At 41.7% G+C, this 71658-nt stretch overlaps 5 protein-coding genes across 5 annotated transcripts in view; 2 read left to right on the top strand and 3 right to left on the bottom strand.

The window, feature by feature from the left end:
* The window catches only part of snx19b (sorting nexin 19b), a 60839-nt gene extending 56186 nt beyond the window's left edge, over positions 1-4653 (bottom strand). Inside the window, exons 1-3 of the mRNA XM_061718707.1 lie at positions 4604-4653; positions 2070-2350; positions 314-508 (exon numbers count right to left, since the gene is read on the bottom strand). Coding sequence (XP_061574691.1) covers positions 314-508; positions 2070-2273 — 399 coding nt within the window. The 5' untranslated portion in view covers positions 2274-2350; positions 4604-4653. The remainder of the gene's footprint in view (positions 1-313; positions 509-2069; positions 2351-4603) is intronic.
* Positions 4654-18375: 13722 nt separating this feature from the next.
* On the top strand, positions 18376-28261 carry il4i1 (interleukin 4 induced 1). The gene is made up of 8 exons (XM_061720175.1): positions 18376-18480; positions 18656-18764; positions 21124-21338; positions 21438-21550; positions 23051-23252; positions 23737-23805; positions 23879-24015; positions 26030-28261. Exons 1-8 carry the CDS (start codon positions 18436-18438, stop codon positions 26796-26798), a joined length of 1659 nt encoding a protein of 552 aa, XP_061576159.1. The 5' UTR covers positions 18376-18435; the 3' UTR covers positions 26799-28261.
* Positions 28262-32073: 3812 nt separating this feature from the next.
* timm8b (translocase of inner mitochondrial membrane 8 homolog B (yeast)) lies at positions 32074-33757 on the bottom strand. The gene is made up of 2 exons (XM_061720174.1): positions 33553-33757; positions 32074-32576 (listed from the first exon to the last, which is right to left on the bottom strand). Exons 1-2 carry the CDS (start codon positions 33652-33654, stop codon positions 32409-32411), a joined length of 270 nt encoding a protein of 89 aa, XP_061576158.1. The 5' UTR covers positions 33655-33757; the 3' UTR covers positions 32074-32408.
* Positions 33758-36624: 2867 nt separating this feature from the next.
* On the top strand, positions 36625-46323 carry LOC133441427 (succinate dehydrogenase [ubiquinone] cytochrome b small subunit B, mitochondrial-like). The gene is made up of 4 exons (XM_061718706.1): positions 36625-36761; positions 41525-41635; positions 43954-44104; positions 45679-46323. The coding sequence occupies exons 1-4, from the start codon at positions 36713-36715 to the stop codon at positions 45842-45844; spliced, it is 477 nt and encodes a 158-aa protein (XP_061574690.1). The 5' UTR covers positions 36625-36712; the 3' UTR covers positions 45845-46323.
* A 2692-nt stretch (positions 46324-49015) lies between these two features.
* Positions 49016-62912, bottom strand: LOC133441426 (interleukin-18-like). The gene is made up of 5 exons (XM_061718705.1): positions 62803-62912; positions 59033-59220; positions 58800-58943; positions 52820-52956; positions 49016-51003 (listed from the first exon to the last, which is right to left on the bottom strand). The coding sequence occupies exons 3-5, from the start codon at positions 58864-58866 to the stop codon at positions 50791-50793; spliced, it is 417 nt and encodes a 138-aa protein (XP_061574689.1). The 5' UTR covers positions 58867-58943; positions 59033-59220; positions 62803-62912; the 3' UTR covers positions 49016-50790.
* Between the last annotated feature and the right edge of the window lie 8746 nt (positions 62913-71658).

Genomic DNA, 71658 nt, shown 5'->3' with positions numbered 1-71658 from the left:
CCACTACGTTGTCCAGATTTGCAGGAAACTGTGACATCACTGACCCAAACCAGAGAACAATTACCCAGCCTGCCTGTGTTCACTTCAACTTTCACATAACCCTGCATTTGTCTGCAGCACAAAGCTGGAACAACTGTTTACAGTTGAGGAACCCCCAAATGAGAGGGGGAACAGTGAAGTTGGGCATCTGACCCCACCCCTGTTCCTCTGAACAGAGCTGTAAAATCACAGGCATATTTCTGTAGTAAGTCAAGGTTGGGTCACACAAAGCCTTGTAAACACGATCCGGTCTGATGTCTTTAAAACGTCTTACCTTCCTGTCAACGTTCCTTGCGCGCAGTTTCAGCTCTGTTGCCATGGAGATCATGGCTTCCTGAACCTCTGTTTCAAAACTGCTGTCCGAGGACACGGTGGAGTACCAAGAGGTGACAAAGTCCCTGATGATCTTCTCCACCGTGTTTTGTATCTCCTGGTCCAGCTGATGCTCATCCTCCACCGTCGGGTGAAGCTGGAAGTCATCACAGTCAGGAACAATCAGCTGAATTCACAACAACAGTCTGCAAAGGTTTTTACTGGGGCTGTCAGTTTAGCGTTCAATTCAATTCAATTTTATTTGTATAGCGTCTAATACAACAAAAGTTGTCTCTAGGCGCTTTCCAAAGACCCAGAACATGACTGCCGAGTAATTATTACATAAACAATGGCAGGTAAAAACTCCCCTAGTGGGAGAAAAGCCTTAAGCCAAACAGTGGCAGGCCAGCACTGCAGGCCATTAATGAGTTAATTAGATTAATTAATTACACTGCTAATTAACGCGTAATGAAAATTAATGCAATTAATTATGAGTGGCAAAATGCGCGAGCATCTTAAACTTGGCAGTGGCAGGTCACTTCCCTCCTGCTGCTAGTCAAACTAACAAAGCAGTGACAGAGCTGGACGACTCAGGGGAGCCACTCAGCAGATTTGTACATTTTGTAAAATAGAATGTTCCTATCACCGGAGCTGCTCCAGCCTGAATTATCATTTAAACGTTAAACATGTCCAGACAAGTTCCACCGTAAATGTTACAGGTGCTATTGCTAGCGTGTGCTCACTTCACCAACCCACGCTTGCAGAATTTGGGAAACGAATGAGCAAAGCCACGACAGAAAAACTGACAAACTGCATCGCAAAGTGGGTTACTGCCGATTGTGACTAATTTTGAATTGAGAGTCTGCTTAAGTGCCTATTTGAGACTCAGCCTTATTTTATATCTGAATTTTATTATTATTATTATTATTATTATTATTATTATTATTATTATTATTATTATTATTGCATTTTTGAATAATGCACCTGACCTAATTGGTTTGCTGATGTGCTTGAGCTTTTTCGAAGTCGAAATGTCGATAAAAAAGTCGAAATGTCAAGATTAATGTTGAAATACAATTTCGAGAATAAAGTCGAAATTTCGTGAATAAAGTAGAAATTTCGAGAATAAAGTTGAAATACATTTAGACTTTTTTGTCGAATTTGTACTTCAACATTAAAGGAGCTTGAGGCAGGATTGAGGCAGGATTTATGAAAAAAATGTGTATACGTTTTAAGTTTTCTAGTAATAATGTCAGATGAAGCGATCCAAACCAAAAAGAATGAGCCCTCTAGTGTATCTCTCCTTTGCCTTGAACAGGCTGTGTGCTGCAAAATGTGCTGCAATTGTGCCCGGAATTTCCTGCGCTGTCCTGCGAATGTGACGTCACATGACGCTGCATGCGCGTTCTCCCCATTCTCCCGTGCCGGCTTCGCTGTTGGCTGCATTACCCCCGACGGCCGTCGTGGTAAAGGGTAGCGCTAATGAGTCTCATTTCTTAAAAGGAGCCTCATGCACCTTTAATCTCGACATTTTGACTTTTTTCTCAACATTTTTGCTTTTTTCTGCACAATAAAAAACAATCTTCCTCCTCTGAAATATTATTTTATTTTACTCCTGCCTGGCCCTGATACTCTTCCATAGAGGTTGGCTGGAGTAACTGCAGAGGTAAGCCTTCATGAGTAAAACCATGCAGGTTTTGTAAATCCAGCACACGTACCTGTTCCAGGCGGATGAACCTCTCCAGGTGGATGACGCTGTTGGACTCCAGCACGGCCTGCGAGCCGAGCCAGCCCCCCAGCACCACCAGCAGGCTGGTGAACACGCACAGCAGCCAGATGTTGACCAGCAGGTGGAAGAGCAGCAGCCAGGCCAGCAGCACGCCCACGCCCAGCAGGCTCCTCTGTCCCAGCACCTCGGCCATGGTCCCGCCGGGCCCTCGGGCAGGGGCCGGGATCTCAGGCAGGGGCCGGGATCAAGCACACCAGGGGAGCATCACACCTTCAACACAACCATTCAAGAGGAAAAATTCACTCTGGCTTCAGAACTCCCTGGTGACTATGAAACAGAGGTGGGTAGTAACGAGTTACATTTACTCCGTTACATTTACTTGAGCAAGTTTTGGGAAATGTTGTACTTTTAGGAGTAGTTTTGAATCACTTTACTTTTTACTTTTACTTGAGTAGATTTGTGAAGAAGAAACTGTTACTCTTACTCCGCTACATTAGGCTACGTTGAGCTGTTATTTTTCTTTTATCCTTTTATCCGCGTACGCGTCAATCTCATGACATCACTGAGTGATTCCATGGAAAAAAAAATTGTTTTTGCATGTTTTGTCACATTTACACAGACTCAAACACACACAGAGTTTATATGAGTTCATGGGCTTGTTCTAGTTCTGCCTGGTTAAAAAAGAAAAGTACAAAGGCTTGAAATTTTGTGCTACTTGTGCTTAATTTTTTTTTTATTCTGTTATTATTTTATTTATTTTATTATGTATTAAAGTACTTGAATTTACTTTAAGATTATTTTAATTTAAGCTATTTTTTATATTTGATTAATTTTAATTCATTTTATTATTTTATTGATTTAATTTGCCTGAAGATGATTATTTTGTACTTTTGTCTGTTTGAATGGTTGTGTTACAAAAAATAAATCAGACGTTACTCAACAGTTACTCAGTACTTGAGTAGTTTTTTCACCAAGTACTTTTTTACTTTTACTCAAGTAATTATTTGGATGACTACTTTTTACTTGTACTTGAGTCATATTATTCTGAAGTAACAGTACTTTTACTTGAGTACAATTTTTGGCTACTCTCCCCACCTCTGCTATGAACAAAAGGGATGTGAGAAAGGGATGTCGTCCTTTCCTCAGAAACACCATGATGCATCACAAAACCAGCTTGTGTGTGCATGTATGAACTTGACCCCCAACTTAAATTTGATAAACATATAAAGAAAATCTCAAAAACAATACAAAGTAATTTAAACTGCTTTAAGTGAATCAGACAGTGCATACCTAACCAGCTCTGCTCTACATGCTAGGACTTTCTCACACATCTCATACTGTATGACAGTTTGGGCTCCAGCAGCTCCACGACCACCAAACATCTGCTCTCTATATAATCAAACTAAAAATAATGGATAGAAACCCAGTCAGGTAGCACCACTGCTACATCCTCAAAAATATAACTTACTAAGCTTTGAAAGCTTTAGTGATTTATGTTTTCTTAAATTCATTTTTAAGTGTATAAACAACTCAGCACCTGAGCCACTTTGTCAATTTGTTGAGAGACAAAACAGCTACAGAGTCACCAGAAACTCCTCAAACCACTATTTCAAAATCCTGTTCTGCAGGACGACTTTGGGACCGTCAGCTTCTCCTTTAAGAGCTGTAAACCCTGGAACTAAATCCATCTCAGAGTTTAACATGTTTACCCCAAAACTAAAACCTGGTTAAAGAAAAATCTAAACTGTACTCATCTGTAAATAGTGTGTATATTTGTGTGGGAGAGTGAGTGAGGGAAGGTTTTATATCATGTAAATGCAATATTGTATTATTGAATTGTATGGTCTTTTTAATTGATCTATATTCATTTTATATTGTACTGCAATGTTGTGGAAGAACTGGGGACTGAAGTTGAGAATCAGCACTAGCTATAAACTCTACATGCATCACATCAGCTGCAAGCTGGTATCTATGTTTCACTGCATTGTCCCTGTCAAATAAATAAATAAATACAAAAAAAAAACATGTAAGGAACAACTACAATCCTACATCCAAGCAAGCTGGGAGGAAAATCCACATTTCTTTATAGAAAACGTTAGATTAATATTAGATCACGTTTATTTTAGGTTGAATACTGTTAATTTTCTGAGGAAAAAAAGCACAGGCCAAACTCCACTCTGAAATACGACAATTTATCGTTTATGTGTCATAAAACGCACAACTCTCTGAAATCACGATTGTAAGGGCTATGGGGTGCAAAAACACGTTATACAGTTAAATTCGGCATACATGACCCTAAATCTGGAGCACGATATTTCCAGGTAATTCCATGTAAGGAACAATATCTGCAGACTGCTGTCTGTTATCTGTGTGAACACGCACATAAACATCCATCAGCGGAGATGTGTCGGATAAAGCTTCGCTGCGTCGCGCTAATTACAAACATTCAGGTATGACAAATTAGGCTCGTTAAATTGATCCAAGAGTGATAACTGCATAATAAAGAGATGAAAGCAGCCCGACCTGTGAGATGAAACATGTCTGTCTGTCAGCGGGTTGTGATGACGCTAGAGTCTGTTTACTTCCGGGATCGTGACGTCATCGGCGGGTCTGGGGGAGGAGCCAATGTGGACAGAGTCGCTTCAGAATGCCAAAGTGAGAGCCATGGCCTTCCTAACGAGTTTTTAATCACAAATAAGGTTAAGGATGTCTCTTACAAAATCATACATAAATATTATCCTGCTAGCCATTACATTCAGAAATTTAAAAAGGCATTAATACGAACTGTTCCTTCTGTAATTTACATCCAGAAACAGTTGTTCATTTATTCTGGCTTTGCTCTCATTCGAAAAAACTATGGGCAGATATTAGCAGATTTATTATTGACTCTTTCACTATAGATTTTAATTTACAATGGGAAAATGTTCTTTTTGGTTTTCATTGTTACCCTAAGAAAGAAGGAAAATGTAACTTTTTGATAAATCTGTTTTATTTCTTGCCTAATTTCATATTCATAAGAGTAAACTTTCGGCGTCGATTTAACGCAGAACCATAATTCAGGTTTAACTTCCATCCCACCAGCCACATTTTATTGGCTCAATTTCGTGACAGATATTGAGAGGACAAAAGTTTGGTCGTTAACAGAGGTGGGTAGAGTAGCCAAAAATTGTACTCAAGTAAAAAAGCAGTGTTAGAATAATATGACTCAAGTAGAAGTAAAAAGTAGTCATCCAAATAATTACTTGAGTAAAAGTAAAAAAGTACTTGGTGAAAAAACTACTCAAGTACTGAGTAACTGTTGAGTAACAATGATTTATTTTTTTAACACAACCATTCAAACAGACAAAAGTACAAAATAATCATCTTAAGGCAAATTAAATCAATAAAATAATAAGATAAATTAAAATTAATAAAAAAATAGCTTAAATTAAAATAATCTTAAAGTAAATTCAAGTACTTTAATAAATAATAACAGAATAAAAAAATAAATTAAGCACAAGTAGCACAAACAAAGCCTTTGTGCTTTTCTTTTTTAACCAGGCAGATCTAGAACAAGACCATGAACTCATAGAAACTCTGTGTGTGTTTGAGTCTGTGTAAATGTGACAAAACATGCAAAAACAAACATTTTTCCCAAAGAATCACCCAGTGATGTCATGAGATTGACGCGTACGTGGATAAAAGGGATAAAAGAAAAGTAACAGCTCAACGTAGCCTAATGTAGCGGAGTAAGAGGAACAGTTTCTTCTTCACAAATCTACTCAAGTAAAAGTAAAAAGTATAGTGATTCAAAACTACTCCTAAAAGTACAACATTTCCCAAAATGTAAGAATGATATAGATGTCAATTGTTCTTTCTTATTCTGGTCATGTGACTTCACTTATAAATTCTGGAAGGACTTCCACAAATATATTGGTGATTCTTTCTTTTCTGATTTTCATCTTTATTATAAGAATGTTGTTTTTGGTTTTCATAATTTTAATCACAAAGATAGTGATGCTTTCTTTTTTATAAATCTGTCTTTATTTTTAGCAAAGTTTCACATACATAAGTGCAAATTCATCCACAGAAAGCCTGAACTCTTTATACTCAAAAAAGAACTTGAACAATATATGAGGACGATCTACTCATTGAAAACCACAAAGGCACAAAAGACCATCGGCATCTGTAAATCGCTGAATTTGTTAACATGAAACTTACTCTCGCACATTATGCTGTCTTTATTTTTATTAATTTATCTTCTTAATTTACATTCAACTGTCTTGTCCTTTACATATTTTTTTTTGTTTATTTCTTTTCAATTTGGTGTTGGAATCTATCTGTCATTTGTATTTTGCCTTTGTTCTTAATCTTTCATTGTATTTCAAGATTTAAATAAAGAAAAAAAAACATGTGGACAGAGTCTGATTTCTAGGTTTGCTGAAGTGGATGAAAAGTGCGCTTTTTTGTGGAGATGAGCCAGAGACGATTCTCCATTTGTTTTGTGTTTGCCCATCGTCAACTGTATTTCGGAGGAACGTGGAAAAATGTATCTGTGATAAAACTGGACAGTCCATCACAATCACACCCAAAGATAATATGCTTTATAACAAATCTTATGCTTCTGATGGGTACATTTCATATTCATAAGATGAAGTTCTCCAAGTCCCTTCCAAACTCTGATATATTTACAGTGGAATTAAACTTTTATATAAACACTTTAGAGCTAATGTCAAGTAAGAAAAGTGAACGAAGACTGCTGTACTTTAATAGCTTACTTTTAGTAACTCCAGAATAAGGAGATATTTTGTGCCTTATTTCATTTTAATTTATATGATTTCTTATGTTTTTATATTTGTATTATTATCCAATTGTACATTTTTACACTGAGAAAGATTTTATTTTACATACAAAATGAATGTCTGTATGCCTGCAGTTTTTCAATAAAGTTTGAAAAAAAAGAGCTAAACAAAAAACAAACATGTGGACAGAGTCTGCTCCATGACGACAGCGGTGCAGGCCGATGAAACAGCATGATCCTCTCTGAGCCGCCGTTTGGATTTTGGGGCCCTCTATTACTGCCACTAATACTGATTATTGATCATTCACACACCCACTATAAACTTATTTCATGTTCTTCCCTGTCATTACAAATACACTTGTAAAACTAGATGTAAGAACTTTTTGTTGTAGTTAGATTGTAATCCACAGTGATTAAGACCATGGAAGCAACAACAGATGAACAAATTTGCAGAAAAATCTTTCAATTAATATTTTACAAAGTCAGCAACGTCCCCTACTGGCCACACAGAGAAGCAACAGATAAAAGGTCAAAGGTCACAGTTGCAGCAGAGTTGTTTCCATCATCCTACTGTCAGCCTGGCAGGTTTTTACCATCTATGGTTTTTAATCTGAAATGGAGCAAATTCAGCTAGAGCGGCCTGGGGTTGATTTACACTTAATATTTAAAGTGATATAGTACTAAGTGTGATACTGAGTGTCATTTTCAGGATGACCCCGCTCTGATATGGAAAAAGAAAATCCCCAAAAAATAAAACACGTCCAAAAAAATGTGGAAAAACATAAAAAATGAAGGCGATATATTAGTATCCAGAAAAAGTTTCCCTCTTCTTATTCTGCACGCTTTTTCGTCCGTTAATGCAGCCCGAACCGCAAAGTGCACCCAGGCATGCCATACATCATTACATGCGTCACCATGATGCCTCGATGGGCATTACTTTTCTCAGTCAAAAGTGTTACCGTGGCAACACTAGTGGCTTGCAAGCGAAAAAAATGACGAAAATTGCTTGGCCGAACTTTATCGTAGAGACATAATTCAAAATTTCAAACTGGCACTAAAGGACGGTAAAATGTCATTATGCGAATTATTAAAGTTTTTGCTATATTTAACTTTCAATTTAAAAAAAAAATTAAATTGAATATTTGACGCTTGTTGGTAGACAACAGATTATCGTAGAGACATCATTATAACATTGACAAACCCGGGACGTGTTGTACTACTATATTTTAGTCTCATCATGCTGGCTATTATGCTTTTTGAGATATTCAACTGTGCTTATTTTGATGCTAATGGAACTGTGGGAGGTTGTTGCTCGGCAACGCAATATCCTAGAGACATCGATCCAACGTTAAAAGACTCAGGTTGCTGTTGACTACACCATACTGCGGTCTCATTAGGCTGTTGTTTACAGCTATTGAGAAATGTAGAGCCAAATGGTCCCATTCTATCCTATGGGGCTTGTTACCATGGCAACAAAAACCTATGCATTTGTATGGGGGAGCATGTGAATGAATCGTCCGTTAATGCAGCCGAACTGCAACGTGCACACAGGCATGGCATACATCATTACATGCGTCTTCATCCTGCCTTGATATCTATTACTTTTCTCCATCAAAAGTGTTACTGTGGCAATGCTGGATGCCAAAAAGTGAAAACAATGTCGAAAATTCGGACGATCATTGCTCAGCAGAACTTTATCGTAGAGACATCGTTCCAATTTTCAAAGACTCGGGTTGCTTTGGCCTAAACGGTAATTAAACCTCAATGTGCCAATTATTACCGTTTTTTACGATATTTCACTTTATATGTTTTTTTAATTCAATTTTATTTTGGACGCTTGTTGCTAGGCAACAGGTTATTGTACAAACATCATTTCAACGTTGACAAACCCAGGACGCGTTGTTCTACGACATATTTTAGTCTCATGATGATGGCTATTATGGTTATTGACATATACAACTATATTAATTTTGATGCTAACGGAACTTTGGACGCTTGTTGCACGGTAATGCAATATTGTAAAGGCTTCGATCCATCGTTAAAACACTCGAGTTGCTGTGGACTATATGGCCAACAAGGGCTGTGTTATATTAACAACAGCAGGTGGTGTGGTTTACTGGCCATTATTAACAACCCCAAACCACACAACCCCTTTTTTTTTTCCCATCATTTAGAATAAACCTGTTCTGTTTCTTATGTGTTTGTCTGTGGTTGCTTTCACGTTCAGCGGTAGATTTTAAATGGTTCAGAATTGTTCCTGCAGTCGTGTGCCTCTCAATCGAAGGAACGAGATTATAAAAATGTGAGGAAAAAGCAAATATTGAGCAAGTTGCTCCTTAAGCTGTTTGATCTGTGATTATGACATAATGCATCAGCAACCTGCCGCCTCGTTTTAATTATCTGACTGCACACACAGATAATCCAGGCGGGTGATAATATCTCATTCCTTCGTCCGAGTAACTCGTGACTCGTGTTAAATAAATGGTAAATGTGTTTTACTGGCTACAATTAAGCCACTACATGGGCTGACATCATATATGTCTTACCTGCACGCATGGAAAATATTAGTCTCAAAGGTTTTCTGTTGGTGTGTCATACTTAGTTTATGTTGTTAAGCTATTTTGATTTAATTACCTACGTGAAGCAAATTCATGGGGATGACTGAAGGTGAACTTCTACTTTCTCAGGAAAGGAGAGTTGAACCTCAGTTATTACGTTAACATGGCTGACTTCACTCCCAAATCGTTGTTACTTTAGTAACTAATGAGTGTAACAACCTATGACCTGACCTTTGATCTCAGCTGAACATCAGCGATGCATTACTGCACAATCATTCTCAGCTGGAGTTGAAAAGCACCAAAACAATCTGGTGAATTTAGAAAAGCTATCCATGTTTAAATTATTGATTTTTAGAAATATTTTAGCAGGGAATCAGTTGGTCTGGGACATTATTATGTAGAACAGTTAGTTATTTGAAGCAGGCTGCATGAACAGAGGGCTAACAGCAGAAATATAATGAGCTAGTCGCATTATGGTAGCGATTACTATGGTAACTAGCACCATGGTAGCTAGCATTCATGGCACCAGCATCATGTAGCAAGCATCGTGGTACCTAGCATTATTCTAGGTCATGCTAGTGAATGTCATGGTAACTAGCATCATTGGCGCTAATATTATGGTAATTAGCATTGTTGTAGCTAACATCGTGGTAGTGAGCAACATGTTAGTTAGCATTATAGGAGCAAATTACATAGTAGCAAGCATCATAGTCACTACAATTCAATTCAATGTTATTTATAAACATAACATAAACCCTGGCAGGTGAAAACACCTATCCATCCATCTATCCATCCATCCATCCATCCATCCATCCATCCATCCATCCATCCATCCATCCATCCATCCATCCATCTTTCCATCCATCCATTTTCTTCCGCTTATCCGTTCCCGGGTCGCGGGGGCAGCAGCCTCAACAGAGATGCCCAGACTTCCTTCACCCCAGAGACGTCCTCCAGCTCTTCCTCCAGCTCTTCCTCCATCTCTTCCTCCATCTCTTCCTCCAGCTCTTCTTCCTCCAGCTCTTCTTCCTCCAGCTCTTCCTCCAGCTCTTCCTCCAGCTCTTCTTCCTCCATCTCTTCCTCCAGCTCTTCCTCCAGCTCTTCCTCCAGCTCTTCTTCCTCCATCTCTTCCTCCAGCTCTTCCTCCAGCTCTTCCTCCAGCTCTTCCTCCAGCTCTTCCTCCAGCTCTTCTGAGGGGAGTCCGAGACGTTCCCAGGCTAGCCGAGAGACATAGTCTCTCCAGCGTGTCCCGGGTCTTCCCCGGGGTCTCCTCCCGGAGGGACATGCCTGGAACTCCTCCCTAGGGAGGAGGGACATGCCTGGAACACCTCCCTAGGGAGGAGGGACATGCCTGGAACACCTCCCTAAGGAGGAGGGACATGCCTGGAACTCCTCCCTAGGGAGGAGGGACATGCCTGGAACACCCATAGACATATATAAAGGCTAGATGACTCGTGCGCTGCTGCGACGTCGTCACACGGCGGCCATCTTGCCACAGGAGAGCTCGCTCACTCATGACATTGTGTTTAATGGTGCCTGTACTGCAAAACAACCTTAACTTGCTCAATTCCCAACAGATTTTCAAACAGTTTGGTTTGTTATGAACGGCAGAGATGTAGTTAGGACACTGCATACGTGTGAATAATTATAAACATTGAAAAACTTACTTATATGAAAATAACCAGAAACAGATAGCTATGACATGGTGTATATTAAATCAATATTTCTATAGTATTCTTAGTAATATTTATTTCATTTACATTTACATTTACATTTACATTATAACATATATATATTATTACCATATAATATATATATATATATATATATATATATATATATATATATATATATATATATATATATATATATATATATATATATGGTAATATTATATGGTATATATATATATATATATGTTATATATATATATGCATTGGCAGCAGCACGGACGAGTCATCTAGCCTTTATATATGTCTATGGGAACACCTCCCTAGGGAGGAGGGACATGCCTGGAACACCTCCCTAGGGAGGAGGGACATCCCTGGAACACCTCCCTAGGGAGGAGGGACATGCCTGGAACACCTCCCTAGGGAGGATGGACATGCCTGGAACTCCTCCCTAGGGAGGCGTCCAGGAGGATCCGGTACAGATGCCCAAGCCACCTCAGCTGACTCCTCTCAATGTGAAGGAGCAGCGGCTCGACTCCAAGCTCCTCCCGGGTGACCAAACTCCTCACCCTCTCTCTAAGGGAGCGTTCAGCCACCCTGCGGAGGAAACTCATCTCGGCCGCTTGTATCCGCGATTTCGTCCTTTCGGTCACTACCCAAAGTTCCTGACCATAGGTGAGGGTAGGTGCGTAGATTGACCGGTAAATCGAGAGCTTCGCCTTTCGACTCAGCTTCTTCTTCACAACGACGATCCGGTACATCGACCGCATAACTGCGGACGCTGCACCGATCCATCTGTCAATCTCACGCTCCATCGTTCCCTCACTCATGAACAAGACCCCGAGATACTTGAACTCCTCCACCTGAGGCAGGACTTCTCCTGGATCCCGGATTTGGAGGTGCTGATTCTCATCCCTGCCGCGTCGCACCCGGCCTCAAACCGCCCCAGCACATGCTGAAGGTCCCGGTCCGATGAAGCCAACAGGACAACATCATCCACAAAAAGCAGAGACGAAATCCTGAGGTTCCCAAACCGGATCCCCTCCGGCCCCTGGCTGCGCCTAGAAATCCTGTCCATAAAAATTATGAACAGGACCGGTGACAAAGGGCAGCCCTGCCGGAGACCAACATGCACCGGGAACAAGTCTGATCTACTGCCGGCAATGCAAACCAGACTTCTGCTCCGATCATACAGAGACCGGACAGCCCTTAATAGAGGGCCCCGGACTCCATACTCACCGAGCACCCCCCACAGAATGGCACGAGGGACACGGTCAAACGCCTTCTCCAGATCCACAAAACACATGTAGACTGGTTTGGCAAATTCCCATGAACCCTCGAGCACCCTGCGGAGGGTGTAGAGCTGGTCCAGTGTTCCATGACCAGGACGAAAGCCGCATTGTTCCTTCTGAATCTGAGGCGTGTCAACCAAGACAGCCCTCCGACATCCAGAGACTTGAGGTATTCAGGGCGAATCTCATCCTCCACCAGTGCCCTGCCAGTATTCCTCCTCCAGGATGAGTGGTTTTTAACGGATATTTAACCTCATTATCATATTCAAATGCATTTACCTTAAGGAGGAGTGTTGTGCTCCTGCATATACGCTCAAATCCACGTTGATTGTGATGTTCAAAGAAATGTGCGTGGATTTTGGCGTATGCACAGTTTTGAGAATCTGATTTTTTTTTTTGCGTATGCAAGAATTCCACGCACGGATTCCACGCCCTCTGTATACATGAGGCCCCAGAGCAGCTTCGTTTTCTGTTGGTGAGAAGTCACTCTGGTGTTTTGGGTTTTACGCTATTCACTTCTTTCTCTCATCCTTTCCTACGATCCCCCCATATACACACACATGTTTATTTTGGCCATAAAACCTCTGATTTCCTTTTTTTTTCACTGGGTGGGATGAAATCTCGACTGCCAGAATCATGCGAGACTCTGCACCACATGACTTCGTCCGCCATCTTTACAATTTACACGTGTATGAAAAGCCATCTTGGCACACACACACGTGCGTATACAGACTGAAGCTTCTGTTTCATGTTAAGTTGTTTATGTGTAGTTTATGTATCAGTGCAAGTATTTTTTGACCATTTTTAATACTTGTGCAAATAAATTCTGATTCATTTGAATGAAAGAAGTTGTTTGTGTTTATTATGAATATATCTAACATTTGCTGGTTTAAAGGCCTGTGCTCGGACTCCTTCCTTCTCTGTTACTCTATAGCGCCACCCCTGGTGACAGGCTGGAACATAGAATAACAGTTATTTTGAGACACATTGTGTTGTCTTGTTATTAATTCCTGACATTCAGGACACACATTCATAGACACACAAACCATGCTCACAATCACACTCACGCTCACACCTACGGGCAATTTAGAATCACCAATTAACCTAGCGTGCATGTTTTTGGACTGTGGGAGGAAGCCGGAGTACCCGGAGAAAACCCACGCAAGCACGGGGAGAACATGCAAACTCCACACAGAAAGGCCCCTGCCGGGCCTGGGAGTCGAACCGGGGACCTTCTTGCTGTGAGGCAACAGTGCTAACCACTAAGCCACCGTGCTGCCTCTAGATGTATTAATTTTGATCATTTATTAACGTTATTAATAACTGTCGCCAGACAATTATTGATAATAACGTAATGTGTAATAACTGAACAAGCACTGCCTCTGTTGTACAACAGTAGTTAGCATCATTGTAGTATATGATAGCATCATGTAGCTAGCCTCATGGTAGTTAGCATCATTGTAGTATCATGATGATCGCTAGCATGTTGCTACAGGGTGTAAGGAAGAATGGACTTTATTCTCACCAGCAGCACTGCATCACTGCTGGCCATGTGAAGGAGACACAGCGACTACAACTACCGCTGGTGTGTGTGTTTTCCATCTTCTTGGGTTGTGGTTTGTATCTTGAGTGCAGCATGTTCCTCAGTGGCAGGAATGATTACCTGCTACCTGCCCTGGTCTTCCCTCCCATGATTCACCTCTGCACAGGAAAACAGACCCATGACGTTGGGTAATGACTGTGACATCACTGCTGGGCTGTTCACCGCTGGAAGGAGTGAATAAGCTTTGCTTTTTAGATCAGCATTAAACATTATTTTTACCAAAAAAACATTTAAAGCAGACAATTTTATTTGCCTTCTTAAGTCAGTTTTTATCCACAAATAAGGTTTTAAAAATGTCAGGAGGTAATACACCGAGCATGCTCACTGATATGATGAGGATGAGGGTTTAAAGTGATAGTGAAAGTAGATATCTGGTCACAAAAACCAAGATTTTGTTGAGAGGTGCTTTTTTATTCCCCAACCACATCTCAGTTCCCTTTTATGAGCTAACCAATTCTGTAAAACTTCCAAATCAAAAATGTTCAACTTGGAAAGTTACCAGAATCACTGCAACCCTGAAATCCGCTGAGCTAAAACAGACGACTCTGCATTTGGATGTCATTTTAGTGTCTCAATACATAAACAAGTCGAAATTAATTGTTCAAAAAGAGGTAGGGGACATAAAATGTATATGTAGTATGATCTCTACCTCCCTGTTAAAATAAAGAACAGCATCCTGCAGGGACACGTCTTTGGTACCTCCTTTGGTCCACTATAGGTCATTCACAAGACTGCCATTTGTGCACGTTTGACCTTGATACAGTTTAAAGTTGTATTTAGATGTCATTATTCAAAGACAAGGTTGGCAAGATTTTCCCAAATATGATAGATGTTTGCGACAGATGTGCAGGCTCACCTTGCAATCTTACGCATGTTTTTCTCTTGTCCAGCCCTGACAAATCTTTGGCAAGTTTACTTCGACACCATGTATTCTCAAAAACGTATTCTCAAAGGTATTCTCAACAACTATTGACGCCTCACCACACATTGGCATTTTTGGTCTTCCTGAGTTTATACCCGATACTCTACTAAAGAATTGGAAGTAATAGCTTTCACCTCCGTAATTGCTAAACGCCACCTCCTTCTTAACTGGAAATCCACGACAGCTCCTTCCAGTACACAGTGGATTAACGAGGTTATGTCCTTTTTAAAAGTAGAGAAAATTAGATACTCAAGAAGGAGAAACTTGAACAACAAATTCTACAATAAATGGCAACCATTTATGGACTTTTTTACGATAACGTAACCCCCCCCCCCTTCTTAAAAGTATATAAATTTAAATCCACTGGTGCATACACATGTTCATTGCTGTCACCAATATGCCCTGGCATATGTCAGTGCCTTTGTTACTCTTGCATCAATAAGAATATGAAACAGAAAGATCACATAGTCAGCTTTTATTGAAATTTAAAGATTCTACACTCTTAAACCTTCAGGTGCAGATTCCCGGCTGTCCAGCTGCCAATCTAAGCGCTGCTCCAGTGATTAAGTGGTAAATAAAAGTTTTAAAGAGGAATCATCCTCCAGTTTCCCCCTGTCACCGTGGCAACATGACTGGCAGTCTGAATGGTTTTGGAAGGTAACCGATGACAGAGAGTGAGCGGGTAGCAAGGGAAGCAGAGGTCAAGTAGCATTATCCAACAGAGTCCTGATTTTATTTTTTATTTTTTTTATTTAACCTTTATTTAACCAGGCAAGCAAATTAAGAACAAATTTCTTATTTACAAGTGCAGCCTAGGGGGGTAAGGGGAGGGAGCTAAGATCAGAGATCAAAGATCAGTAATAATATATTGATATTGATCAATTCGAATAGGGATCAAAATTGTATAATACGGGACTTTGAAGGCAGCCTGGTGTTGGTTTTCATGTAGATTATTCCCAGCCCACCTGCCTCCAGGACGGTTCTGATGGCAGATAGAGCTGCTCTCACCTCTGATGACCAAAGTGAACGGGTTTGAAACTGCACCAGCGGGTTATTTTTGTTGGTAAACCAGGATGTTTCCATCTATCGCTCCTATCTAAGTCCTTTTTGTCTTTTCCCCACTGTCAGAGTTGCGTGTGCATTTATCTGGACGATGAAAACACCTTCTTTAAACTCCAAGTCACACCTTTCTTTATTTCTTTGACATTGTTAAAAAATGTTCTATTTTCGATTTTATTTACATTATCTGATTTCTATCCTATTTTAGATATATTGTTTATATTATTCTAATGAAAACTCGACATCCCTCCTTTACTCAGCTTTATTTCTTTTTTGCAACTGTATCTTTATTGGTGATTTCAAGTTTTTTCCAACAATAAAGGAAGTTAAAAAAAATAAATAAATAAAAATAAAAATAAAATAAGAGAGCAAACAGGTTGGTTTAGTACGGAAGCGTAGTGCTGCCACCCCAGAAAAAAAAATCAGTATCATATTATAACGTGAAAGGTTTATTGTTAGAACAATAATTGATCACGTTATAACGTGATACGTTTGTGTATTGTAATAACGTGAAATGTTTATTGTTCTAACAATAAACTTTTCACGTTATAACGTGATAAATAGTATATTGTTCTAACAATAAACTATCACGTTATAATGTGATACATTTGTATATTGTAATTATGTGAAAAATATGTCTCAGAAAATTAGAATATTGTGATAAAGTTCTTTATTTTCTGTAATGCAACTAAAAAAACAAAACTGTCATACGTTCTGGATTCATTACAAATCAACTGAAATATTGCAAGCCTTTTATTATTTTAATATTGCTGATTATGGCTTACAGCTTAAGATTAAGATTCCCAGAATATTTTAATTTTTTGAGATAGGATATTTGAGTTTTCTTAAGCTGTAAGCCATGATCAGCAATATTAAAATAATAAAAGGCTTGCAATATTTCAGTTGATTTGTAATGAATCCAGAATGTATGACATTTTTACATTACAGAAAATAAAGGACTTTATCACAATATTCTAATTTTCTGAGACAGTCCTGTATGTATAGGTAAGGGTGTGAGTATAATTATAATATAGTTATTATAAATACGTGTTAATAAATGATTAGTGAATGGGGGTAGGATTAAATAAGTTTACACTTCTTCCTACTCCTTTTTGCACATGTAATTAAGATATTAAATGTTAAAGTATGAAATTCTTTGTTTTGTTGTTTTTTTTGCTTTCTTTTGTTTTCTTATCTTCTCTTTAATTGTTGTCTTTTACATGCACAAAATCAGTTTTATTTCTAAGGCACTTTAGTGTTTTGGTTTTGTCTTCTTTACATGTTTGGGAAATGGAAAGAAAGAGTGTTCCAGCTCCACTCAGGAAGGTGAAACTTATGTCTGCATCCTCTTTTGCTTTCATTTTCCAGACATGATAAAGGCAGCTCTGGTCTCTAGACCTGAGACGCCCCGGCAGGGCCACATCACCACGGATACTCTCACACGTAAGTGAAATGGCTCTCACTTTAATCCCAGTGTCATTTTCTGTCTTTGTGCACTGAAAAAAATAAATCTAAGCGCATGTAAATATAACATATTTAAATCTGTGATATTAACAATTAAAAATGAAGTTTGTTGCTTTACATGAATGCATCTAGTTTTGAACTTAATCTGCATTTGTTCAAAAAACAAGACATTGCGCATTTTTTCCTTAACAAGCAGTGTTTATGTGAATCCCAGGCAATCTTTTCATTTACACACAAACAACAAGCAATGATCTTGTTGTATTTACCTTTCCTTTAACAATTTTAATCTATTGGGCAGATTGACCAACGTTTAGATGAAACATGCTTTATTTGTTTAAGTAGAACACCACAGTCAAAAATATCTTGCTTGATAAACTTAAAAATGAAGGCAACTTTTTTGCATGAGATTTTTATGTAGATCAAGAAAGACTAGTCTTTGTATAAACTACTTAATTTTTAGTATGTACAAAATTCATTTGCAAGTAAAGTCAACTTAATTTTGATAAATGAAGTCAACTTAACACAATTAAGTTGACTTCATTAGTATTATTTACATACAAAAAATTAAGTAGTTTATACAAAGACTAGTCTTTCTTGATCTACATAATAATCTCATGCAAAAAGTTGCCTTATTTTTTTTAAGTAGATCAAGCACAATATTTGTAACAGTGTGTGTGGGTTCCTGTGGAAGAATGCTGCGTTTCTGGGTTTGATCCGCTCATTCCTGGATCCCTCTGAATGACTCGTCTCAGGTCAGATCCATGAATGAGTGAAGATGGAGGAAATGAGCGAAGCTGGTGACTAGTATAACCTCGCTAATCTGATTTGTTCAGTGTGGGTGACTCTGGAGCCGCTGTGGGAAAATATTTCTGGAGCCACCCAGTCCATCATTAGGACGGGCTCGTGCGCAACGCCGCACAGACCCCGTCTGCAGGTTTTCCCGTGGCTCTTTCATGCGTCGGGTCACAACGTTGGCAGTGTAGCTGCGGCAGGAACTCTCCTCAGTCATGCATCGCTCTACCACAACTTATAACACCTTTACTTTGACAGAGGTCAGCTCGCTGGAACCCTGGACTCTACTCATCCCCGAGACTTTATTATCTGTCATAATTACCGTGATCTGTGTTTTTGTGTCTGTAGTTTTAGAAAAATTCACGACCACAGTTACTTCTGAGGAAGACAAAACTTTTTCTTCCCTCAACATGATGATGTGCTGCTGTTTTCCAGGTTTCCTCCGCCTCTCCTAGTCTTGGCAGCAGCAGCAACAGAGCAAACAAGTCCAAACTCTGGGCTTCTCTCCTCAACATGATGCCTCACGTGCCACTCTGCAAAGTTGGTGAGTTTCATTTGATCTTGTACACCAATAAGTTAAAAGTCTGATGTGTTGATTTTTCCAAGTTTTGCCACCAGATGTACATCTTGTTCAGATAGACGTGGTGTTCTGGGGGTGTTTCACTGTGGTTTTACAGCATAAAAACTCAGAGAATCTAAACTTCTGAGGGGCCTTTGATTGACCACGGTTGCCAAATTAAATAATTCAGAATGAACTTTTAATTTTCCTTCCAGTTTACATGGAAATAGTAATTCCGAATTGAGGTTTACATGGAAAACACGTTTGATCGGCTTTCTCCAATTCCTCTTAAGGTCTGGGGGTTGGGAAGGTTCTGATTGGATAGGGGGGTGGACGTCTTTACGTATTTACGTCTAATGGAAGAAAACAAACTTACTCGATTAGCAACAACATGGAGGACCATATTATTAGCATCCTTTTTGGATTTGTTTTGATTTTATTTTTGAAGCAGCAGCACGACAACAACTTTGAAAAGCTCACAATTTTGTGAGCTGTTTCCATCTGTTCTTTTAATTATTTCCAGGTCCTCCAAGCTATTTATTAAAAAAATGGTCTCTGCTCTTGACCAGCGTTTACTGCTGCCATCTTGAAACTTTGTTTGGAAAACCAGCCCAGTGGAATATAAGGGTCATGGAGACAGACGGGCGAGGGAACGAGCAGAAAGAAAGACCGGAATTAATTTAAAGAGGAATGAGTGGATACATGGTCGCAGAATTATTCTATTCAGATTTAAAATCAGAATAAACCAGCCATTTACTTCGGAATTAAGTTTAATTCGGAATGGCCATTTTCATTCGGAATTAGGTGTTTACATGGTAATTTTTAATCATTAAATCGTATTTAATTTTAATTCTGAATTAAAGAGGAATTAAACTTCGCATGTAAACGCACTGATTGACCTTTTAAACATGACTCACTGGTGTTTTCCTCTTCTGGTTTCCATCATCACAACTGCATTATCTCTTGCGATTTGATACTGGAAATGACAATAATTAAGCACTCGTTCCCTTCGCGCCACTGGACTGATGTGCTACATTTAGTCAATTTATTCCAATGAGAACCACAGTCATTTCTGACGTTGTGAAACTCATCCTCCCGGTATTTGATGGAGCATAACTTACCGTGTGTGTGATTAAAAGCTGAATTTGTGGGGTGGATTTCAGATTTCGTAGCGTCAACCCGTGGGAGGTGGGGGATTCTCCATATTTGACATAGCGCATGGAAATGAAGCGTTAACTCCTGGGTCTGAAGTGTTTAAGGTCCTGTTTGGTAGAAATAGTTTGATGATCAGCTTTGGGGACTCTGCGTCTGTGTGGAGTCCCCCAAGGTTCAGTTCTTGGGCCAGTGCTTTTCTCCCTTAATTTACTCCAGCTGGAGTCCTTCTTAAAGAGCTCATATTCAGCTCTTCCTGACTTGAAATCTCTCTTAAACTGTCTCTTCTGGCTGTCTAGCAGTAAATAAAAGTTTTGAAAGCAGAATCCTACAGAATTTTTTAAAACTATTTGCTGCCCACGCAAGCAGAATGTATATCATCAGATGGGTCCTCTTAGACCAACCCGGCATCTGTCCTAACCTGAGGTCAGCCCTGACGGCATGAGAGGAGCTTTAGGTCAAAAAAAGACAGCCTTCAACTGTCCCTGTCACCATGGCAACATGACTGGCAGTCTGACTGGTAACAGCAGAGTGAGTGGGGAGCAGTGGGAGGTCTTTTTATGGAAGTCACGAAGCAGTAATTAAGTGTTTGGGCTTTTATTTGGCAGCTCTGTGCTACTTCTGAGTAGATTTATTTCTTATTTTATTTCCACTCAGATTTTGGATCTTTTTTTATGCAGATGATTGAAGAGCTGCTCGCTCCTCAAAAGAGTAGTTCTGTGAAATTGCTATTGGATGGTGTTTCAGACGAACCCTGGGAGCATTTGAGCTGCTGAAGACCACAAGGCTGTAATTATGCATTATAGACGCTCTTATACCTCTTACATGCTTGTCCAAAATGTACTCCGAACAAGTTGGAGGTAGATAATTCTCATTTCACCTAAACTTGGTCCAAACTCTGTACTGTGTCTGCTAGGCAGGACCACGGTTTCCCTCCACCTCCCTCTACCTGTCCATCTGAGGACAGATTTCAAGGGTACCATGAACGTCATGCTCCAGTCTGCCTGTCCTTAGACCCAGTCTTGACTCAGGTTGAGAATTATGAGCCTTGGTTGATACAGTTACTTTAAACGTGCTGTATAAATAAAGACGGATTGGATTGGGACACCCTTCAGTCTGTAAACGTCATAAGGAACTTGGCGGTTGCCCGTTTGAGTGAATCTCTTGAGTTTGGTGTTTCTGGCTCTATCAGCTCCTCTGGTTCTGCTGGGAGTGGTGGTTTTTGCTGTGAGTGGGATCATTGGAGACCCCCTGTACGAATGCCTCCAAGACACCGACTACAGCGACCTCCTGGACATCGTGCTGAAAGGTCTCCCTGCTGCGAAGGTGCCTCGACATGTGGCCGTCATCGGTGGCGGCATGGCTGGACTGACTGCTGCAAAGGTTTTAGAGGACGCCGGACACAAGGTGAGTCGCAGTCAAGAAGTGACATCTGAAACCGCTCTGACAGTAATGCTGAACAATATGTGAATGACACTGGACACTGTGATGTTTTGGCTGTGGAAGGTGACCATAATAGAAGCCAGTAACCGCATTGGAGGACGGGTGGAGACCTTCAGGAACAAGAGGGAAGGCTGGTTCGCAGAAGTGGGGGCCATGAGGATCCCAAGTTTCCATAAGTGAGTCCAGGAATGACATGTGTGAAGAATGTGATGCTTCACTGTTGACAATAAGACGATTCAAACATCCTGGTCTAACGTCACCAGTTGCTCTGACCTCACGTCCCTTTACCTTTTCTACTTGAGCCTCATGAACCAAGAAGAACTCAACATGTATAAAGTCCATCATCTAAATGTTCATCTCCATAGATACTGGAGACCCCAAACATATTCCATGTGTCACTGGACCCGAGTAAAGTTTAATTAGCCAATGGATAATTTTATGATTTACATTTTCTGTTCCCACTTCAAAATAATTTCCGATGAAACATGAACCATACATTAAAATAGTATAGTCTTTGACTATGACTGCATCCCAGAGAGTGTGTGAGTCCACAGACCTGGGACCTCATGTACCTCGCTCCTGATCCTGCCATCAGCAGGTTCCTCTAATGGAGCCAAGGCTGCCCTTGGGATTTTCGGGTTCCATCATTGAGCTCCTACCTTTATATGTTCATATGTACGTTTATTTGGGACTGTTGTGTCCTTCACGTGTGGTCGTGAACTCATTGTTGACGTCACGTTTCCTCATATTCTGCACTTCACTGCATCACCAGTGAGTGTCGCCAACGGACAAAACCTCAGAAAGGTGCATACACCAGACATGATTTCTGCGTGAAAGACCTCAACTTTCCACATTCAAATCACTTTTCGAACATCCGACCGTGAGCGTAGAAAGTTACGTACGCACGTTTTTTGTGCGCCGCACGTTTTGTACATGAGGCCTTTGGTCTAATCTCGGCTACATTTGATGCCTTTGGCTCGGTTCTGGTGGCCAAACGTGACCCAAAGATCAGGAGCTGGGCCTCACATGTCTGGTAGCCAGCTGTGACCCAACGGACGTAAGTCAGGTGCTGCGAGGGAAGGCGTGGGCCAAAAGCCCAAAGAAGATGGAGAAGTGGGTGGTGTGGCAGACATCCGGCAGCCAAACTCACCCTGAGTCGTTCAAGGTCCAGTCAGGACCAAAGAAATGGGCACCATGATTTAGACAAGACCATCCAAACTCTCCATCTGGCCGTTGCCAAACAGGTTTTTACCCCTCAGAGGGAGTCAAACAAAAGGTTTGACTAGGTAGAAAAAATCTAACAGTTGTGACAGTTATGGTAGAAGACAGATCTGGTACAAGACCAATGTGGTAAAAAGATGTGGTACAAGACAGATGTGGTAGAAAGATGTGGTACAAGACCAATGTTGTAGAAAGATGTGGTACAAGACCAATGTGGTAGAAAGATGTGGTACAAGACAGATGTGGTAACTTGATGCGGTCGTTGTGGTCATACTTATACCTGGTGTTGCACTTCAGAGTATCACCAGCATAGCATTTGACGTGGTTGTGCTGCCTAGGGGCTAAAAAAGCCTCAAGAACCCGCTGTAACTTTCAATGATCCAAACACATCAGCCATGAGTGAAGAGAAGCATGTCAAGCCTCAGTGGCACCTAAAACCAATGTTTGCTTCACAGGATTCTGCTCTCCTTCATCTCCAAGTTCCAAATTCAGCTGAACAACTTCATCCAGGATGACATCAACACATACTATCTGGTTAACGGCGCTCTGCACAGAACCTACGCTGTAGAAAACAACCCCGGAGTTCTCAACTACAGCTTAAATGAGCGGGAGAGGGGGAGGTCAGCGGCGGAACTCTTCAGCGACGCCCTCTGGAAGGTCTGTATGAATGGTCCCTCAAGACTGGTCTTACATGCATATGGATCCTGTGTTTTTAATTTAAAATAAAAAACATCATCTGACCATGGTGGGTCTCAATAACAAACAATAAGGTGCTGCAATTGTGCTGTCTTGGGGTAAACCTCCTCTTGACTGCTTGTCAATAATCTTTCTCACTGTAGAATGATGAACTCTTTCCTGACCAATGTGTGGCAACAATTGCTTCTGTAAGACCATTGCTGATGTATTTTCCTCTTGGTATTGTGTTAAACCACACATGATTGTTCCAGACCAGCAACTTGCCAAACATCTGCTTCTCTAGAGGTCTGCATGAAGGACCGATGATTAGCGGCGCCTGGCTAAAACATACCCTCTCAGATCTTATGGCTGCCGTAAGGGCGTACTTTGTATTGCCCACATGAGTGGTTTTCTTTTCGTCTTCATTTTAGTTTTGTGTCTGTTCAGTGTTGTAATCTGTTCTCAGGTGAGGGAAGATCTGAAGGCGATTGGCTGCAGCGCCATGCTGCATAAATACGACGCCTACACAGTTAAGGTAAGTTTGGAAAATGACTGAAGGACCCCGGTTTGAACATATATCTCCATGAATCCCATTCTCCACCTGACAGGAATATCTGGTGAAGGAGGGCAACCTGAGTCGTGGTGCTCTGAGGATGATCGGTGACATCCTGAACGAGAACAGCCTGTTCTACATGTCGCTGATCGAGATGCTGTATGTGCAGTCGGACATCAGCGACGACGTAGAGTAAGACTTTCTTCATCTTCTTTGTGAAAGCAGTTGGTCAGAGACCAAGCAGAGACGGTTTAATTGTGATTCACCAGCAAAACAACAGGGGCTTATGGGAAAGGCGCAGGTGGCAGGTGGGCTGGAACGACTACAAATGTGATGCTGAAAGCAGCAGAAACGGATATAGCAGATACAAGACTGGCAGTATCACAACTCACAAGGGCCAGCAAGTTGTGTCTACGTGACAACCACCAAGCAACTCACTCTCTGCATGACTGTCGGATAAGCCTGCATCCCTGGTGTCTCTGGTGTCCCTGGTGTCTCTGGTGTCCCTGGTTTCCCTGGTGTCTCTGGTGTGTCTGGTGTCCCTGGTTTCCCTGGTGTCTCTAGTGTCCCTGGTGTCTCTGGTGTCCCTGGTTTCCCTGGTTTCCCTGGTGTCTCTGGTGTCCCTGGTGTCTCTGTTGTCCCTGGTGTCTCTGGTGTCTCTGGTGTCCCTGGTGTCTCTGGTGTCTCTGGTGTCCCTGGTTTCCCTGGTGTCTCTGGTGTCCCTGGTTTCCCTGGTGTCTCTGGTGTCCCTGGTGTCTCTGTTGTCCCTGGTGTCTCTGGTGTCTCTGGTGTCCCTGGTTTCGTCTGAGCCCCTCGTAGACTTCCCATTCCTTGTCTCTTACCATGAGTGATCCATTTCAAGCCGAAACTCACTCAGTAGCCCAGCTGCCCACTTTTCTAGCCCACCTGAACAAAGGCTCCAGCTCATTTATTAAGTTGCAGTAATTCATTATTTTGACCACTGGGTGGCAGCAGAGCAAAGCTGGAGACGCTGCAGAAGCATGTTGACCACCCAGGGAACGTCTGAAGGATCGAAGTTCAATGTTTACTGCTCCACCAATCTCCCTTTGCCCCCACTAACTATCTAAAAGACCAGCAGCAGCCGTGTGTGACAGATATAAACTGCTTGTCACGTTATAAACAGCTAAACCAGGGGCCGGATTCACAAAACATTCTTAAGAAAAAAATCTTCTTAAGTGTCATTTTTTTCAGTCTTAAGAAGAAAAAAGAGAAGAAGTCATATTCTCCAAAAAAGTACTAAGTATTTTCTCAACTTTCTTCTTAAGTTACTTCTTAAGAAAAAAACTTAAGAATAAATAGTATTCTTGAAATAAAAGTTCTCAAATTTATTCTTGACTTTTTTCTTAACTTTAAGACAACCTTGACCTGTCTTAAAATTTCTTCTGTGAAAAGGTAAGACTCTAATATCACCTTTTTCAACACATTTTAGACAAGTTTAGACTAGTAGGTCATAGTTTGGGGATATACTTTGTAATTAATTACACAAAGAGCCTGTTCACTGTTTGTTAGCATGTTAGTTAGCGTGGTAGTTTGTAGCACAGCAAGTGCTACGGGGCCCGACCGACAGGATAGAGAGGACACGGAGTTTTCGTGCAGAACCCTTTTATTGTCACCAACCACTCTCACACGTGCCCAAGCACCTTCTCCGCAGCCCCCTTGCTGCTGTCCAGCCCTGCCTTATCAAGGTTGGCAGGGTGGAGAGGTTGATGGGCCACACCTGTGACCCATCACCTGAGTGGCTGCAGCTCCTCCATCCTGCCACATAGTTCATTATTATTAATTTTCCCCAATAGTATTTTTTTTCACACATTAATCTCATCCACCATAACCTCAAGCTCCTGCCTTGAAAAGTTCCTGCATCTCTTTTTCTCCTTCTCCATGTTTAGTGAGTGACTGACGGTTAAGACCCAAACTACCTGTATAAATGTTGTTTGTTGGCGCGTGCAATGCAATGACATATTTTAAGAAGTTCTTAAGTAGGACAAATAAGAAATTCGTAAGAAATGACAGTTCTTAAGACGGTTCTTAAGAAAATATTGAGGAATTTCACTTAAGAACTTTCTTACGAACTTCTTAATTTTAGATCTTAAGACATTTCTTAAGATCGTTCTTAAGAACATATTGGTGAATCCGGCCCCTGGTATTTAAAACGTGGTTGTGATTGAATGATCTGTGTGTTTTCCAGGTATTTTGAAGTGACGGACGGCTTCGACCACCTCCCCACGGCCTTCTACCAGCTGTTAAACGCCACCATCCTCCTCAACTCCAGGGTCAATCTGATAAACCACACAGGTGGAGGGAATGTGACAATAAGCTACCAGGACGGGCGTAACCCAGGCTCTCTGAACAACCTAACCGTGGACTATGCCCTGGTTACTGCCACAGCCAAGGCCACCCTCTTCATCGACTTCCAGCCACCTCTGTCTGGCGACAAGCTGGAGGCCCTACGATCCGTTCACTACGCCAGCTCCACCAAGGTGGTGCTCAGCTTCAAGGCGCGCTTCTGGGAGAAGGAATCCATCAGAGGAGGGAAAAGCATCACCGACCGGCCGTCTCGCTTCATCTATTACCCCAGCCACAGCTTCCCTGGTACAGCTGCAGGGGCGCTGCTCGCGTCCTACACCTGCTCAGATGACTCCACCCTCTTTCAGGGGATGAGCGACGAGGACGTCATGGCTGTGGTTCTGGAAGACTTGGGGAAAATTCATGGACAGGACATTAAGTCGCTGTACACAGGGGGGTTTGTGAAGAAGTGGGGCTTGGACCCGTTCAGTCTTGGAGCCTTCGCCCTCTTCACACCCTACCAGCAGGGGGACTACGCCCGAGAACTGTTCCAGAGCGAGGGACGGGTGCACTTTGCAGGGGAGCACACCGCCACACCTCATGGCTGGATTGAAACTGCCATGAAGTCGGGTCTCAGGGCAGCTAAGAACATTAACAGCAACACGGTGTAGCATTTGCAACAGGTTTCACTCACGAACACTGGTCCATCAGCACCAGAGCACTCTGATGGGACCAACACTTCCTTGTGCTATGGACTTTGGGTAAAAAAGAGGTCAAATGCGTATGGTAAAATTCTGGGAATGCTTCTGGGAATGCTCTATAATACCGAGGCAATCCCAGGTCAGCTAACAGATTTAATGTCTCCACTGTGACCTGGGTCCTGATCCTCATCCCCACCACTTCACCCTCCAAAGACCGCTGAAGATCATGGCCGTGTGAAACCAACAGGACCACATCATCTACAAAGAGACGTGATGTCTAGAGAACTTACCACCGAGGCCCTGATGGAGTCCATCTCCCCCCGGAGCCAAATCATGACCAACAATGACTGCGTTTCCATGCAGTCAATAACCCTTTTAAAACCCGAATATTGGCAATAACCCGAATTTGCACGGCCATGTAAAAACCAATAACCCCTTTGAATAACCAGAATTGGCTCATATTCGTGTTTTTAAAAACCCGAATATGAGCCCTGGGTTACTCCTTTTAAAACCCGAATATTCGGTCATATAAACACCAAACGGAATATCCCCATCAAACGGAACATGAATTGTTTTCTGCGCATGCTCTTTTCATAAGGAATCCTGGTCTTTTGAGTCCAGGAAGTTCTTATAAACACGGAAAAAACACAAGACCAGGAAGAGACTAATCACTTCATAAATGTAATGAAGGATATGAACATTTCTGCATTTGTAGACGGTAGAAAGTACCGGGATAGCCAGATTTACAAGAAAGTGAGAGAAAAGTTGAGCGAAGCAGCATTTGTTTTGAATTTGGATACAGGAAGAAGAAGCAGAATTGACGGGAATTGTGTCATCACGTTCTCCGTGCGTCGCTGGTTTGATCCAGATATCCCGAATGATTAATTACCATGTAAACGGAATATTCCAAATGTTTCAGTAACCGGAATATTAGCAATAACCCGAATTTTGACTGCATGTAAACGTAGTCATAGAGGACCAAGCTGGTGCTCCGTTCAGTCGTGGCACCAAATGCATGAACTGTGTTTTTGTATGAGCAGAAAACCGCATCGCAGAAGAAACACTGTCATGGTAACATCAGGTTTCTTAACTGGACGTGGTTGTTGTGCTGTAATATCCTGACTTCTTTCACCAGATGAATGTTTCTATAAAATAATACTAGAATAAAGCTTGTATGAACACTAATACAAAGCTATGAGCGGATACAGTTAGATAGCGACGGTTAAACGGTTAAATCAATTCAAAATACGTTATTGATCTCAAGGGGATTCAATCATGATCTTGACCAGTTGTGATTGATGATGAACAGAAATAGGCTAAATGACCCAATCAAACTCAAACCTTTGTTCTTCTGTAGTAAAAGAAAACTGACGTAAAAATTAATTAATTAAAACAACCTAGCATCACAGTGAGTAGCTAGTTAGCATCATGGTAGCTAATCTGTTCAACTGACAATTGAATGATCTTGTATTTTGCCTGATTTTCTGGATATGTATTGTATAAACCTATTTTTATCACACTGTCCTTGATTGATCCTTTGAATAACTTTTATTCTGAAGAGCGTCAGGTTTTGACACAACTAGTCTGGCTGAGAGGTCTTTGTTCAAGATGTGTCCACACAGCTGGGTTTAGGAGAAAAAAAACAACATAGACAGCAACGTACGGCCCTGGACTCCCCAACTTACCGGACTCCCCAACGTAACAGACTTCCCAACGTACTGCTCTTCTGATGCCGCTGCATCCTGACTCCGCTCTGTAGCGTCTTTTTCTTCTAAAGGCCACAGTACAGGTGTGTTTTTTCGAGAAAAGAACAATTATGGGCAGTTGTCGCTCTTTTTTCTTCTAGGCAAAAAGATTCTTATAAACCGACATGCCACCTTTGATTATATTTGAGAACTGTAATGAACAATTCATCAAAGGGTCCCATTCTTTAGATTAGATTAGATTAGATTCAACTCTATTGTCATTGCACATGTCAAAAGTACAGGGCAACAAGATTGAATTACAGTATACTGTGTACAGGGGTGATTGCAGTATTTACATGAGTGTGGAAGTATTTACAGTAGTGCAAGGAGGTAGTTGGTAAAAAGTCCAGTGCAATTATATTATGTACAGTTGTGTAGAATAGTGCAAAGAGTTAGTGGGTACTAGCCCCGTTCACTTCTGGGGGGGTGGAGGGGTGAGGGGCCCTGGGGTGGCAGCGTTCAGCAGGGAGACAGCTGTGGGAAAGAAGCTGTTCCTGAACCTGGTGGTTCGTGTACGGAGACTCCTGTAGCGCCTCCCAGAGGGCAGGAGGGCAAACAGCCTGTGTGCTGGGTGGTAGGAGTCCTTGATGATGTTGGTTGCTCTCCTCTTCTTGAGCCGCTCGCTTCATTGGCCATTCAAAGTAAAAAGGCCAAAAAGGCCAAAAAAAACTGTCAGATTACCTATTCCATATGACTCCAAAAGGAACTGGGAGACAATCGGTGGGTAAAATGGTGCATTTATTCAGCTGATAAGTTTGTGTGTGACATTACACTGTAAGGTTGTTCAAGTTGACTGGAGTTACTAATCATCCCATGACCTAACGTTTGTTTTGTAATATGTTTAAGTGTATTTATTGTCTCCTTCTCACACTCAATAACCAATAACCTAAAAGCTTAAGCTAATTAAGGATTGAACGTTTTGAACCTACCATGCTTATAATGTTGTAATTAGGGCTGTCAAACGATTAATTTTTTTAATCACGATTAATCATATGTTGTCCATAGGTAACTTGCGATTAATCGCACATTTATTCACACATTTTTTGTTGTTCTAAATTACCTTAAGGTATTTTTTTTAGGTTTTTAATACTGTTAACAACATGAGAAAGGGCAAATATGCTTGCTTTATGCCTATGTTTATTCAACTTTCCACAAAACAAAAGCTTTTGACCTGAATGTAACATTCCTTCATAAATACAAACACAATGTAGTCCCCAACTTTACACTTGTAAAGACTAACTTAAGATTCTTTGTTGTTTTAAGCAGCTCAATGTAAAACAATGAACCATATGCATCACAAACATTGTACAAGAAGTGCATTGGTCAGTTAAATTTTCCATGTGATTATGTCTAACCTCATACGGAGGAAAATAAAAGGCCCAAAAAATATCTCCTTCTCCTAAGTCGGCTACTGCTTTGGATTAAACTGTTAACTAACCGTATCTTAGGCCCAGTCCCAATCCCCCCCTAGTCCTATTTTTCATCACTACCCCTAAATTTTGTGCGTTCCCGTGAGGGTAGTGGTGTCCCAATTCCTCTTTGCATGTAGGGCTAGTGGGCATAACGAGGGCTAGTGTGTATCAATCTAGCCCTTCACACCGAGGGTTTTCAGATGCTGACTTCGCAACCGAGGGCCTGAGAAAATTTCCCAGAATGCTATACGTCATCATTTGTAGACTAAATAAAAAAAAAAAAAACATGGCGGACATTTCTTTTTTTTTTGTGAATAAAATCAATATTTTGAGTTAGTTTCTGCATAAAAATGCATTTTGATTACATTTCTAGCGAGAAATATATATTTTACTTTCATAATATTCACTCAGTGATGGCTGATGGCTTATGTTTCCGCGTTACACCAACGCAGAGCCTACGGCGTAGGTTATGCGGCGACGCACGCCGTACACCGTAGGCTCTGCGTCGATTTAACACGGAACCATAAATCGCTGGTGATCCTCTCATCCCTGAAAACTTCAGAGCAAATTTCTTAACAGGCCTTATTAGGATAAACTGAGCCCAGGTTGGGGATCTTAAAGGTTACTTTTAAGCCTGAAAAAATATTAAAACTTAATAAAGTGGCATATTAACAGCGCTACAGCGGAAATTAAAACAGCTTTTATCTCTGGGCTTCCTGATATGGTGTGACGTATGTGCAAACGTAACTACGCAGTCGCTTACGTACCCGAACGTGAACCACGCAGTGACGTAGCAAGTGGTGTCCCAATCCCTAGGGAACATTACAAGGGCCCTACTCATTTTTAGGGCTAGTGGTAGAAAGTAGGGGGTGTATTGGATTGGCCCTTAGTAAGTATTAGTAGTATCTTAGCAACAGTGGTTCCCCTGGAAGGCAGTTCATATGTGCAGTCGTTGGATGCTATGCAAATTATGTCAAGCAGACCTTCATCCTCCACGATGTTAATCGGCCTGCAAGCTGTACCCATTTAGCTATCGCCGTTAAAAAGTTCCTTTTTATTTGTCTTTCCTCGCTTTTGAAAAAAGTTAACGCAATAGTCCACCATACTTTTCCTCAAGCTACGGATGCCGTCGACTGCCAGAAATTATAGAATTTTTTTTTAATCCTGCACGTTAATCTTGTGTTAAAAAAATTGTGGGCGTTAAGAGGATGTGAAGTTAACGCGTTATTAACGCATTCACTTTGACAGCCCTAGTTGTAATAGTTTCCCGGGTGGATGCTGATGATGCGACTGCTGATGGAGCAGATCTGAACACTCGGGGAGGAACTCAAACCTCTGACGATGATATTCTTCCGTGGCGACCTCTGAACCCAACAGAGAGCTAAGTAAGGTAACGGTAATGTAACTTTATTGATACCCGAAGGTAGTAAAAAGTTATTACAACACCATACAGTACAGAGACAGTGACACAAGACAAACAGGAGAATAACAAAACTAAACATTGACGGACAAACAAAACAAATGCTCCAGATTGAATAAGCAAAACAATAGATAAATAAATAAATAAATAGACCTAGATGGAGGATGGGAAATCATGTCCTATTCTAGGCATTAATAGCCGAGGGGACAAAACTACATTTATACCTTTTATTTTTGCCCAAAGGCATTTTAAACCTCCGGCCAGAAGGAGATACTGGAATTCACTGTTTAGTGGATGAGATGTATCATCTGAGATGGATCAGCTCGTCTCTGTAGCTGCCCAGTAAAGAGGACAGAAGTTGAGTTGTGGCTCCAATTAGCTCACTGCCACCTCACAATCTGATTAAGCAAGTTTTGATTTTTTAGGCATAAATTGCCAAACCACTAAGCTAAAAGAGATTATTGATTCAATAAAACATCTATAGAACATGGTCAGCAGCTTTTTATCAATGTGAAAAGAGCTTTTTGTTGACTGAAAACCAAACTGACACTGACACAGAACAGGGACTCCAGACCTGCTGTCCTGCCCCGCGTGGCCTTCAGCCCCGCTGGTGAAAACCAGACCCCATGTAACTACGTCTGATGTGTGAAGAAGACACAGAGTCCAGATTCTTCCCAGAAGGTTTGTTTCTTTTTTAATTCCACAGAGGACACAGCAGAACACTTCCCTCCATGTGGACAAATGACATAAAACTGAAAACCAGCAGCACAGGAATGAACCCGAAGTCAACGGTTGTGATGTCGGCGGTCCCGCAGCAGGAACCTCTCTGGTCGAGCCACGGACGGATCATACAGTCCAGCAGTCTGTCAGAGGACCGCGGGTCTCCGTCCCCCCCGGGTCCCCGTCCCCCCCGGGTCTCCTTCCCCCCCGGGTCTCCGTCCCCCCCGGGTCTCCGTCCCCCCCGTCAGACGGAGCGGCCCAGCAGACCCTGGTCCCGGCGCCCTCAGTGAGCTCCCTTCTGCACCATCTGAGTGAAGCGGTTGGTGATGCTCAGGGTGGTGTCGATGAACCTCTCCACACAGTTCACCAGGCACGCCTCGGTCCGGTGGTCCAGCTTGGAGCCCGGGGAGTCCACGCACTTGTCCCAGCAGACGTCCGTGAAGTTGTGCACCTGGAAGAAGCAGAAAGTTGGGCGTGAAGCGACGTTAACCTGGAAGCAGGACTGAGGTCCACAAACCTGCATCTGGACCAACCAGCACACTTCTGGACCCATGTTATATGAACCAGGACTGGGGATCCATTCAAATGTCAAGAATAGATTTGATTCCGATTCTTAAGATTCAGAATCGATAATCAAGATTTGATTAGATTCCGATATTGATTTGGGTTAGTGTTATTAAAACTGTATTTTCAGCTGTTGCATGAATTATATGACTGTAGTTATGCAACAGTTTAAGATTAAGATTCCCAGAATATTCTAATTTTTTGAGATAGGATATTTGAGTTTTCTTAAGCTGTAAACCATGATCAGCAATATTAAAATAATAAAAGGCTTGCAATATTTCAGTTGATTTGTAATGAATCCAGAATGTATGACATTTTTGTTTTTGTAATTGCATTACAGAAAATCACAATATTCTAATTTTCTGAGACAGTCCTGTATAATATATTTGCACTGGACTTTTTACCTTTTAACTACCTCCTCGCACTACTGTAGATACCTCCACACTCATGTAAATATTGTATTATCTTCAATCACCCATGTCTACTGTAATTCATATACTATTCATATTCATATGTAATTCATACTGTAATTCAAATCTGTTTAAATCGTATAATCACATCTCATCTGTTTATAATATATATTAACATTCATTCATGCTGGTCCAGATCAGGACCAGCTGGCCCAGATCACGACCTGCTGGCCCAGATCAGGACCAGCAGGTCTAGATCAGGACCTGTTGGTCCAGATCAGGACCAGCTGGCCCAGATCAGGACCTGTTGGTCCAGATCAGGACCTGCTGGTCCAGATCAGGATCTGCTGGTCCTGATCTGGACCAGCAGGTCCAGATCAGGATCTGCTGGTCCTGATCTGGACCAGCAGGTCCACCTGAGGGCCCAGCATGTGGTCACGTGGTCCGCCTCACCTGCGCCTGGAACTGCGCCTTCTGCTGCTCCACGGCGATCATCCTCTGCAGCTCCGTGGCCTCCGCCTTCTCCGACGAGCTGAAGTTGTCAAAGTTGTCCATTTCCCGGCGAGCTGTTGACCACGGAGGAATGGAGACACGCGGATCCCACGGCTGAGGTCACCTCTGCTTCCGCCGCAGATCAGCGCTGCGCATGCGTGACCGGCGCTGATCTACAACCTGCAGGGATGAGTCTAACACGGCGGTCACGTGGGTCGAGACGCTGTTTAGATCTGCACCAAGAACGTGACACGTGATGTTTACAAAGATATGTTAATGTTAAAGAGAAGTTGACTGAAAACTTGAGCCTGAAAAAAACATTAGCCTAAGTGAAGAAATCAGAATAATCTAGATACGTGTCACTTTTATTAACCTCTGTACAGGTCTTGTTATGATATTTGGTGGTGTGCAGTTTTGTGGGGTTTCCTTTTGTATTTAAAGGAGATATTTTGATACTTTTTCCAAAGATTGACATATAATTTCCTAAGGTATTAATTAGATTTCTGTTACATTGTTTGGTAAAAAGAAAAAGAATTGCCCCGAGAATACAGAAGATTTCAATCCGGTCTTTCTCCTCTTGTTATGACCCTGAAATCATGTCATCTTCCATGTGGGGTAGGGTTAGACATCTCAGAAGAGTATTACGGCCAGGCAGGAGAAAAAATATTTGACAGGGGAAGATTTTTCTTTATTGTGCACTTCGAAAAAAAAGTCGAAATGTCGAGATTAATGTTGAAATACAATTTCAAGAATAAAGTCAAAATTTCGCTTTTTTTCTCAATATTTAAACTTTTTCATGAAATTTTGATTTTTTTCTCTTGAAATTGTACTTCAACATTAATCTCGACATTTAGACTTTTTTCTCGACGTTTAGACTTTTTTCTCGAAGTGCATAATGAAAAAAAAATCCTCCTCCTCTGAAATATTATTTTTATTTTTATTTTTCTCCTGCCTGGCCCTGATACTCTTCCATAGGACCCAGGCCTCCATGAAGCCTCTTTTTCCTCAGACTCCACAGCAACTGGAAGCAAATGGAAGCCAGCTCACGCCCACATCATGCCAATCACAGTTAAACACTTGGGGCCTCATGTACAAAGAGTGCGTGGATTCCGACGTGAATCTGTGTGTGGAATTCTTGCGTACGCAAAAAAAAAATTCAGATGTTCAAAACTGTGCGTACGCCCAAATCCGCGCACGTTTCTTTGAACATCACAATCAATGTGGATTTGAGCGAACATGCAGGAGCACAACACTCTGCCCTGTCTCCTCAAGTAGATGCATTTGAATATGATAATGAGGATAAATATCCATTAAAAACTGCTCATCCTAACAAGGAACTTGGACAAACAAGTAAAACAAATCAAAAAAGACATTGGGCGTGAGCTGGAGACAGTCCTGTCAGAAGTTGAGGCTGGAACAATAATCACAATAATCACAATAATGATAATCTGGCAATCACAGCAAAGTGATTTCAAAACCTTTCCGTGAACCCGTGGCGTTATTTGTCGTGATTATTCATTGCTGTGTCAGATATTGTTTTGGTTGGGTGTATTTCCCGTCATGCACCCCGGGTTGATAATAACTGCACTCACTGATTTTTTTTTCCACCATTGATGTTTTATGGAAGGTTTGCAATAATAATAATAATAATAATAATAATAATAATACATTTCTTATTTGTAATTAACTCAACAGACTTGAGATAATAATCAACTTCAATCAAAAACAACTTAAAGGAGCATGAGGCTCCTTTTAAGAAATGAGACTCTCTAGCGCCACCCTTCACCACGACGGCCGTCGGGGGTACTGCAGCCAACAGTGAAGCCGGCACGGGAGAACGGGGAGATGGTGCATGCAGCGTCATGTGACGTCACATCCGCAGCCCAGCGCGGGAAATTTGGGCCCGAATTGCAGCACATTTTGCAGCACACAGCCTGTTCAAGGCAACAGAGAGATACACTAGAGGGCTCATTCTTTTGGGTTTGGATCGCTTCATCTGACATTATTACTAGAAAACTTAAAACGTATACAAATTTTTTTCATAAATCCTGCCTCAATCCGGCCTCAAGCTCCTTTAAATAATGGAGAAGAGTTTTGAAATTTCAAATTATGGATGTGAAATTTTCCTAATAAAATATAAAGATTGACAATAGTACATAACTTATTTTCTTTGAATTCAAAATAAGTAATAATGTTCTTCCTTTAATGTTGATTAACTGCAGCCTGATCTTCTTATCTGGAATGTTCCGCATCTTTGCGTCCATAGACATATAAAAATGTAGACGCTCCATCGAGCGCTGCTGCGATACGTCAACGTCGCCGCCATATTGGATGTTCAAGACTGCGCTGTAAACTAATACAAGTAAATGGACTTATTTTCATAAAGCGCCTTTCTACAAAGAAATGTACGTTTTACGTCTCATTTATTCATTCACACACGCACTAATATACTTGGGAAGCAGTTAGGCACCAAATATAATATATTATTATTATTATTATTATATTATAATATGTAATATAATAAAACAAATTTTCAAATAACAAAATAACATATTTGAACCATTTTTCAGACAATAAAATAACATTTGACCGATTTTTCAGACAAAATAACTGAAAAAAATTGAAAAATGGTATATATTGTATATGTTGTTTTGTTACTTGAAAAATTTTAAATATGTTTATGTAAAATATGCTTTGTTGATGAGAAAATATGTTTCTCTATTTTTGTTATTTTTGTGAGGGGGGATATATATTGTTTTTCGGCACTACCTTGTTCTCTATAGCTGATATAACATGAATTACTCCTATGTGGGATCAATAAAGTTCTTATTTTTGCCATCTGAGAAAATTAAATAAATTATATTTGGTGCCTAACTGTTTCCCAAGTATATTAGTGCGTGTGTGAATGAATAAATGAGACGTAAAACGTACATTTCTTTGTAGAAAGGCGCTTTGTGAAATAAGTCAATTTACTTGTATTAGTTTACAGCGCAGTCTTGCCACATCCAATATGGCGGCGACGTTGACGTATCACAGCAGCGGGCAAACCACTCGATGCGGCGCTGTTTCATGCTGACTACACCACTACATCCGGGTCACCGGGTGACCTTGGTTGATCATCATGGCGGCCATCGTCAGGTTGAGTTCTATGTGTCGTGGAGGATTCAAACGTAAGTCCTGCTCCCCCCGGGTCCGTTCCTGTACGGTGTGACCAGTCGTGTTTGTCCCAGTGCTGCGGGGCTGTCTGCGGGACCTCGGGGGAGGAAATAGCTAGTTATTTGGAGGATGTAGAACCAAATCTGGTCACCAGAGAAGAGAAGGTTGAAGTTAAATCCCTAAATAAGCGACTTCCAGCCCTGTTTGTGGTGTTTTTAGGGCTGTCGTGTTGGTTAACAGCTGCTGTGATTCCTGGACGATGGTGTCAGGTTTCTCTCTGTGACGTCACAGCCCCAGGGGTCCTGCTGGAAATCCTGGAAATGATTGAATTTTAATGTTGTGTTTTCAAGGCCTGGAAAGTGCTTGAATTTTAGATTAAGTGCTTGAAATTATAACCCTGTCTTTCACAAAATTGGGATCAGACTGTATAGTTTAGTTATTACAAGGAGAAATATAATCCAGGGTTCCTACACCTTTTTCCAAGGTCAAATTCAAGCACTTTCAAGGGTCATTTTCAAAATGTTCAAGCACCTTATCGCTGGGGTCAAATATCTACAGGAATATATATACACACTCATTGTTTTTTCAGCTTTTTATCACAATTATGTACATTGTATCGTGCTGTAAACATGTGGTTATGTTTTACAGGGTTCCTACGGGGGCTTGAAATCCTTGAAAGTGCTTGAATTTCAATGTTGTGTTTTCAAGGCCTGAAAAGTGCTTGAATTTTAAATTAAGTGCTTGAAATTATAACTCTGTCTTTCACCAAATTGGGATCAGATTGTATAGTTTATTTATTACAAGGAGAAATAAAATCAGTAAGATGAAACATAACTAGATGTTTACAACACGATACATAATTGTGATAAAAGGCGGAAAAAATAATTATGAGTATATATATTCCTGTAGATATTTTACCCCAGCGATAAGGTGCTTTAAGATTTTGAAAATTACCCTTGAAAGTGCTTGAAAAGTGGTGGAATTTGACCTTGAAAAATGTGTAGGAACCCTGGTCTCTGGACCTGGACCACGAACACACCGTTCACCTTGCAGGAATAACGGACCCACCACGACGCGGAAACACAAGCCCACTCGGTGCTGCGGTGTTACCATGGAAACGTGGTCTTGATAGTGTCCAGCCAGCGAGGTCGTGTGTCTGGTTCCGCCGACCTGATCACTCCCCTGTTGTCCTTGACGTCCTTCCGCTGAAGAGGGTTGTTCAAAACCATCAAGTACCGTGTTACTTTTCATAAACACAATCACAAGTCTTCTTTGTTGCTCTGGAAAACAGCACAGGAAATTGTGGAGTTCATCCTAACTTCCTGTTCAGAGTCTCCAGGTGAAGAGTGTGGACAAGAGGTTAAGAAACGTGTGCGAGCGGGTGGATAAAAGTGTCAGGTGTGATAAGAGTTTCAGCTAAAATGAAAGGAAAGGTGTACAAAACTGTGGTGAGACCAGCGATGTTGTTGGGTCTAGTCTGTCACTGAGGAAAAGACAGGAGGCAGAGCTGGAGGGAGCAGAGATGAAGATGCTGAGGTTCTCTATCAGTACGTTTACATGCAGCAGTTCAATCGGATTTCTAATCGTTTTTGAGACATTGTTCAGACTTTTAACTGCATGTAAACACCTTAATCCGATCTGCTTCGGACCTATTTCGGACCTATATCGGACATTTAATGATCGGATAGCAACACCTAGATAACCCGTTCAGAGTCTGAATTTTAACTCCATGTATACGGAAACATCAGATATTGCAGTCTGAGCATGCTGGAGAATTTCCTCTGGTGCATTCACCCGGAAGTGAAAGGAGACGGCGCGTGTTAAATAGTTGTTTAAACACTAACATGAAGATCGCGAAAGAGATGGCAGAAGCTTCATGAGGACACCGGAGCAGATCAAAATAAAGTGGAAAAATATACGGAAGGCGTACATTGGTGCCAAACAAAACAGGTCAACCGGAAGTGGCTCATTGTTGAAATGGTTACCATGGTTACCATGGTTACAGCGTCACATAGCGTCACGGAGTCAGCCATGCTCTGGACATTTATCCGATTCTCTGAACAGCATGTAAACTCAGACTAGTGATTGGGTCTTCTGGATGTTTATATGATACGATCATAAATCTCATTTCTTTGCTGCATGTAAACGTACTGTATGGGAGTGACCAGATTGGACAGGATCAGGAATGAAGACATCAGAGGGAAAGCACATGTTAGAAGCTTTGGAGATGAAGTCAGGGAGGCCAGACTGAGATGGTTGGGACATGTCCAGAGGAGAGAGAGTGAATATATTGGTAGAAGGATGCTGAGTTTTAAACTGCCAGGCAGGAGGCCCAGAGGAACCAAAGAGGAGGTTTATAGATGCAGTGAAAGAGGACATGAAGGCAGTTGGGGTAAGAACAATCTAAAGAAATGGCTAATTGACAACCAAATTTGTCGACACTAGTCCCTGATTTACCTGTAGTGCAGGGTCTATATGCTTGTTGTTGGTGTGAAGTTTGTTTGTTGATATGAATACTGGCCTTGTTTGTTGGGGGATGTAGATACATTCCTGTGTTGCTGACGGGTAATGAGAGCGAGTCACTGCTAGTGGATCCGGTTTCCCTGCAGCATCGTTTTCCTGCTGCTTTTTTTCCCGTTTTCCTATGGCGTTGCTTTTCCTCCAGTAACGTTTCCCTGCACTTTGCTGTACCGGGTCGGTTTGATGACCCGGAGGAAGGACGGTGTTCCTCAGCTGATTTTAGGTTTATGGAGCTACAGCTGGTTCCAGGACTGAAGGTGAGGAGGTCGGTTAAAGCAGGACCTCGATGACCCTGCAGATGTCCTGATAGGGCTGGGCGATATATCGAGATTTAAATATATATCGATATATTTTCAAACGCGATATGCTACGAGACAATATAGTTTATATCGATTTTAAAAAATATATATATATACCGGTATTATTATTTATTTTTTTTATGATTTTGATATAGCTTATTTTGTGACAAATTGACTTGAATGTTTTATTTATTTATTTATTTATTTTTTTTATTTATTTATTTTTTTTAAAGATTTTTTTTGGGCTCTAGTGGCCCTTTATTCAAGCTGCAGATATGAAAGGGGTAGAGAGAGATCGGGGATGACATGCAGCAAAGGTGCGCAGGCCAGGATTCAAACCTGCGACCGCTGCAGGAGGACTGTAGCCTCAGTATATGAGCCGCTGCTTAACCCACTGCGCCACCGAGCGGCCCAACTTGAATGTTTTATTTGAGATTTGCACAAATGTTTTGTTATTTGCACAACTGTCAACCTCAGTGGAAAAGTCTGCCTGTTACTGTCTACATTGTATTAATTGCACAGTGTATTTTAATTTAATTGTTATGCAGGAAAGGGATATTTGTTTTATTTTATTCAAGAAGCGTTTTTATTCTATATATGCAGGAAGTTTATTTTTATTTCATTTGTTTTATACATTTTGATATTGTGCAGACCTCTGTTAATAAAGGAACCTGTGTGACATTTGGCACGAGGCTTTTTATTAAAACTGACTGTTTTTTTTAAGGGTTTGCCTCAGAAAAAAATGAAGCTAACAGAGATGCTATGCTATAATGCTTTGGGGGAAACCCCAATTATGGCACAGAAAAAATATCGATATATATCGAGTGTCGCCATTCAGCTAGAAAATATCGAGATATGACTTTTGGTCCATATCGCCCAGCCTTATGTCCTGATATTGATGTCAGTATTTTAGGATTGGTCCGTGTCCTTGAAGCACCAGTGGGACAGCGTTCAGCAGCAGAGCCAGGCACCTCATAGATCCAGGTAGAACCCTACATGTGAGGGTTCTTCTGACGGCGGAGCCTTTTAGGATGTTTCAGGGCTCTGGTTCAGTCGACTCATTCTGGTGGAGAGATGTTAACAGTGAGGTTTTTCTTTTCTGGTCTGGGTCGGTTGAGACCTGCTGCACCACTCGGCATAATTGTTTTTTTGTTGTTTTTTTTTCACTTTATTTTGTGTCGAGGGACATTGTACATTGATAAACATTTTAAAATGTAAATATACCCAATTGTAAATGAGTTTCCCCATTGAGGGAGAAATAAAGGATTATCTTATCTTATCTTGTAGCCAAAAGGCTAATTTGCATTGGCAGTCCCCCTGTAAGATACAAGTAAAAAGATACAAGCAACATTACACAACACACAATATCAACAACAATAGGGCTTGGTCGTCTTGACGTCATCACTTGGCGGAGCCGCCATGTTGGAAGCTACCTTAGCTGCTCTTCGGACCACTGAGCACTGTGTACAGACGTGCTCCCTCTTCGTCGTTCTTCGGTCTCTGGCTTCCTTGTTTAAGGTTCCCGGTAAATTCCAGTTCCTCTCCAGCATTTTTAGTTCCGTCTGTTCACTTGGTGCTACCACACTGCTACTACACTGCTGTTTGTTTATACTCATGAGGCTGCCAACATGGCCGCCGCATCCCAGAATGCAACTTGGCGACCAAGCCCTATTAAAAATTAAACAACACTGCAATTGTTAATACAATAAACCATTAATGATCACAGATTTGAGATGTTTTAAGCCATTCCTTGAGATTTCCCTTAAAGGAAGAGTATGAGGGACAATCCCTTATTGTAGTTGGAAGGCTGGTCCAGATTTTCCCGTCTACAACAGATAACACCTTCATCCCAAAGGTGGTTCATCTATGGGGTATCTCACAGTCACCTCTATCACACGCCTGAGTGTTCATACCACCGTTGTATTGATGTCTAAATGCTGTCTGCTCTGTCTCTTCAGCTCTGCTCTACCACAGCAGCCTGCTGTCCAGGCCGGCCGTCCTCGTCCACAAATACCAGGATCCGCCGCAGCTGCTGACGGCCAGGATTCACTCATCACAGCCTCTGTACGGTCAGTGTTCATGAGCACCTGAGAACGTCGCTCCCGCGGGACAGGAAACTGTCAGGAGGTTAAAGTTCACCACCTCAGAAGGCACACAAAAGTCTTGACGCTTGGTCCGACTTCAAGGCAGGATTTGTTGGTGAAATTAAAGTGATGAGGACACTGAACTTTATGATTTGACCGTTTAACGTTAGCTACCCAAAAATCCAACATTACCTGATACAAAATGGGAACCGCAAATCCACGTTTCGGTGCCTGGAATCCAGTTGTTTCTGCGAATTGCAGCGATCCATTTGTCTCTTACCCTGCGTTCACGCTGAAAGCGTCATAGGCAGCCGGCTGCCATTCAGTTTCTATGAAAACGGGCGTCGAGAGGCAGCCGGAGCAGCGAGAGCAGAGCGTCAATTTGAATTTGAAAAATCTCAACTTTATGCAAATGAGCAGCGGCGACGTCGAGGCAGCGTCCAATCACAGACTGGGATTCCTGAAGTGAGAAGCCTCAATGCAGATTGTATTTTCATGTTCACACAAACGTACACTCATTCACATGCACACATGAGCAGAGCTGTCACTAACACACTTATTTTATCAGGAATTAATATATTTCATCCAGCAAAATGACATTTTTGCTGATTTGACTGCCGTTTTTACCTGAACTGCTCATGTGAAACACGTAACTGATGGTTGAGGAGCTGGATGGTCCCAACTATTTTATTTGCTACATCAATCCAACACAAAATAATTAAAAACTGTGCTGATTAATCACAAAACACAGTTTAAACTATGACCAAATCTGCTCCGACCCGGTGTGTCAGTGTTCACCGCAGACAGACTGCAGCTTCACCGGGACCAAACCTGAACATCAAACTCACTCTTATCTACGCGGAAATAACCCTAAAATATAAAGAAGGCTTCCCAAAGTGTGATCCATGGTGCAATAGGAAACTGAAGATGTGCAGCTATATGAGTAGGCTGTTCCCTCCAGTTCTGCAGCGCAGCTTTAGCCCCGCCCACTGCAGCCGTCGACAGTACATGCAGCTTTCAGTGTGAACCCACCAAGCAGCGAGATGCTGGTGTCAGACGATTTTTGACGCTTTCAGTGTGAACGCAGGGTTAAGCTTATTTTTCGGCAGTCTGTAAAACGATAACTCCGATTTCTTGCTAAATCTATGAGTACAGTCGATCGCACAACAGCTCTTTCCCATTTTAGATGTTTTCCAGTTGCTCAAACTGAAAGTTTACGCTGACACTCAGTCTTTCTGACACTCAGTCTTTCTGACACTCAGTCTTTCTGACACTCAGTCTATCTGACACTCAGTCTTTCTGACACTCGGTGTGTGTAACCCGCTGTGAAGTCACATCTGTGACATCATGCGCATCAGGAGGTCCGGATGCCACAGCGATATATAAATCCAAGTATCGATTTAAAAAAAAAAAAAAATGTAGATGGTTCCTCTGCTCCGTCCTTGAGAACCTGCAGGTAGCTTTCTTCTTGACACTGGTCCGGCCGAGGTGGGCTTTGGTCCGGCTGGTAACCTGGTTGTAGTCTGGGAAGACCTGGTTGTGGTCTGGTGGGACCCTTATGGTGCTTTTACACTAGTACCTACTCAGCTGCTGGTAACCAGGTGGTAACCTCAGGGCTTAAAGTATTCCGGCACCGTGCCGGATCTCCGGCGTACAGAGTTTTTTTTCTCGGTGTGCGAGTTTGACTGCTTTAACAAAAAAAAATGAAAAGATGAGTAACTTTAACGGTTTACATATAAATATGTGTTGATAGGCTACGGGATATTGTCAGTTTGAGTCAACCGAGTTCGTCTACCAACGGAATGAGACGAAAGCAGCTCTGGCGCTTAAACAAACTAACACTAGCCAATCAGAAGTAGAGTGGAGATCTTTGATGGCAGCAGAGCGCAGAGCGGTGTTTCAACCTGGGGACAATATATATGACATATATATATATATATATATATATATATATATTGTCCTTTACTGAATTAAATGGTTGCTAATCAACAATTCCACCAATTAATTAGCCTGCCTGAGTTTCACCTGCCCTTATAACATTATGACCTTTAGTTTAAAATATTCATATTTTAGATTGTAGGTCATCTTATACCCCGTCAAACACAATGACAACTAGCGAAACTTGATATCAAAAGCATCCATAATGAAAAGGAAAATAATATTCAAATTATGTCATTTTTGTTGCTTGCCAAATTGCCGAGCGCATGTGTCCCCGCTCCCGGAAAAAAGTTCAAGCTCAGGATTCTTTTTTACTTTAAGCCCTGTAACCTGGGAGTAACCTGCCTGTAACCTTGTCTCTGCAGCGGGCAGCGACTCCAAGGCCGCGTCCCTCCACTGGACGGCTGAGCGGGCTCTGAGCGTGCTGCTGCTGGCTCTGGGCCCGGCTGCGTACTTCAGTCCCAGTCCCATAGTCGACTACTCCCTGGCCGCCACGCTGACCCTGCACGGACACTGGTAACCGCCACACGCTGCTCTCACGCACACTCTCACTTCCTGTTAGTCAGGAAAGAGGACATGAGAACCCCCTAAATCAGTCCAGTCTTCTTTACTTCCTATTTACAGTTTATTAGACAGACACTTCCTCTTTCCTGCGTTCAGAGCAGAAGTTTTATTCACCCACAGATGGACGGTTAAGTCCCTCCATCACTTGAGGTCAATAGATGATTGTTGTGGGTCTCAGTATTAGAAAAATAAACCCAAAAATAAATAAACTGAAACCAGCCTTCAAAGTTAGCAGCAGCTGAATAATACCTCATCACCGGGTCAGGTTTAGTTTGTAAAACCTTTGCAAGATCAGGCCACATGTTTTAGTGGAGTTAAAGTATTGGCTCCAGAGTAGATGTCTGGTCTCTGAACCCCCTCCCAGAGTCCGGTAGCAGCTGCTGGTCTGGATAACGGCAGGTTCTGGTGGGATGTTTGGGTCACCACTAGGGGGAGTTAAAAACAATTAAAATAAGTTATTTATTCATGTGTGAGTGATGATTCATACATTATCAAAGGTATGTTATTGTACAAAAACACAATAATTATTTAGATTATTTAATTATTTAGATTTTTTTCTCCCTAATTTTACCAAAGCCTTTGCACATTTTTACATAGTTTTCAGAATTAATCATTTAACTTAATATTTTATTATATATAATATATAATATATATATTATATTTTATTTTTAAACTATTTTTGTTACCTTGTTTCTGGTACCTCTGTTCATTTACATCATTATTTAAGTATTTGTTTGATTTTATTTGTTTATTCTAATTAATAATGTCTGTTTTTGTACATTTGAATTTATTCTTATATGGAGAACATATTGACGAGGTTCTGTTTATCTAAGTTGAGTGATTTTAATTATAGTTCTAGTTTTTATAGTACTTTGTTGTTGCACTTAATTGTTGTTGTTCCACTTCAAATAGTTTTTTAATTTTTTTTATTTAACCTTTATTTAACCAGGAAAAGAAACCCATTGAGATTAAAAATCTCTTTTGCAAAGGTGTCCTGGCCAAGAGGCAGCACAAGATTTCAGATATTAAAATATACAGAGGTGTGATGTGAAATATTAAAATCAAATAAAATCAAATGAAACAAAAAATGGAAATCATTTACAACAGTTACAAATTAGAGATGCTGTCTCAAGTGCACTCATTCTAGACTAAAATCACTCAGTGGAATAAGTTGTTGCACATTGCTGTTGCAGTTTATTTAAAACCAAAAATAAAGTAGATAACGTGTTTATAAATGATCTATTTGATTATTTTGTTTCTTTTAGTCGGCCTACACTGTAGATGACACTCGGTATCACACTTAGTACTATATCACTTTAAATATTAAGTGTAAATCAACCCCAGGCCGCTCTTGTAGCTGAATTTGCTCCATTTCAGATTAAAATCCATAGATGGTAAAAAGCTGCCAGTTCTGAGGAGGATTCCCACGGTCACGTGTTCCTGGTATTAGAGCAGGTGCTACCCTCTCTTCTGCTAACCTGCTGCTCTCTGTCCCCCCTGTTCCCCCGTCCCCTCCCGTTCCTCAGGGGTCTGGGCCAGGTCCTCACAGACTACGTCCACGGAGACACGAAGGTGAAGCTGGCCAACGCGGGTCTGTTCCTGCTGTCCACCGTGACCTTCGCCGGCCTCTGCTACTTCAACTACAACGACGTGGGCATCTGCAAGGCCGTCGCTCTGCTCTGGAGCAAATGAGCCGCGGGGACTCGGAGCTGCAGCGCCAGACACCAGATTGTACAAAATGTCAAGGTGTTCTCTGTAAATTGCTATAAATATCTAATTTTGAGGATATTCCATCGATGTATACGTAACGTTTAGTTGTTATGAAAGCCCATCAGAGTGGAGCAGCAGACGCCGCTTCCTCCTCCTCCGCTCGCGTGAGAGTTCCGTTTCTGTTCAGACACAAGAAATGTTTCTTTTTTTAACCACAAAACCGCCGTGACTCCGAGCATGTCTTTACGCAACATCTCAATGTTTGTCAGAAGTGTTTCCCGGCGTCCGCTCTGACACCTCGGAGGGTCCCGGGCGGTTGCCACGGCAGCAGCGCGCCGCTGCAGGCTCCAGCCGCGGCTCCTTCAGGGGTCAGGGGTCACCGGGCGCTGGAACGCTGTATTTATGGCTGAATATCTCCAACACTGTAAATCCAATGAAGACAATAAAATATCAAAAACATACTTGTGACGTGTGATGTCCTACACATTTTTCAAGGTCAAATTCAAGCACTTTCAAGGGTAATTTTCCAAATCTTCAAGCACCTTATCGCTGAGGTAAAATATCTACAGGAATATATATATACTCAATTATTTTTTCCACTTTTTATCACAATTATGTACAGGACTGTGTCAGAAAATTAGAATATTGTGATAAAGTTCTTTATTTTCTGTAATGCAATTTAAAAAAATAAAAAAAAAGTCATACATTCTGGATTCATTACAAATCAACTGAAATATTGCAAGCCTTTTATTATTTTTGAGATAGGATATTTGAGTTTTCTTAAGCTGTAAGTCATGATCAGCAATATTAAAATAATAAAAGGCTTGCAATATTTCAGTTGATTTGTAATGAATCCAGAATGTATGACATTTTTGTTTTTGTAATTGCATTACAGAAAATCACAATATTCTAATTTTCTGAGACAGTCCTGTATATTATATTGTGTTGTAAACATCTAGTTATGTTTCATCTTACTGATTTTCAGGGTTCCTACGGGGACTTGAAATCCTTGAAAGTGCTTGGATTTCAATGTTGTGTTTTCAAGGCCTGAAAAGTGCTTGAATTTTAGTTTAAGTGCTTGAAAGTGCTTGAAATTATAACTCTGTCTCTCACAAAATTGGGATCAGACTGTATAGTTTAGTTATTACACAAAGAAATAAAATCAGTAAGATAAAACCACGGTTCCTACACATTTTTCAAGGTCAAATTCAAGCACTTTTCAAGCACTTTCAAGGGTCATTTTCAAAATGTTCAAGCACCTTATCTCTGGGGTCAAATATCTACAGGAATATATATACTCATGGTTATTTTTTCCACTTTTTATCACAATTATGTACATTATATTGTGTTGTAAACATCTGGTTATGTTTCATTTTACTGAGACACAGAGTTATAATTTCAAGCACTTAAACTAAAATTCAAGCACTTTTCAGGCCTTGAAAACACAACATTGAAATTCAAGCACTTTCAAGGATTTCCAGGCCCCGTAGGAACCCTGTTTTTATTTAAAAGGTTTAGCCGTTGCCGGGGAAACAAGGCGGTGCTGCAGCTTTTATCCAGCAGGGCTTGTGCAGAACTCTGATTCGTTCAAGTCACAACTCGTCACGCATGAAGAGAGATGAACAGGAGGAGCCGGCTGCACCCTGTACAAGTACTAGTACCTCAGGCTACTGTGAAGTACTAGTACCTCAGGCTACGGTGAAGTACTAGTACCTCAGGCTACTGTGAAGTACTAGTACCTCAGGCTACTGTGAAGTACTAGTACCTCAGGCTACTGTGAAGTACTAGTACCTCAGGCTACTGTGAAGTACTAGTACCTCAGGCTACGGTGAAGTACTAGTACCTCAGGCTACTGTGAAGTACTAGTACCTCAGGCTACTGTGAAGTACTAGTACCTCAGGCTACTCTGAAGTACTAGTACCTCAGGCTACGGTGAAGTACTAGTACCTCAGGCTACTGTGAAGTACTAGTACCTCAGGCTACTGTGAAGTACTAGTCAAATCAAACTTTATTTCTTGAGCACCTTTCATGCATAGAATGCAGCACAAAGTGCTTTACATAAAACAAATACACAAACATAAACCGTATTAATGCCCTGCCCCCCTGCTCCCGCCCTCTGGTCCTCGTCAGCACGCGTGCAGCTGAATTATGTAATAATTGTAGGTTGTACATGTTCTTTTTGGGAAGGGCAGAGAGCAGGGCGTTACAATAATCTAAACGACAGGAGATAAAAGCATTAGCACCTCCGTACTAGCCTGAGAGAGAAACGGGCCACTCTGGCTGTTCTTAAGGTGGTAAAAACATATCTTTGTTATGTTTTAAAGTACCTCAGGCTACTCTGAAGTACCACCACGGCAGGAAACACCAGTGTTGTGCAAGTTCATACTTTTCACTAGTTCAAAGTTCAGTTCACATAGTTTAAAAGTTCACGTTCATAGTTCACCATTTTCACTTTGAACTAGTTCAAATTCAGTTCATTTCAATATTTTTAGGTGAGAAGTACGAATGAAATGCCAGACTATCCTAAAACTGTTCACTGTACACAATCATGTTTTATCCTAGTGGCTTTTCAACTTTACTCAGAGGCTGTAAATCTCCAACAATGTCAACATTATCTGTTTGTTCACCTGTTGCTGGTAAATCCTCCCCCTGAAGGAGCAGCAGGGGGACTGGGGTCGTTTCAAATGTGAAGTTGACGAGGTAGACGTTCAGACTTGTTTTCTCAGCGCAGGTGGACATAATTTGCACAGAAAGGTTAGATTTTTACCATTGGACTCTTTGGGAGACGATGTGTAAAATCATAAGCGGATCATCACCTGACGTCTCTCTCTCTTCACTGGTCATGTAAAGATGCACCGGGCTCGGACCACCGTTGCCATGGAGCTGGTGCCCGTTGTTATGCTAGTGTGCACTGCATTGTGGGTAATGTAGTGTGAAGTTGTCATCGTCTCGTTGAGTATTTTAAATGTGCTGAAATGTATTCCGTAATAATTGGACCTAAACAGTGAAGCTGAAACTCACATAATCTGAACAGTTCAAATTCCAGTTAGTGATCTGCAGAATGAACAAGTTCACGTTCTTTATTTGCAAATATGTGCGTTCAGTTCAACGTTCTCACAGAAATGAACGTGTTCATTTGAACTCGTTCATGCACAACACTGGGAAAAACCAACTATTCCAGGGGACAAATGCTATCAGAAACCTGATTTGATCACAAAGTAAGAAAAGAAGAAGCGTGTGGTGGTGCGTTTCTCTCCAGAAACATCCCTCCCTTCTGGTCCTTTCACTCATGATCGGTTGGTGTTTCTAACTCTGCAGCTGCTGAACCCAAACAGGTTCTACATCAGCGTGCACGCTGGACCGACGCAGCTCAAGACGACAGCAACGTGTTCATTCACACGGGTTTGGTGGAAAACTTTTTTATTGGTTTTTATGGAAAAAATACAAAAACATACAAGTCCTCGCCCCCACACCAGACCCTCTACACACACTTGTACAGATCTGCAGCTCGTACAGATACAGAAGAAAACAACAGTCTCAGGTCGGTCCATATAGAGGGAATGCGCATGACGTCACAGATGGGACTTCACAGCGGGTTAAAACCACTGAGTGACAGAAAGACTGAGTGTTAGAAAGACTGAGTGTCAGAAAGACTGAGTGGCAGAGAGACTGAGTGGCAGCGTAAACTTTCAGTTTGAGCAACTGGAAAACATCTAAAATGGGAAAAAGTTGTTGTGGGATCGACTGTACTCATAGATTTAGCAAGAAATCAGAGTTATCGTTTTATAGACTGATGAAAAATAAGCTTAAGAGAGACAAATGGATCGCTGCAATTCACAGAAACAACTGGATTCCAGACACCGAAACGTGGATTTGCGGTTCCCATTTTGTATCAGGTAATGTTGGATTTTTGGGTAGCTAACGTTAAACGGTCAAATCATAAAGTTCGGTGTCCTCATTACTTTAATTTCTACAACAAATCCTGCCTTGAAGTCGGACCAAGCGTCAAGACTTTTGTCTGTCTTCAAGCTTTGCTTCGTGTATTTCCCCGGTGTAGAAATTAATTACATATAAAAATCAGGAAACTGGATTCGTGGCCAAATATTCATGTCCATGAACCACTGGTTCTTGGTAACTGTACCAAATATTAATGTCCATGGACCACTGGTTCTTGGTAACTGTACCAAATATTAATGTCCATGGACCACTGGTTCTTGGTAACTGTACCAAATATTAATGTCCATGGACCACTGGTTCTTGGTAACTGTACCAAATATTAATGTCCATGGACCACTGGTTCTTGGGGTAACTGTACCAAATATTAATGTCCATGGACCACTGGTTCTTGGTAACTGTACCAAATATTAATGTCCATGGACCACTGGTTCTTGGTAACTGTACCAAATATTAATGTCCATGGACCACTGGTTCTTGGTAACTGTACGGGTCACTGTCAAGTCCAACTGATGCTAATTTAAGCCGATAATCGGCTGTTATCCCGTCTTCTCCACTAGTTGCAGCTGTTTTTGCCACTCAGTGCGCCCTTCTGTCTCCATGACGCTTATATTCCGCGCTGGGCTGGTTTTCCAAACAAAGTTTCAAGATGCAGCACGCCGTAAACGCTGGTCAAGAGCAGAGACCATTTATTTAATAAATAGCTTGGAGGACCTGGAAATAATTAAAAGAACAGATGGCAGGACTTGTAGCGGCTAAGTTTGTTTTACTTCCGGTAGTTTAACTTCCGGTCCCCCCCCTATCCAATCAGAACCTTCCCAACCCCCACACCTGGAGAGGAATTGGAGAAAGCCGATCAAACGTGTTTTCCATGTAAACCTCAATTCAGAATTACTATTTCCATGTAAACTGGAAGGAAAATAGTTTAATTCTGAATTATTAATTCCGAATTAAAAAACATCATGTAACCGTGTTTAAACTAGAGGCTGAATAATATGGCAACGTTCATCCACCTCGTCTACTGCAGGTTTGAGCAACACTAGTTTATACAGATCATTCTCGTCATAGTCGAACCCCAGAAAGCTTCCTTTGTACTTGGTGGACTTGAACTTGTACATGTCCCCACAGACATCTGTCTGGTAGAACAAGGCCTCGTGTCCTTCATCCTGGATGTTCTTGGGAGGTTCCTGAAGACGGACAGAAGACACAACAGCCACTTCAGTATCTGGTCAAAACGTTGCACGGCAGATAACTTACAGCCCAGGGGCCTCATCTATAAAGCTCGCTTGCGCACAAAAAGGGCCTGAAAGATGCGCAAGCCACCTTCTACGCAAAGGCTGGGATCTAAAAAGAAAAAACTAACCGAAAGATCTGCGTATCCCTACGGCAACTCTGACCCTCCCATAAGAATTTACTTAAGACACGGGGAACTGGCGACGCAGGCTGTGAGGTGGTGAAATGAAGCCAGATTCATGTAATAATCTTAATAATGTCATCACATATCACAACATATATCAGACTTAAAATAAAATAGCGCTGATCGTGTTCCTCTGTGTGTGAAGCTCAGCGTCAGTCAGGACTGACTCAGGAGCCCCTCATTTCTTCCCTAAAGGGACACAGATTTTTTTTTTCATCAATATAATGAGTTTTACGCGTGCGTGAAACCTTTACGCGCGGGCGTAAGCCTAAATTATGGTTCCGCGTTAAAACGACGCAGAGCCTGAAATCTCATGGGATGTTTAACTATAATATTATTATATCGTTATATAAAATAGTATGGTGATATAATTTGGTTATATGATATAATAAATTATAATATTTTATAAAAAATATGTTATATTAGGATATTACTATATTATTATTCTACATTGTATAGTGCTACACCACTCTAAATGATAATTATTTATTTGTTTAACTTATTTACTCTCGAATTAATATTGTCAATTTATGTATCTACTTTCATCACCTTATCTACACACACACACACACACACACACACACACACACACACACACACACACACACACACACACACACACACACACACACACACACACACACACACAGCAACGGCGTGCTGCCACTTAATCACTTTATTTTATACTATTTACTATCCACAACATCTCGATCTCAGATCTCAGTGAAATTCAGTGGCACGGTGGCTCGACATGTCTCATTCATTCTGACGCCCAACAGGCTGCAGGAAGCCGCTGCGCATGCTCAGCAGGCTCGTCCATATGCAAATACAGTCATTAACTACTTTGCATTGCCCTTTTATGGTATGAAGTGGGCGTGTAGAGGGCGGGGTATGAGGCGGATTCACCTGCACAACCTTCCAGCTGGACTGTGATTTATAAAGAGAACATTGCCTGCAAGTGTGCGTGCACACGGTTTTATAAATCCGGATTTTTTTTTGCGCCCGCCATTTTCGGCTTTTGGGTGTACGTACACTTTTAGTATGAATCCTGCGCACTCCATTTTAAATGAGGCCCCAGATGTTCCTCAACTGGTGAAGTGGCTGGAAAACAACGACAGAATCTTCCTTCGTATTTTTCTTGTGTAAAAACATAAGTAAAGAATTACTATTTGATCTTAGTAGCCTATTTAGTATTAGGCAACATCTACTGAAGGAACCCTCTACCGAGGTTCCCCATCACTGGAGGAACAGTCTACCGAGACGTGTTACTGTTAACCAATGTCATACTGAATGAGGTTAAATGTTCATCAGAACCACTAGAATCAGATACAGTTTTTGCTACAGAGAAACCTCAGGACTCAAAGAAAGGTCACTAACCTTTAAAAACAAGCGTATGTGTTTATACTACGAGTGCTAATCCTTCTCGCAGCACAAGTTTCTCGTGTTTATCTAAATCATATCAAGTTTGGTTCTGGCGCACCAGCTCAAACCTGATTAGTGATCAATCTGGGATGGATCAGTGTGGATCTCCCATCTTCCCCCAACTACACAGAAAAGATTAAAAAAATGAAAAAAGGTATACTCACCATTTTCTTGGCGCAGACTTCACGGTCGTTACGGCAGCACACCATTATCTTCTCGTCGTTCTTCTGGACGTAAAGCATGACGGGGTTCCCCTGATTATGGGAGGAGTCCTTGTAAGGCTGGATGTGGAACCTGCAGTCTGGAAAAGGAAAAGAACGAGACAATGAAAGGAAAAGGACATCCAGATAGTTTATAGGATCAGTACAAGTTACACGCCAATCATATTTGTGCCCCAAAATGATGCCTTGGTCCATTTGCTTTTCTTGACTTGGAGAGGTTAAAAATGGTCTTGAACTGTCATAAAGCCCGTTTTAAGACAGTCCAGCAATCATCTCAAGAGGTGCACAACTGATTAAACAAACTGTGGAGCGCCTTGTTTCTCCTTCAGGTCTTTATTGACAAAGTTCCAAAGGAAATGGAAATGACCACGGCCCTGTTGTTGACAACTTTGTCAAGTGGTGTGAAGACTCGTACTTACAGCTCAATCTAACAAAGACCAAAGACATGGCAATTGATTTCAGGAAGAATGCCAAAACACCTGAACCTGTTAGGATTTAAGGCTGAATTCTGGTTCTGCGTTAAGCCTACGGCGTAGGGTACGCAGCTACACGGGAGTCTCTCCGTAGCCTACACTGTAGCCTGACCTGCACCTCCCAAAAAATGGAACTACGACCCATCGCAGACCGAGAGGGCTGTGATTGGTTTGCTTGGTAACAACGCATTTCTGGTTCCGGTTCGTGAAGCAGTCGTGAACTTTCACCGCTCTTTTCTTTGTGTGATTTTTTTTGGGGGGGTTGTTTTGGTTTTTTGCACAATAGTTGTCCTTATCTCTTTGATTCACTGTGACCGGAAAAACCGGAAGCTAAACAAAAACAACTAGTACTCTGGGGGGGTGTTACAATGTAGACAAGACAAAAGAACTTGTTATTGACATGAGAAGGAAGAAACCTGAAACTGACCCTATTTTGATTAAAGGACAGTCCGATTGTACCCTCATATAAATATCTTGGTGTGCACGTGGACTGTAAACTGGACTGGAAGATGAACTCCAATTCTATTTTTAAGAAGGCCCAGTCCAGATTATTTTTATTACGGAAACTCAGATCATTTGACATCACCGGATCCCTTTTAAATGTTTTTTATAATGGCATTTTAGCAAGTGTCCTTTTTTATGCGGTTGTTTGTTGGGGCGGCAGCCTGACATTGGAGGGCAGGAACAGGATTAATAAACGTATTAAAAAGGCCGGATCTGTCATTGGTATGAGCCCTTCTGCTCTGGAGGTCAGAACAGAGCAGAGGACTAGGAGGAACCTCAGAGCTTTCCTGTCCCAAGATGATCATCCCCAGTACAGCTTTTTTCGAGAAGTAGCAGAAGTAGACGGCTTCTTTTGCCCAGATGCTCCACAGAGAGATTTAGGAAATCCTTTGTTCCTGCAGCAACCAGACTTTTTAACTTGGACTGCTGATGTCATGTCTTGCTGCTATATTAACCCTTGTACTGCACATTGCACTTTTTTTCCTGTTGTATTGATCCACTGCTGTCCCTAGGTGGAGGCATTTTTAATGTGTATTGTTGATTGTCTTATGTTGTATTGTTGTGGCCATGGTGGCAATGAAGTTTCCCCTTTGGGGATTATTAAAGTTGAATCCTATCCTATCCTATCCTATCCTTTTGCACCGCGGCAAAATGGAGTAACGGAGAAGTCCGAAGGATTCACCACAGCGTCACGGCAACGGTGTAGGCTCTGCGTTGGTTTAACACAGAACCTTAAATCAGGCTTAAAGGGGACCTGTTCTGAAAAACAGGTTTTCTCTTGCTTTAACATATATAAAGTGGTCTCCCCTCAGCCTGCCAACTCAGAGAAGGAGGAAAGTAACCAAATTCTGCAGTGTCTGTACAGCCGCCCGGATGAGCCATCCAGTGTGATGTGGATCTACGAGACAATAAGATTCTGCTCCCGTCGTTACGTAACGACTGGAGTGATTTACATCACGTTGGCCTCCGATGCGTGAAACCACGCCCACAACTAACTCCGCCGGCCGGAGCTTCCACCATTTTTTCGTAGAGGTGTATCGTGTCATTCAGGCAGCCAATCAGCACAGAGCCTCATTATCATAGCCCCGCCCACTCAGAATCCCTCATAGATAATGAGGTTAGAGAATGGGAAGATAAAGACATGGTTTAGAGGCTGAATTTCTAATTTGTTTAGCAAAAACAATCAAAAGCTTGTTTTTAAGACATTCAAGGCCTGTTTAAAATATGTATTAGATGTCTTAATAGGTCCCCTTTAAGGGACAAGTCATTGAACAAGTGCAGTCCTACAAATATCTTGACTCTACCCTAAACTTTAAAGAGAACTGCAAAGTTTTGAGCAGGAAGAGACACCAGCGGCTGTTCTGTCTGAGGACGTTGTCTCGTTTCCACATTGACAGGACCGTGATGACACTTTTTTATCATGCTTGTATTGAATCTGTTTTAGCTTTTTCACTAGCATCATGGTTGTGAAACCTGCCCCTAAAAGAAAGGAGCTCCCTCAACCAGATCATTAAATGGTCGGCTGATTGGGGAAACACAGCTGGGCCTGGAGTCGCTGGACGCTAAACAGTTGCAGCGACTCCAGCTCCATTTCAAATGATGCCTCCCATCCCTTAAGCCGGGCAGACACTGTGCGATTATCGGCTCGTTTTGAGCCGATTTTCCACTCGTGCGACTATTTTTTCGATCGGGCCAGATTTCGACCCAATCATTGGTCGTGCCTCGTGCAGTAAACGTGGGGTAACGACGAGAGATTAACACCTCGAGCTCCTGATCACGAATCGGGAGGTCGCAAGAAAATCAAATGTGTTTGAAATCCTAGTCGCTCCTCGTGAAGGAATCACACAGTTGAAGCAGCTGCGACCCTATTTGACTCATCCTTTCACAGAGAGCATGCGCAATCTCTGATGTCAAGTCAAAAACTATTATTTGTAGTTTAAAGCGTTGCAAATTCACATTACAAATCATGTTTTAATAGCAGACAAAAACGACCGCATTTCCCACGTCTGCCCAGCCAGTTCCTTGTCCAATCACGACGTTGTCTAATCTTTTTTCATTTATCGCCACACAGAATGGCACAAATTGCTAAAGGCTGATTTATGGTTCCGCGTTACCCCAACGCAGCGTACGGTGTGCGTCGCCGCGTACCCTACGCCGTAGGCTCTGCGTTGGTGTAACGCAGAACCATAAATCAGCCTTTAGTGTGCGCTCTGTCTGCTGTTCTGAACACAAAGAAGTGTTCATTTTGCTGGGACGTCGGGTCCCTCCGCCGGGACACAGCTTTTGCGGTATCCGTTCATTGTTGTAAAAATGATGCGCAGTGCCCAAGATTTTTTTGTATATATATATAAAACATGTAATTAGAAAATAATAAAGGATCCCCATAACCTTTGATTGGGTGGGCAGGACGCACGTTTGGGTGGGCACAGCCCACCCCTGCCCCAAAACCGGCATCGAGTTCCAGTACACAGAAGTCCGACGTGAGGATTATGATCGTATAGTGTGAGCAGACGGAGCATCAGAGCATTGGGTCGTACAGTGTGAGACCATAAATCGTGGGCTGTGAACTTTTGAACTCCGCGATCTAGTCGTGCAGTGTGAGATGGGGCTGAATCAAACGATTTAAAATATCGCACAGTGTATGCCCAGCTTTAGTGAGTGAGTTCCAGCTACTGCCATCAGGACGCAGATTCATGGTCCCCAGAACTAGGAACTATATGAACAGCTTTGTCCCTGCTGCTGTCTCTCTTTTAAACAAATCTTAACACATTTGATTTATTGCTGAGGTCTATCCTGCTTTTAACTTATTTATTTCTACCTGACCTTGGTTTTACCTCTATTTATTGTTCTTTGCCTTGTGGGCAACATCTACCTTTATCCTGTTAGTGAGCATGGTAATACCTGCGCAATACCCTAATACCTGTAATACATGTCTGTCTTGTTCTGTTTCAAACCTGTTCATTGTTTTCATTGTTTTTGTCCTGTGTCAAATTAATGACTGTAAAGATTGTGTGTGGGATGCCTTCTTCCATCTACTGCAAAACAAATCTACCTACGGGTATTCATAAAATCAACTTGAACTTGATTCTAACAAAACGACTTCCTGTCTGGAGAAGCTGTAAATGTAATCTTCAGATTGGCCTCGATAGGGATGATTGAGTTTGAGTAAAATTAATGAATACAAACAAACAAATAAATGAACCACTGGCATAATCTACGCTAAGTCAAGCTAAAGTAGTCAACTATGGCCACGGTTACATGATGTTTTTTAATTCGGAATTAATTATTCCGAATTAAACCATTTTCCTTCGAGTTTACATGGAAATATTCATTCCGAATTGAAGTTTACATGGAAAACACATTTGATCGTCTTTCTCCAATTCCTCTACAGGTCTGGGGGTTGGGAAGGTTCTGATTGGATAGGGGGCGGACCGGAAGTTACGTCTACCGGACGTTACGCCTACCGGAAGTTACGACTACCGGAAGTTACGTCTACCGGAAGTTACGTCTACCGGAAGTTACGACTACCGGAAGTTACGTCTACCGGAAGTTACGTCTACCGGAAGTTACGTCTACCGGACGTTACGCCTACCGGAAGTTACGTCTACCGGACGTTACGCCTACCGGAAGTTACGTCTACCGGAAGTTACGACTACCGGAAGTTACGTCTACCGGAAGTTACACCTACCGGAAGTTACGTCTACCGAAAGTTACATCTACCGGACGTTACGACTACCGGAAGTTACGTCTACCGGAAGTTACGACTACCGGAAGTTACGTCTACCGGAAGTTACGTCTACCGGAAGTTACGTCTACCGGAAGTTACGACTACCGGAAGTTACGTCTACCGGAAGTTACGTCTACCGGACGTTACGCCTACCGGAAGTTACGTCTACCGGAAGTTACGACTACCGGAAGTTACGTCTACCGGAAGTTACACCTACCGGAAGTTACGTCTACCGAAAGTTACATCTACCGGACGTTACGACTACCGGAAGTTACGTCTACCGGAAGTTACATCTACCGGACGTTACGCCTACCGGAAGTTACGCCTACCGGACGTTACGTCTACCGCCCGTTACGTCTACCGCCCACTCACAACATGTGCCGTGCAACACGACAACATCAGCAGGGTGTTGTCAACCGCCAACAGGACGTAGCTCCACCTCACCACCTGTCGCAACTGGATTAGTTTTGTAGTTTGGTCAAATACTTCAGTTAAGAATGTGAAGAAATTACAAGTTGTGCTCTATTGTGTCCTTATAGATCTAATGTGTCTAGCAGCAGAAGAATCTGGGCTGGTTATCTATAAGACAAACGTCTACTTATACTTTGTTACATTCTCTGAGGAATATACTGGTGACACGATCTCCGAAACAACTGTATGAAGATTATACTATCATTTTATCACCATGGTTACAAGAATTACATCAGAAAGGAGGTTCCTACTACCGAGGGTGAGAACAGGTCTGATACAGAGCCATGGTTGGCTGGAACCAACCATGGCTCTGTTCATATTTCTCATGTGCAAAGATTGGTTTAAGATTCAGTTGAAACATTATCTTTTAAAATGTAATGAATTATGATTTGACATTTGGAAGAAACAGAATGAAGTTTGAATAGAATTACAGGTAGTGTAAACCCTATCACAATAAAGGTGAAAAGTGGTCAAGAATTCTAATATAAGGTCATTTCAGGCAGGTATTGGTTATGAAGGTGTTTTATTTGATTTCATTTCTATGTATTTATGTCTGAGAATGATGCTGATTTATTTATCCTCTGTATTGTTTGTGACTAAGGGAGTTGTGTCTATTATTGTTTTGTTTGTCATGTATAATGTCTGTTATGTATTAAGTGTTAATTTGTGTGTTGTGTGAATGTTGGACCCCAGGAAGGATAGCTAATGTTGCTAATGCTAATGGGGATCCTAAATAAAACAAACAAACCAGGGTTCTGTCGTTCCACCGAATCCAAGTCCTCCACCTGGAAAGCGCAGCTGGCGTCGTGGATCATCAGGAACTTATGCTCCCTGCTCTGGATGTAGACGCAGACCTTGGTTCTGGAGATCTGGAAAGCGTCCGTGCAGATATCTGCGGTAGAGAACAACAAACAAGCACCAGGTCAGAGTCCGAGCGCTGGCAGACACGGTGGCTTCACGGCGATCGGTTAAACACCTCACCTGTTTGGACCTCTGAAGTCGGCACCGTTGGCGAGGAAACATGGAAGGAGAGAACGGGGGTGAGGTCAGAGCTCCGGTGTGGACAACAACATTTCACTCACAAGTACACAGACTCACTTGAGAAGTAGAAGGCGTCCTTACACACATCCACATACTGGAGAGGCAGGCAGTCGCTGGAGGCCATCGGGCTGAGGACACAAACACCAGTTAGTTACTGGAACCACACTGGCCACGGTTACAAGATGGTTTTTAATTTGAAATTAATTAATCCGAATTAAATAATTCCGAATTAAACTATTTTCCTTTGAGTGTTTGAGTTTATGTTCCTGGCAGAGTTCTCCGTTCTCGGAGTGCAGGTTTACTCGTAGTTCCTAGAGTATCTAAATGTAGATTCAGGGCAGGCGTTCTGCTATCAGGAACCATTACTATGGAACCAACTTCCAATCTGGGTTAAGGAGGCTGACACCACCTCCACCTTTAAAACTAAACTTAAAACCTGGTGTTAGTAAACCTCTAGCTGGTGTTGGTAAACCTCTAGTTAGTGTAAACTCTAGTGTGTTAGAGTCAGTAGTCATAGTTGCAGCTATAGAACAAGACTATAATAGTTAGTCTCAAATATAGCTTCGCGGTAGATATGCTGCTATAGGCTTATGCTGCAGGGGGCACCGGCATGATCCGCTGGGCGGTGCCTCTCACCCTTCTTCTCCTCTCCTCTTCCCTTCCTCTGTTCTCCATTTCCATTTTTATTTATTATAAATATCTCATAGCTATCATTTTTGTCCATCGTTCCTGTAGTTTCTTGTGCTGGCCCCCTTTTTTCTCTTTTGTGCATGTTTGCAGGCCGGAGCTTCGGGAGATGCGTGCTGGCCTGCGGTCCCCACCCCCCGGTCATCCCGTTGCTGCTTCCACCTGCCTGCTGTGTGCTGCTGACGTCCCCGACCCCCCCAGTCTGGCCTTCGGCAGGAGAGTCCCCCCTTATGATCCAGGTCCTGGTCCAGGTTTCTTCCTCCTAAAGGGGAGTTTTTCTTGCCACTGTTTGGCTTAAGGCTTTTCTCCCACTAGGGGAGTTTTTACCTGTCATTGTTTATGTAATAAATGGTCGGGGGTTTATGTTCTGGGTCTCTGGAAAGCGTCTGGAGACAACTTCTGTTGTATTAGACGCTATACAAATAAAATTGAATTGAATTGAATCGAGTTTACATGGAAATAATAATTCCGAATTGAGGTTTACATGGAAAACACGTTTGATCGGCTTTATACAATTCATCTTAAAGCCGAGTTATACTTGCTGTTGGTGCCTGCGTTCGCGTCCGTAGTGTACTGCTGCTAACATGTGAGTTTCCCCATTGAGGGAGTAATAAAGGACTATCTTATCTTATCTTATTTTATTATTATTGCTTTGTTTACAATCCCTGTATAATATAAAGATAAAACAGGAGGTCATATTTCCCAAAAATGGGTGGAATAGACTTTCTTCTACGCTGTTTGTTTGTTTGTTTGTTTTATTTAGGATCCCCATTAGCATTAGCCACAGCATTAGCTATTCTTCCTGGGGTCCGACATACAAACAACACACAAATAAACACTTAATACATACAGACATACATTACACATGACAAAACAAAACAGTAATAGACACAACTCCCTTAATCACAATCTATACAGAGGATAGAACTAAATCACCATCATTCTCAGACATACATACATAGAAATGAAATCAAATAAAACACCTTTATAACCAATGCCTGCCTGGAATGACCTTATCTAAAATTATTTGACCACTTTTCACCTTATTACGATAGGGTTTACACTACCTATAATTATATTTCAGCCTTCAATTTGTTCCCTCTAAATGACAAATCATCATTCATAAAAATTTAAAAGATATTGTTTTAACTGAAACTTAAACCAATGTTTGCTACCTGCATGTGAAATATAAACTGGTATAGAGTTCCAGCCAACCATGGCTCTGTAAAAAAAAGTTCTCTGAATCATACCTGTTCTCACCCTTGGTAATATAAACCTGCTTTCTGATGTCATTCTAGTATTGTACCCATGGTGAGCAAAATGATAATGGAATCTGTCATAAAGTTGTTTTGGAGAGCGTGTCACCAGTATATTTCTTAGAAAACTTAACATAACATACGTAGACCTTTGTCTTACAGATAACCAGCCTAGTTTTTTGTGCATGCTGGACACATTAGATCTATAAGGACATGATAAGGCACAACGTGCAGCTTTATTTTGTGCCACTTGTAATTTCTTTATATTTTTAACTAAGGTATTAGACCAAACTACAAAACAATAATCTAGTTGCGACAAAACCAAAGCATTCAAAACCTGTCTCCTAACATCTAGAGATAAAAATTTTGAGATTCTTCTCACTAGTGACTTTGATTATAGCTCATTACCTCTTAAACTCTCTGCTTTCTATCAGCAAGTACTTCTGTATTGGAAATTGACTTATAGTCATAATGTTACACCACACAACACACCTGTATGGAACAACAGGTACATTTTGCTCAGTAGAAAATCTGTTTATATAGAGGATTGGAAATTGAAAGGAGTCTGGGGTGTTGCACACTTTCTGGATGATACTGGTAATGTGTTACAGTTTGAGGATTCAATGTACTGTTAAGCATTATAATAGAGTGTTAAAAGCCATACCAGTTTCTCTGAGGTCGATGGTTAGAGAAGACATTCGTCACTCTAAGGTCTCTCCTGAACTGAGACAGCTCTGCATTAAAGGTTTAGATTTTTGTGACTTTAAATGTACTAACAAAGTCATTAGAAACATTTTGATATATATATATATATATATATATATATATATATATATATATATATATATATATATATATATATATATATATATATATATATATATATATATATATATATATATACTGAGTTTGACGAGTGAAACTGACAGTTTTAAATTTACATTTCATGATTCAGCAACACGAAATCATTAATTAAATGTGTCATTAATTAATTAAATGCTGAAATAACAAATATATATTTTTACTTAAAATTAATTGTATTTTAATTAATTAATGACATATTTCATTCTAATTTTAATTAATTAATGACACATTTAATTAATTAATGATATATTTCATTCCCATTTTAATTAATTAATGATGTATTTATTTATTTATTTAATTTTGGCACAAAAAATCCTCCATAGTAATCAAGATGAAAGAAATATATGAAAAGACATATAGGGGAAAGGACGCATCTAGGACCGGGTGCGTCAAATAAAACCAGTTCTCCAACTTGATGTTTACAGACATCCTCGTCTGGGAGGACTGAACGGTGGCATTCAAGCTAAAGGAGTGTCGGGAAAGTTTGGAAGAAACTTTTCTCCCGCAAATGATGGAAAAGTTTCAAAAAGCGCTTAAAAAAAGCTTTTTCGGGAGCGTGATGGGATTCAAACTGCAAGAGGAGACACGTCTGCTCATAATTCACGAGGATCAGACCCGATAAAAGGGACAAAAAATCTTTTCACATTCCTTTCATACTTTTTAACATTTTATTTAAAAAAAATCTGGACCAGCCTTAATAAGGGATTGTCCCTACTCTTCCTTTAAGGGAAATCTCAAGGAATGGCTGAAAACGTCTCAAGTCTGTGCTCATTAATGGTTTATTGTATTAACAATTGCAGTGTTTTGCAGGGGGACGGCCGATGTCCCTCTACACAAAATAAAGTGAAAAAAAAAAACAGAAAAAAAAGAAGCTGGCGGTCGCTCAGGCAGCAGCCCACCTACCTGCAGGTTGAGTCTGGACGGGGACCGGTGGACGGTCTGAGCTGCAGCGGTGGACGGTCTGAGCTGCAGCGGTGGACGGTTCAAGTTCAAGTGGTGGCGGGTCCAGGCTGCCCCTGCCTCGCTGCTGCCTTCAGGCTGATTTATGGTGCCGCGTTACACCAACGCAGAGCCTACGGCGTAGGGTTACGCGGCGACGCACACCCCTACGCCGTCGATTTAACGCAGAACCGTAAATCAGCCTTTACAGCGCTGCTGTGGGTGTGTCGGTGACGCAGGCGCCGGGAAAGAATCAAAATCGGGAAATGAAGTTTCATGTTTCATTTTCACTTCCGGGATTGTTTTTATCGTCCTACAAAGGCTGGAATAGTAGTAACCATAGACATATAGGCTATAGATATATATATATATAAGAAAAATAGAAAAACATATTTTCTCATCAACAAAACAAATTAAAAATTTTTCAAATAACAAAATAACATATTTGAACCATTTTTCAGACAATAAAATAACATTTGAACCATTTTCAGACAATGAAATAAAATAAAGTGTAATATCTGAAAAAACAAAAAATAATCTGAAAAATGTTATTTTGTTACTTGAAAAATTTTAAACATGTTTATGTAAAATATGCTTTGTTGATGAGAAAATATGTTTCTCTATTTTTCTTATTTTTGTGAGGGGGATATATATTGTTTTTCGGCACTACCTTGTTCTTTATAGCTGATATAACATGAATTACTCCTATGTGGGATCAATAAAGTTCTTATTTTTGCCATCTGAGAAAATTAAATATATTATATTTGGTGCCTAACTGTTTCCCAAGTATATTAGTGCGTGTTTGAATGAATAAATGAGACGGAAAACGTACATTTCTTTGTAGAAAGGCGCTTTATGAAAATAAGTCCATTTACTTGTATTAGTTTACAGCGCAGTCTTGAACATCCAATATGGCGGCGACGTTGACGTATCACAGCAGCTCCATAGCATAAATAAATTAATAAGACAAATGAATGAAATACAGTGTTTATAAAAAAAACGTGTGTAAATCACACTAATCCTTCACACATTCAAATGTATAAATAATGAATAAAATAAAATGAATAAATAAAAAAAAAATACACTTAGGCTTATTCACATAATCTGAATTGAGTGCTCAGACTGTAGCAGATTTTTTAACCTGGCTCTTTCACCCTTTCACAACAGGTGTAAAGTGCAATCTAGAACTTGACTTTTCTAGCCTTCTTTGCAGCAAAATCATCAATTACATCATCATATGAAATCTGTTGTGCAACTGTATGATTGATGCTGATGATGGCAGGTCCAGAGAGACGCTCCTGTGACATAGTGGACCTAAAGTATGTTTTAATTAGCCGCTACTGTCACTGGAAGGGTCAGACTAATTCTGAGTGCAGTCTCGTATCCCACAGCTCCTCACACAGACTCACAGCCAAAATTACTTTTTTCCTCCATGTTGATCATCTCTGATCTATAACCCGCAAGTTTTTTTCACCCTCCACCACCTCCTCTCCTATTGGGCGCGCAGAGATGTCGTCACAGCGCGGCACGGTGAAATTAAAAAATGTTCAATTGGGGCAGGCAGGCGCAGCTGGCGCCCTCTATGCCCCTTTCACATAGAAGGTGCAAAGCAGCGGCCACCGCCGGCTTCCCCATTCATTGTGTACATGGGCGTCAGTTTGATTTCAGAAGTGCTGGGGACATTTACCATAAACCTGAGTAAGGTTTGAAAAGTGCTGGGTACGAGCTAGGCCCATTACTTCCGAATTGAGGTTTCATGATAAATAATAAGCATTGCATTAGATGATGCGTATTGACGCGATATTGTCCCCATATTAAAAGCCATCTGCGCGGTCTTATTTAGGTCGTCGGAAACATCATGGGTTGGGACAATTCGTCATGGGTAGGCCCTATTCGTATTTCAAAATCCGCATTTCAGTACAAGACAGGATTTGGGTAATTGCACAGCCCTTGACACACCAACAAATCTCAGACAAACCTCGACCAAGCAAGAGCGCATCGGGAGACGTAGCCTGGCAAACAGCCCTTGCCCTTACAAAGTTTTCAAACATTGCCAGGCTATGAAACGTCGGGCAAGAGTGAATGAGCAGCAACCCCTCTGTGAAATAAGTTTTCATTAATTGTCTTTTTTGTCTATCTCGCCTGATATGCATCATGAACACTGACGAATCTTCACCTGCAACACCAGCGACTTCTTTCATCGCTCGTTACACTGTAACAGACTGCAGACCGCAAGCGCAGTGTGTGGGAGCGGAGCGGATTCAACATAGTTGCTAACAGCAATGGGGGCTGATCGCAAGCGCATTCATACGAGGAGAGTGAAAGCAGAGCGGAGCAAATAGTCTTTGGTTAGGAGAATGCCATGATCACTGGGGGACAAATCTGCTCGTCAGACAAAGTGGTAGGGACGCGTCCCCACCGTCCCGGCGGAAATGACGCGCCTGATTGTGTATGTGCTGCTGCCACGCAAGAGCGGATCGTTCTGCCACCGAGCTCGGCAGCGCGCAAGAGGGAGCATACCACGGCGTTGCGTCTGCGCCCTACCCGGCGGTGGGCGCGGCGCAATCTGAGCAATCTCTCAGAGCAAATTTTTTTTTTTTTTTTGAGAGCGCTCGTGCGCCCCCACGATTGCGCCCTGGGCAGTCGCCCTGGTAAACCGGCCCTGGTAGTAGCAAATAAAGGCTTGAAATATCTCACTTTGCATGTAGTGGGAAATAATATATTTGTTTCACCTTTAGTTGAATTTACTGAAACGAATGAAGTTTAGCAATATATCTTAATTTTCTGACCTTCACCTGTATATTATGACATCAATAACTAAGAGCATAATAAATGTCCCATATCGCACCATATCAAGCTCAGGGATGTTTCAGGTATGAAGGACTGTGGCTCCTCTGGGATGTTATATTAGTTTGTGCAGGTCCCCTGCAGCATGCTGTCTTACCTCAGGGAGACACTGAAAACCTTCTTCTGCAGCCTGGCAGTTTGCTTTCTATGTTTTTACTGACGTTTCCTCTTTTAGGACGAGGTGGGGTGTCTGGAGCTTCTGTAGACATCTTCACTTGACTTTTTTTTAAAAGGCTCGCGTGGCGGTGCAGTGAGCAGCAGTGAGTGAGGTAATTAGGCAACGGAGCGCAAAGGGGCAGGCAGAGAGCGTACCAACATATGTTGCTGTCTTTAATATATCCTGTCCTTTATTTTGTTCATTATTGTTAATTATAAGTTACCCCTAACTCAGATTATGGAACATCACAACATTTCCTACCATACTTATGCCGATGACACACCACTCTATATTTCAGTGTCATCACATGACTACAGTCCCTTAAGCCTGATTTATGGTTCCACGTTAAACCAACGCAGAACCTACGCCGTTGCCGTGACACCATTGTGAATCCTTCGGACTTCTCCGTCACTCCATTTCTCCGCGGAGCAATACCCCCCAGAGCGCTAGTTGATACTTTGTTTAGCTTCCGACTTTTCCGGTCACAGTGAATCAAAGAGATAAGGATAACTATTGTGCAAAAAATCGAAAACAACCACAAAAAAGAAAAATCACACACACGAAGAAAAGAGAGCTGAAAGTTCACGACTGCTTCACGAACCGGAACCGGAAATGCGTTGCTACCAAGCGAACCAATCACAGCCCTCTCGGTCTGCGTTGGGTCTGCGTCGCCTCGACACGTAGTTACATTTTTTGGGAGGTGCACGTCAGGCTACGACGTAGGCTACGGTAGGCTGACCAAACGTCCTCTTTTCCCCAGACATGTCCACTTTTTACGTCCTGTCCGGGGGGTCCGGGGGGGTTTTTTAAATTGATGATAATGTCCGGTTTTCCTTGAGTGTGTGTGTGCATGTGTGTGTGTGTGTGTGTGTGTGTGTGTGTGTGTGTGCGCCCCCCGGTTATCCTTGTTTGGGTCAGCGTGTGTGACGTAATCCCCGAGGGGCTGCCTTGTGGGCGGGTCTCCAACACTCAACAAAACGCAGCAGACAGCGGCAGACACACGCTCCCAAGATGCCGAAGCGAAAATGCAGCTTCACAGATGCACTGAAAAAAAAAAATACCAATGTACAAACCCGGTCGGGACATATGGGAGGCTGAGTGCACCGTGTGCAAAGCTGGCACTTATATTTCTGTCCAATAAAGGTGCCTGGAGACATGCAGCTCAGTTCACATCCACACAGAAACACATAAGAAGGCAGTGCGAGGTGAGATGAGCTCTTCAAAGTTGACCGAGTTCTTTGTTAGACCCGGAAGAACAGAGGATGCTGTAAATGCAGCGGAGGGTGCATTGGCATTTCATACTGTGAAACACCACAACAGTTACAGATCCATGGATTGCACTAGTGTCTTGCTAAAAACAGCATTACCAGACTCTGACATTATTTACATTACACTGTAAAGTTAGTGAGAGATATTTTGTTAAAGTTGGATTTTCTAATACAGAAGAGGTATTATTTAGAACATTATTTCATATTATTTTTTTATTTGTCCAGTAAGACTTGAAAAGAGAGCTATTATTTTACAAGTTGATTTTTGTAATACAGAAGAGACATTATTTCAATCATTATTTCATTCCAGAGATTTTACATTTATTTTACATTCATATTTATTTATTTTTATGTTTGAAACTTGAAAAGGATTATTATTTTAGACATAATAAAGAAAGTTGAGTAACCTCTGAGAAGCCTATCTGAATTTCTGTGTTTGAGAGATATTATTTTGTAATATAACTGAATATTCTATCCATACATATAAACTTTAAATATATTAAAATTATAAGGAATATTTGAGTAAACTGCGAGTTTCATTTAATCTCGTGGCAGGCCGAGTGTCCTCTTTTTTGAAAATCAAATTATGGTCACCCTAGGCTACGGAGAGACTCCCACGTAGCCGCGTACCCTACGGCGTAGGTTTACTGTAACGCAGAACCAGAATTCAGCCTTTACTCTCATTGAGTAACTGTATTCATTGAATCCATGAGTGGATGTGCCAGAATTTTCTACCGCTAAATGCAGAAAAGACAGTAGTGATCATTTTTGGCCTTAAAAATGAAAGGGAAAAGATCAGCGCTCACCTTGGCTCCATGTCATTAAAAGCTTCAAATTAAGCCAGAAATCTTGGTGTAATTATTGACTCAGACCTAAACTTCAACAGCCATCTAAAGTTATTATTATGCATTCATTTTCAGTAGGTTGGATTATTGCAATGGCATCTTTACAGGCCTTAACAAGAAATCTATCAGGCATCTGCAGCTGATCCAGAACGCTGGAGAGTCCTTACAAACTCCAGGAAACTGGACCACATTACACCAGGAAACTGGACCACATTACACCAGGAAACTGGACCACATTACACCAGGAAACTGGACCATATTACACCAGGAAACTGGACCATATTACACCAGGAAACTGGACCATATTACACCAGGAAACTGGACCACATTACACCAGGAAACTGGACCATATTACACCAGGAAACTGGACCATATTACACCAGGAAACTGGACCACATTACACCAGGAAACTGGACCATATTACACCAGGAAACTGGACCACATTACACCAGGAAACTGGACCATATTACACCAGGAAACTGGACCACATTACACCAGGAAACTGGACCACATTACACCAGGAAACTGGACCATATTACACCAGGAAACTGGACCATATTACACCAGGAAACTGGACCACATTACACCAGGAAACTGGACCACATTACACCAGGAAACTGGACCATATTACACCAGGAAACTGGACCATATTACACCAGGAAACTGGACCATATTACACCAGGAAACTGGACCACATTACACCAGGAAACTGGACCATATTACACCAGGAAACTGGACCACATTACACCAGGAAACTGGACCACATTACACCAGGAAACTGGACCATATTACACCAGGAAACTGGACCACATTACACCAGGAAACTGGACCATATTACACCAGGAAACTGGACCATATTACACCAGGAAACTGGACCATATTACACCAGGAAACTGGACCATATTACACCAGGAAACTGGACCACATTACACCAGGAAACTGGACCATATTACACCAGGAAACTGGACCACATTACACCAGGAAACTGGACCATATTACACCAGGAAACTGGACCACATTACACCAGGAAACTGGACCACATTACACCAGGAAACTGGACCACATTACACCAGGAAACTGGACCACATTACACCAGGAAACTGGACCACATTACACCAGGAAACTGGACCATATTACACCAGGAAACTGGACCATATTACACCAGGAAACTGGACCATATTACACCAGGAAACTGGACCACATTACACCAGGAAACTGGACCATATTACACCAGGAAACTGGACCATATTACACCAGGAAACTGGACCACATTACACCAGGAAACTGGACCACATTACACCAGGAAACTGGACCATATTACACCAGGAAACTGGACCATATTACACCAGGAAACTGGACCATATTACACCAGGAAACTGGACCACATTACACCAGGAAACTGGACCACATTACACCAGGAAACTGGACCATATTACACCAGGAAACTGGACCATATTACACCAGGAAACTGGACCACATTACACCAGGAAACTGGACCATATTACACCAGGAAACTGGACCACATTACACCAGGAAACTGGACCATATCACACCGGTCATGAAATCACTACACTGGCTTCCAGTGAGTCAAAGGATAGAGTTTAAAATCTTCCTGCTGGTCTACAAAGACCTGAATGGTCTTGGACCAGAATCCATGCTGGATCTGTTAGTTCCTATGAAGCTCCCAGACCCCTGAGGTTCATCTGGATCTGGTTTGTTGTGGTTCCAGAACCAGAACCAGCAAGGTGAGGCAGCGTTCAGTTATTCTGCTCCTCACCGGTGGAACAAACTTCCTGTAGACCTGAGGTCTGCTGCAACTGTAGATCCTTTAAATCAGGATAAAAACATTACTGTTTACTCAAGCTACTCCTAAATTAAATACTTACCTGCTGTACTCTACTGCCCTTACTTTTAACAACTTGTGCTTTTTGTTATTTTACCTCCTTTCTTATAATTTTATTTCATTGTATGTGTTATTTAATGTTTAATTGTGTCTTGCTGCTTTTAATGTTGATGTAAAGCACTTTGAATGACCTTGTGTTGAATTGTGCTGTACAAATAAACTTGCCTTGCATTCGTTGTTCATGTTTGTGTGTGTGTGACAGACGTGCACGGGACAATTGTGAAATACGGAATAAACTGCGTTCCGTATTGGTTTATTACGGAACGCAACTTTCAATTTCCAATTACGTAACAATTCTGTATTTCCAGGGACGGGTGGAAACCCCACGTATCACGTCAGTTTCACCCTGGACAGTGAACGTTGGTTCCTCAGTTTGGCTGTTCTGACGTCACCTTTGACCTTTGACCTCCGTCTCTTCTGCCTCAGAGCAAGTGAACAAACCCTCTTCTTCCAGTGTGACGGTTGTTCAGGCACTCAGGGTTTATTAGGGAAGTCCTTCAGTGTTTATTGTGAAGAAGAAGAAACGGTCCACTGGCTCATGAATGTCAGTGAAAGAAGAATAGAAACGGTGAAGGAGCGTGAGACGGCCGGAGCAGTGACTTCATGAGTGTCTCAGTGAGAGCTGCACAAATCACTGGTGAACTGAAACCATCCCCAAATCAAATATTACTTCATATTCCATTATTGCTGCCAAGGCCGGGCTCACGAGTTTGTTTGAACCCTTGTGTTGTCTTCGGGTCAAAATGACCTAATTCTCCCAATCTTCCTTCCTTCCTTCCTTCCTTCCTTCCTTCCTTCCTTCCTTCCTTCCTTCCTTCCTTCCTTCCTTCCTTCCTTCCTTCCTTCCTTCCTTCCTTCCTTCCTTCCTTCCTTCCTTCCTTCTTTCCTTGTTTTCTCCCTTCCTTCCTTCCTTCCTTCCTTCCTTCCTTCCTTCCTTCCTTCCTTCCTTCCTTCCTTCCTTCCTTCCTTCCTTCCTTCCTTCCTTCTTTCTTCCTGCTCTCTCCTCCCTTCTTCCCTTCCTCTTTTCTCCTTTCCGTCCTTCCTTCCTTGTTTTTCTCCCTTCCTTCCTTCCTTCCTTCCTTCCTTCCTTCCTTCCTTCCTTCCTTCCTTCCTTCCTTCCTTCCTTCCTTCCTTCCTTCCTTCCTTCCTTCTTTTCTCCCTTCCTTCCTTCCTTCCTTCCTTCTTTCCTTCTTTCCTCCCTTCCTTCCTTCCTTCCTTCCTTCCTTCCTTCCTTCCTTCCTTCCTTCCTTCCTTCCTTCCTTCCTTCTTTTCTCCCTTCCTTCCTTCCTTCCTTCCTTCATTCCTTCTTTCCTCCCTTCCTTCCTTCCTTCCTTCCTTCCTTCCTTCCTTCCTTCCTTCCTTCCTCCCTCCCTTCCTTCCTTCCTTCCTTCCTTCCTTCCTTCCTTCCTTCCTTCCTTCCTTCTTTTCTCCCTTCCTTCCTTCCTTCCTTCCTTCTTTCCTTCTTTCCTCCCTTCCTTCCTTCCTTCCTTCCTTCCTTCCTTCCTTCTTTTCTCCCTTCCTTCCTTCCTTCCTTCCTTCTTTCCTTCTTTCCTCCCTTCCTTCCTTCCTTCCTTCCTTCCTTCCTTCCTTCCTTCCTTCCTTCCTTCCTTCCTTCCTTCCTTCCTTCCTTCCTTCCTTCCTTGTTTCCTCCCTTCTTCTCTTCCTCCTTCCTTGACCCAAAGACAGTACCAGGGTTAAATGATTGTGTTCATCCACAAATCAACAGCAGCCTCTGGTGAGATGGTGTGGGAGGGGGGGGGGGATGAGTCAGCTGGACGAGAGGAAACCACTCAGGAAGAA

This window comes from Cololabis saira, chromosome 4 (assembly GCF_033807715.1).
Source record: "Cololabis saira isolate AMF1-May2022 chromosome 4, fColSai1.1, whole genome shotgun sequence".
Lineage (NCBI taxonomy): Eukaryota > Metazoa > Chordata > Actinopteri > Beloniformes > Belonidae > Cololabis > Cololabis saira.
This window is presented reverse-complemented; position numbering and strand designations above follow the sequence as displayed.

Coding starts and splice junctions, on each gene's coding strand:
- il4i1 (XM_061720175.1), top strand. CDS start 18,436: ATGCATCGCTCTACCACAACTTATAACACCTTTACTTTGACAGAG. Junction 18,765..21,123: donor CGTGCCACTCTGCAAAGTTG/GTGAGTTTCATT, acceptor TGGCTCTATCAG/CTCCTCTGGTTCTGCTGGGA. Junction 21,551..23,050: donor AGGATCCCAAGTTTCCATAA/GTGAGTCCAGGA, acceptor TTTGCTTCACAG/GATTCTGCTCTCCTTCATCT.
- timm8b (XM_061720174.1), bottom strand. CDS start 33,654: ATGGACAACTTTGACAACTTCAGCTCGTCGGAGAAGGCGGAGGCCACG. Junction 32,577..33,552: donor AGGCGCAGTTCCAGGCGCAG/GTGAGGCGGACC, acceptor TGCTTCTTCCAG/GTGCACAACTTCACGGACGT.
- LOC133441427 (XM_061718706.1), top strand. CDS start 36,713: ATGGCGGCCATCGTCAGGTTGAGTTCTATGTGTCGTGGAGGATTCAAA. Junction 36,762..41,524: donor GTGTCGTGGAGGATTCAAAC/GTAAGTCCTGCT, acceptor CTGTCTCTTCAG/CTCTGCTCTACCACAGCAGC. Junction 41,636..43,953: donor CTCATCACAGCCTCTGTACG/GTCAGTGTTCAT, acceptor TTGTCTCTGCAG/CGGGCAGCGACTCCAAGGCC.
- LOC133441426 (XM_061718705.1), bottom strand. CDS start 58,866: ATGATCCACGACGCCAGCTGCGCTTTCCAGGTGGAGGACTTGGATTCG. Junction 52,957..58,799: donor GGTGGAACGACAGAACCCTG/GTTTGTTTGTTT, acceptor TTCCTTTTCCAG/ACTGCAGGTTCCACATCCAG. Junction 51,004..52,819: donor AAGTCTGCGCCAAGAAAATG/GTGAGTATACCT, acceptor GTCCGTCTTCAG/GAACCTCCCAAGAACATCCA.